At 39.4% G+C, this 72089-nt stretch overlaps 1 non-coding gene and 2 pseudogenes across 1 annotated transcript; all 3 read right to left on the bottom strand.

The window, feature by feature from the left end:
- Positions 1-18856: 18856 nt before the first annotated feature.
- LOC150060379 (U6 spliceosomal RNA) lies at positions 18857-18963 on the bottom strand. The gene has a single exon (XR_016536334.1). It is a non-coding gene; the product is annotated as a U6 spliceosomal RNA (small nuclear RNA).
- A 10426-nt stretch (positions 18964-29389) lies between these two features.
- Positions 29390-29942, bottom strand: LOC150060378 (immunoglobulin kappa variable 1-16 pseudogene; annotated as a pseudogene).
- A 27303-nt stretch (positions 29943-57245) lies between these two features.
- Positions 57246-57740, bottom strand: LOC150060377 (immunoglobulin kappa variable 1-39 pseudogene; annotated as a pseudogene).
- Between the last annotated feature and the right edge of the window lie 14349 nt (positions 57741-72089).

Below are 72089 nucleotides of genomic sequence, written 5' to 3'. Positions count from 1 at the left end.
TACAAGAGCATCCAGAGTTTTAGCAGCAGGGTCTGGTTCCCGGCACTGATTTTTGTGTGTGGTCATTTTCAACAGCAGGAGCATAATGGAATGAAAGCCTCATATCCTTGTTCTAAAGATGATTTTGTTAAATAGCCTTCAGACTTTTTTTGCATGCTTATTTGAGGAAATACAATTTATTGGAGACCATTGCTTTCAGCCTCCTGAGGAAGTAAGATTATAAGTTGGCACCTGGCAGCTCGCTAATGAGTCAGTACTTGCTGACCAGGAAGTTTCTTTGGATTTGTTGATTTGTTTTTTCCGTGCTTGTGAATAGAGTGGATTGCTAGATTTCTTCCACATTTGTTTGCTGCTTTGCAGATGACCTTTACTGTGATTGGCTGCTTAAGGATATAAATAGTGTAGGGTTTGCGGGGAAGAGGAGAAGGGAGAAAAGATGGAGAGGAGAGAAAAGACGGAGAAGAGACAGGAGAGAGGCAGAGAAGAAAGAAGAGAGAAATAAACCGCCTCTGCTTGCAGCGATTTGAGTCTGTGATCATTCCCAGTACGCCTCCTAAGTGGCGTGTCGTTGCCTGGGGCAGCTACACAATTGTTTAACTCTAACTTGTTCCCCCTTTCTCTAACTCTAATCCTGCCAAGAGATGAGGACACACCAATATGGTCCAGGTAACGGTGAGGGGATGCACGGAAGGCTGCGTGAGGGAAGAGGAGGGGAATCTGAGGAAACAGGGACAGAATAGAATGAGAGGCATTTGTTCAATGTCTGCCATTTGTCTTGAAATGAAAACTGTGAGTCAGTGGTTCTGTTCATGTGCTCAATTTGTTCCTGTCTAGGAGTATTCATGGTACTGCCTTCAACATATTTTCTAAAATGTGATTCTTTATATTTAAGAATCAACGAAGAAAATTCTCCACCAGAGTTAAGGAACTGAAGGTATTTCACTTTTTACCCCCAGAGGGAGTTGTGGCACCTCAAATCTCTTGGAAACAGAGAGATTAGGTGGGATGTGAGATGTCAGAGGAGACATTAGCTGTCTTGAGATGCAGTGGAAAGGATGATTCCTAAGTATGTGAGAATGCACTTTGGAAGATGCTGTTTACACTGATGGAAATCTAGGAAGCCTGCGTTGGATGACTGGTTGCCTGTGTGTTACCTAAGAACTGAAAGATGCATTAAAATAGAAAAGAGCCTGCAAAGTGCACTGTCTTCGTTTTTTCATATATTTTATTGTAATTAATAGAAGGGTTACATTATATTCACCAGATAGAAGGTGCATTAATACACATACATTGATACCCTTTCTCATGTCTTGGTCCCCATTTCCCTCCCGCCCACCCCCACCCCTCATATCTTGTTTTCCCCCCTTCCCTATCTAATTTCAAATAACCAAATACAAATACATCCAATATATCAGATAACAATGTGAGATACTGTAACAATATGAGATAACCAGGGGATAGCAAAAGAGATGAGAGATAACATAGTACATTAAGGACAACTATCACTCATTATATGGCTTTTGTTTCTATATCCTAGAGGTCCTTTCATTTAGCATCATACTGTATGGCCTTATGTATCTAGGTTTTGCTCTATTGCAGATCTCTGCTATGAGAGCCCAAGGTTTCTATGATTATGACAAATGAGGGAAATGATTGTCTTCTTATTCTACCCAGACACAGGAAGCTGTGTTGGCAGGGACATCTTTCACCATTACTTTTGTATTTTTTTACCAAGACTTTCATTGATTCTTCTACATAAATCTATGTTTTAAACTAGCTATATAATTCTTATAAAGTATAGGAAATGATGTAAAATGCATTTTATATTTAGAATTTGTCTAAATATTATTGTGAATGAGGCTTTTAAGTTCATTTCTGGACACCTGAGAAGTATATATTTTTATTTCTAGGAGTAATGGCAACTGTTTCTCCATTTCTATTATTTTTACTAAGAACTCACTGGCCTTGTTCTAACCAATTGTGCTCTGACACTTTGCATAAGCTCATCAGATTCGTCATTGGAAGTTCAGAGCTAGAATCTTCAAGGTCTAGGCTATGCAATGTCATAGATCCAGGTTTCTGAAAGGCTCATTACAAGGAAAAGACAAATACCAAAAGTGGAAACAAGACACACCTAAGCATTAATGATATTTCTGGTCTAAGGTTTTTCAAATAAAGTCACTGTGGCTTACCAAATAAGGCTATGAATGTTAGATCCTTTGACCAAAGGCTCAATCTCAGACATCTGAGAACAACGAAACCATCACAGGACGTGACCATACTCCACTGTTTTAACTAGAACCAGACCCTTGGGCCACAGAAGGCCAGAGACCAGTGTGCAGAGTCCAGTATTGTATCTGCCTCAGACTGATCCAAACAGGAAAAAGTGAACAATCTCTGCTAAGGGCCGGGTGGTCAAGTGAGATATAGAAACAAACCATGAAACTTGAAATGGTACAACTGGGCTTCCTCCAGCTTCTGAACAGAAAGCATAGTATGTGCAATAGGTGTGGACCAGGACCATATGCTTGATAGACGTATTTGAAGGGTCAATATAAATGAAAAATCAAGGTAGATAATTGATTCATATACATCTGGCTAGCTAATACTACTGATGGGACAAAGGGACTTTTCATTAAATATCTCATCATTTATCAGAATTCTCTTGATGGTTTATATTTCCATGATAGTTCTCCAAGAGTTTGTAGATTGTATATAGTCAGATTGTCACCTTACTGACTCAACTTAGAGTCACACTCACATAAACAACACAATCCCCTTTCCTGGGTGACTCAGACCTTCTACTCTGCTGCTCAACAAAACAGCACCCCATGAGCACAGTCCCCAGCCAGAAGGGAAGTTTTTGTTCAGGGCTGTATCACTGTGGGAGGATCATGTGTACCTTGAAAGCAGTAGTAAACACCAATATCCTCAGTCTCCACCCTGCTGATTTTTAGTGTGAAATCTGTGCCTGACCCACTGCCACTGAATCTGTGTAGGACTCCAGTAAATTGGTTGGAAACCTTATAGATCAGGAGTTGTGGAGACTGGCCTGGCTTCTGCAGGTACCATTCCAAATAGGTGCTTCCATAGCTATTCACAAGGCTCTGACTAGACCTGCAGGAGACTGAGGCTGGCTCTCCCAGGGTGACAGGCAGGGAGAGTGGAGACTGGGTCAGCACAACATCTCCACTGCATCCTGAAATTATAATAAGACAGATGTGCAAGGTTATGTACAAACATAGCAAAGCAAGATCTTTTAGTTATAATTTGACATATCTTGTCTATTTTTAATATTTCATTATAATCTATAAATATGTTATATTAAAAATACAGCTGTTTTAAAATCTAAATGGGTCTCTTGGGGTCACCTATATTATTTTCATCAAGCAGAGTCCTCATTGAAGTAGCTTCAGTGATGAAGCATATCTCCTTCTGAAATGCTCCCCTTTCTCACACACCTAAACCTCACTTGCTTCATCATGGATAACAAGACCTGCATGTCTAACACATGGATTGGAAACAACTGTGCCCTGATAGCTCACTCTCACTCCTCATCTCCCTTTGACCTTACCAGGGATCCAGAGCATTAACAGCCAGAGGAGCTGAGAGAAGTACATCATTTCTAGGAGTGAAATGAGGAGTCTTCACTGGTCAAGGCAAGTTCAGACCTGAGCCTTTATCTCAGACTTAGAGAGGAAGGTCGTCCCTAGGGAGCAGTATGCAAATATCCAGGTGGGGGCAACAGAGTGAGAAGAGCCAAGGGAGGGTGAGGCCTGCTCTTCTGAGGAAGGTGACATCAGATGTGCTCTGGGTTTGGTGATAACCAATAAAATCCAGGATGCCTGCAGCTCTTGGAAGAAGGACCCCACTGAGAAAACCTGAAACAGCTGGGAGGATGGGATGCACATGGCTCTTCCAGCCTAAAACAGCATCAGAGACCACAAGGTATGCAAGTTTATGTCCAGGACACTCTCCAGGATGGGAATGGACACTCTTCCGGGTTCTCCTGCATCTTCCTCAGGTAGTCTAGAAAAGGACACAGCACCTAATGTTGGCTGAACAGTTTGTCAAGGAATTATCTAATAACAGTAAAATGATGAAATAAAGAGACTGGTGATTATCAAAGTTACCAAGGTATGGGTTTAGAGATGTTATCTAGGAGTGATAGAAGCTTTGTTTGTTTGCTTGCTTGCTTTTTATCTGTTGTTGGGCTTGAAATCTGGGACTGGGAGCTGTAACTGAGCTCTTGAGCACAAGGATACCACACTACCCCTTGAGCCACAGTGCCACTTCCAGTTTTCTAGTGATTAATTGAAGATAAGAGTCACAGACTTTAGTGCCTGGGCTGGCTTTGAACTGCCATTTTCAGATCTCAGCCTCTTAGTAGCTAGAATTACATGCATGAGCCAGCACACTCAATTAGCACCTCTGCTCATCAAAATCTTCCAATTAAGACCTAGGGGAAGAAATTGACAGGAAGAACATTATTTCCTCTTACAGGTATTGAGTAATCAAATGACCTTTTTTAAGGGAATGAGGAAATGGTAGAAATGATTATATTTAAAAGTGTGATACATGCTCAATGTAACAATGTTTTAAGTCCACTAAATATCCTGTCATTCTTGCACACTATGTTTGTACAGCAAATTAATCAAGTGATTTCTTAAAAGTTCCCTCTGGAGAGTAATGGAAGTCTAAAATTGATCAAATTGCATTGTACTCATACAATGACATGCTGAACTGAAACTTCTTTGTGGAACTTTCCAAATAATTATAGATGTGCATATGTTTAATTCTGATTACCTTAAATTAACATAATATCTTCAAATGCCTCTAGTCCCCAAACTACTTTAATCAGCCTCTTCTTATTTCAGAGATTTTAGTGTCTACTTCACCTGGGAAGAGATAGCACATGGAGAAGTAGACTGGTAATGATATCCAATGGAACAAACTGGCATGGGAAGAAGTCCTGACCACTGTCCACGGGAAGGTGAAAGTTATTCTCATGGAGTGAATTGGTTCTCATAATAGTTGCTTGAATTAACTTAAGACAACTATATGCATGGCTACTTGAACTTGCAGCTATTTCTTCATTAGCAAACCATTTTGTAAAAAAGATAGGACTGGCCTCACCTGAATATGGACGGTTTGTGAGGATAATCCACTTCCTGCATCTATAACTAATGTAAACAAGACACTTATTTATTCAGAGCTTAGGTCAGTTACTTTGCTAGAGAAAAGGACTGACACAGGTGTGTGTGTGTGTGTGTGTGTGTGTGTGTGTGTGTGTGTGTGTGTGTATGAGAGAGAGAGAGAGAAAGAGAGAGAGAGAAAGAGAGAGAGAAAGAGAGAGAGAGAGACAGAGATAGAGACAGAGAAATGTGGTTTCAATAATAATGTTCTTAATGGGCTGAGGAGTAAAATGCATCCCTTTACCTGTAAAACTCATCTCTTCCCATTCAACTTCCTAAGCCTAACAGGAATTCTATTGTTAACTGCTGATGTGCAGAATCACATTCAGGAGACCTGTTGTAGTTTTGTACATGTAGCCTGCTCTCACCAATTCTGATAGTAATTCTGAATTCTGGACACATTCTGAGCAGAAAGGAGAATAAGATTTCATCCACGTCTCATTGGACTTGCTTGAGATGTATCAGGGTATACAATTTGCACACAAAATCTGTAGCTTTTCTGTATGGCAACAATGAGAAGAGGGAGGCAGAAATCAGGAAAGCCTGATTCCTTGAGTTATAGCCTCAAAAATAATTTTAAAAACCCTCAGAATTAACAAAGAAATGAAAGCATTAAAACCTGATGGCAGCATAGAACTCCATATCACATCTTCCTGATCCATTCATCATCTGGGTGTGAAAAAAGAAAATAAAGCAGGTTCAAGAAAGTAGAAAACCCTCTAATGTTCCTGCATTGGATTAATTAAGTGAAAATGGTAATACTGCCAAATGCTAGCTACAGATCCATTGCAATACCCATCAATATCGTAACAACATTCTTTTTTCTAGATTTTACATTTATTAATAAATGTAATAATGAAGTTATTGGAAAACATTAATAAACATAATACAATATTGATGTTTCATTAATAAACATAATTTTAATGAACATAATCATGAAGAAGAAATTATTGATAGAGAAACATACCCATCTCAACAAATACAATCCAAGTACATGGAAAATGATCTACCCAGGAAACACTGGATGTAAACATGGACAGTCCAACAAAATTCCTTAATAAAACAGAAAAGGTGATCTAAAAGGTCCTATACAATAATAAAAGACACTGGATAGCAAAAAGAAAAATCCTTAACATGAAGAACAGTGCTGAAGGAATCTCAACATCAGACTTCAAACTCTATTATAAAGCTGTAGTTATAAAAATAGCTTGGTAATGGCAAATAAATAAGCCTGAGGACAAATGAAATAGAAGTGAAGACACGGAAATGATTTTACAGAATTATGGTCAACTAATCATTGATAGGGGAATGAAAGCAAGCAAGCAAGAAAGAACAAATAAAAGGAAAGAAAGAAAGAAAAAAAGAAGAAGAAAAGGAACAAAAAATCAGGATGAAAGAAACACAGCCTCTTCAAATTTTGCTGAAAGTATTGGCTATACATACACAGAAAACTGAAGTTAGATCCTTATATATTACCCTACACCAGAATCAATTCCAAATGGATCAAAGACTTCATAAGATCAGGTGCCCTAAAAATATTACAGAAACTGACCAGGGAAACATTATGGTTCCTTGGCACAGGTCAAACGTCCTAAATAAAGATCCAGAAACACAGCAGTCTGAGGTAGTTTTTGACTTTATAACATGTTCTCAGTAATGCTGCCACTGCTGGTTCTGAATTCTGGACAAATCCTGAGTAAGAAAGAAAATAATATCACATCCATCTGTAGCTGTGCTTGCTCCCTTTGTGTAAAGTTTTTTTTGAGAAGTGTTCCAAATTTAGTGCAAATACCTCATTTTCCATGGACTGAGACTGACTGAAGCTCTTGCTATGTTATAAGTTGCTGACACGAAGAGGCACATGTGAACCTGATCTTAGGCAAAGCCTTCCTGGATATATTCTGAGAGTTGGGCCATGACCTCACTGGGTCCTCCTCATCACAGTCTCTTCAGGACATGCATTTTCCACCACTACTCTCCTCTCAGATTTCCTGTAATATTCTGAATGAGATGATAGCTCTTCTAAATGCCTAACCTCAAATGGGATTAGAAGCCTTAAGAGACTCCATTCTAAGCAGCTGGACAGAGATGAAATGAAAGACATGTGAGAATTTCATACACATTTCTTATTTTTAATTATATGTCATTATCTATAAAGATTTGTACATAAGTGACCATTAAACATGTCAATGTATACATGCAATGCATATTGAGTGCTATAACAACTTTCATCTTCTCAATCTAACTCCTCCCTTCCTGACATACATATTTCTATGATTAAAAATACTATCTGAGCAATTCAATGTCAGTGCAGGACTCTGTATATCTAGATGGTACATTAAAGACACTTTTCTGATAATTCTGACAAATTAATGTAACATGAGTCCCCATTTATCTATACCTACTACATATTTCTATAAAAGTTTTCAATATATCCTACTTTTCACAAGCTTTTGTATGTTTGTATTTCTTTTTTATGAAAACAGGAGTTTTATTTTTGTGTTTGTTGTTCTTTTCTCATATATTTTATTGTAATTAATAGAAAGGTTAGATTATAATCACTAGGTAGAAGATGCATTACTTCACAAATATTGATACCCTTTCTCAAATATTTTTGTATTTCTATGTGTGGACTTATTTGAACTTGGCTGAAAGCCAATGGTGCTTTGTCCATTTGCTCTGAATAACACCCTGAGATCAAGCAACAGGAAAAATATTTCTGGTTTAGGAGAACAATTCCTAAGCAGATATACAGAATTTATATTCTTTTGCCTTGATATTTATTCACCTAACTAAAATTAATTATTCCAGTCTACTTTCAAGGATGAGATCATGGCATTGATTTTGACATTCAGGATCAAAGATAAATGAATTATCTGATTATTAGAGAATGCACTAGTTGTTAACATATTATATGAAATAAGGTTTTTCATAAAATACTTTATTTGCAGAAGAAATCAGAAACCTGACTATGAGAGACTGATGTGTAATGTGATGAACTAACTTGACAAGTATATTATTTAGATCATTGCACAATGTGTGCACATAGCTAAATATCCTATTGCACTTAAAATACAATTAAACTGTGGCAACAAAAATTATACTAAAAATTAATGTCTATAATTGTTCACAAAATTGTTTTTCAAAAAAATCATCTCAAATCTATTTTAACTTTCTTTAAATAGTCTGCTATGTTGTACCTATTGTGTTTTTTTTCTCCATCTGCCTGCAAATTTTTTGTAAGATTTTATCAACATTGATTTTTACATCATATTTCAAATGACTTGTTTAGCAAATAGGTATGGGAATCTCTATATAAAATCACTGGCACATAAATTTTGGAACATAATCACAATTAAGCAAAGGGTTTGTGTGGATATTAGATCCAAACAGTACAAGAACAGTTACTCAATATTCGGGTACCCAAGGTTATAGACAATGTCTTAGAGAGAGAAAAATAACTACATAGATATAAAAATCAATGATGGGCTATTACTGACTTCAAATTTATAACAAAACTGAACCACAAATGAGGAGAGATTGTGTCCTCTGTAAGTCAGAAGATGAATTGTCAGGTGTGTGCTGCTGGGGAGGAGAAGAGAGTGAGGATGTGCAGATGCCTCCATGTCCTTCCTTCAATACTTTCCAGTGACTTTAAAATACTGGCTGCATGTGGGAAGCTGTGTCAGCAGGTGGAGGCAGCAGGAGCAGCAGCTGGGGCAGCCCAGACTCTCACTTCTGCTTCCCGGGGAGGTTTTTGTTATGACTTGTATCACTGTGGGAGGAGTACTACTATAACCTTGTTGACAGTAATAAGTGGCCACATCTTCAGGCTGCAGGCTGCTGATGGTGAGAGTGAACTCTGACCCAGATCCACTGCCACTGAATCTGGATGGGACCCCAGAGTGTAAATTCTTTGCAGAATAGATGAGGAGCTTGGGAGCTTTGCCTGGTTTCTGTTGATACCAGTGTAAATTACTACCAATGCTCTGACTGGACCTGCAATTGATGGTGACTCTGTCTCCTGGAGATGCAGACAGGGAGGATGGAGACTGGGTCATCTGGATGTCACATCTGGAACCTGGCAGAGGAAACACAAAAACAATTATCCTTGCTAACCATGTTACAAGAGGTCTTCATTGAAGTTCCAAACAGGCCTGGATGTACTAGGCTGAGTTAATGCTCAGCAATGTCTTTCCTTACCTGGGAGGCAGAGCAGCAGGAGCCCCAGGAGCTGAGCAGGGGTTCTCATGTCCATGCTGGGTGCTGACTGGACTGACTGCTGCCCAGGGTGTGGGCAGACTCTGAAGAAGTGCTCAGGGCAGTGGGCTGAGCTCTGGGCACATGCAAATGAGCAGGGGCTGGGCAGGGCTGGGCACAGCTGCAGGGCTGGCTCCTCTCTGAATGTCACTCAGCATAGGTTCCAAGTCCCCACATTACCCAGCTCAAACCAGGAGAGCACATACTCCCCCAAAGTTCACAAGGTGTAACCAGTCTCTCTACCATGGGTAAACTGAGCTACCTTTCTCTTCATGGCTCAGTAAATGATTTCTCTGTACCTTAATGACAGTCTTTTTGAATGATGAGTGGAATTGAAAGGAGTTAGATAAATGAAAGGGTATTTCCCATTTAGGATAAGAAGAAAATCTCAGGAAAAATTCATAAACATCTTGGATTGCATGACTCGTTCTCCCTAAAAACATGCTTTTATATGCTTGCACATTCTAAGATTCAGTCAGGTTCCTCTTCTTATGTGCCCTTTTGGATAAGTTATGTGTCTTTTAGATATATTCATAAACTACTTTGATAAATGGTAACTCCTTTGCACAACTATTTTGGGAAACGTCAAAGATAAATTTAGTTGATAAACACAAAAAAAAGAACTAAGAAAGCAAGAAGGAGAAACTTTAGCAACGATTTAAATGACACACTGTAGTCTGAAATCTGGGAGCTGACTGCAGATTTGTGCCAGCAGAAAGGACCAAAACTCCTTCTTTATCTTTTTGAGATTGGGAAAAATGCCTCATAGTCTCAAGAGGGTTGCAATGTCTCTGCAAATATTCATCAAATACAATTCTCAGATTTCAAAGCAGTCTCAAAAACATTTCAGAGGTAAAGTCTGACCTTCCTTCTTCTTTCTTGATAACCAAGAACTTTCTCAAAATAACAACCTGTCCCCTCACTCCTGATATGTCTAATTTTTGAACTAATCACAGAAGATCAAAACTATGTTTCTTTCCCATTATGAAAGATACTCATTTCTAGACCTAGGAGAACACAGCTGATGCCCTATGAAGCAAATGAGAGGAAGGATGCTATTGAGGACAGCTTATTAAGAAATGTCCCATTTTAAATATCGCCTTGATTCCAATTTAACTGAAGAACGAGAAAGAAATCAGAGTGATCTGCAGGAAAGATACACTGATAAGATTGGAATAAGCCTGTGCCTCATGATGACAATGAAGGCAAACTTCTAATTATTCAAAAGGAACCACAGATCTCTGCTTGGTTTGGGAATATGGCCTGTGAATTTAAGGTCAACAAGACTTTCAGACACAGAAATTATTATTGAGAGAAACTTGAGAAGAATTTCCTGAAGATGACCCTCAGAAAACAGAGATGCAGAGAGGAATCCAGAGGTACTCCAGCCAGGAAACAGAGGAGGTGTTGGGCAGGGCTGTATGATATGCTGTCAGAGTTGTCCTCTGCTGGCTCTCCTAGCAGCTGGAGTGAGGTTGCCCCCTGCTGGTGGGGACAGAAGTTGGTCCTTGTGCCTCTGAGGCAATGATGTTGCTGATGGTCAGAATAACCACAGTCCAGAGCCCCCAGCCTCCCCTCAGTAGTCATGGTGCCACAGAGACAACAAGCTTAGCATCTGCTGGTTTCCAGTCAGGGTGCTGTTACTCTTCTTGCTGATCACCTTCCCGGAGGACACAGGGAGGAACTAGAGACAGGACCTCCCAAAACTGTGCACTGACATGGAAGTGTGAGAAGTAAAATCAGTACTGATCAATCTGATTACTTAGTAAACGCCATTCTATTCAGATAACCAAACCGGCCAATACCTTCATCCACAAGGAAACCTTCACGCTCAATGCAGACACACTGATGGTGGAACCCGAGTCCTTCCTCACCCTGGTGAGAGAAGTAGGAGGGAGATTATCAAGATGAGCACACCATGCCCAAAGCTCAACTCCTGAGGTTGACTCTGCACAGGGAGAGCTGGTTTGGTGTATTTGTTTGCCTAGACTGCCATAGGGAAACAAAATAGCAAGAGAATTGCTACTGAGATAATGGAATTTCTTTTCTCAAAGTTCTGGAGGTTGGGGAGGTGCAAGAGCTGTCCACCCAGATTGTTCTTTCTTCTCATGTCCTCCCAAGTCTTGATGCCTGGAAATTGGGCATGAGACAGAGTGCCTTGCCACCTTTTCTTCCAACAACACTTTGATATGAAATTCGCTCTATCCTGTACGACTTCTCTTTTAAAATGTATCTTTCAGGAGCTGTATAAAGGATTTAGCACTCAACAAAGCAGTTTATAAAGACAATGTATCTTGATAAACAGCATTCCTTCCATCATTCTCTCCCATCCCTCCCTAACACATCTTTTATGTCAGATTCCTTAATTCTGTAGAATATGAATTGAATTCCATGACTGCACTCTCTCCCTCCAACCTTCACATTCATTTCCTCTTTGCAGAACACTTCTCCAAATACACACACACTGTGGGACACAACTCTTTAGAGAGGGCTTTGGTTCATATAGAGGAGGCAGGGATAGATGTGATGCCAGGCTTTTGGGCTCAGAACCAACAAGGGCAGAGGCTTCTTCCCCAAATCCATCCTTCTAGAAGGTGCTGCCTAAGTGTGAGTTTCTGTTATGAGCTGTTGATCTGTTCAGGTTTCTAGTGGTATCTCTGGTGACAGCAGACAGATTTCTGTTTCCATTGTATTCTCAGATAGGCAGCTCTGTGTGAGCAATGTGGAGCCTGCCATCTCGTGGTCTGACTGTGACATTGCATCTCTTAAGATTACAGACACTGGATTTCACTGATGCTCTGCCCAGCCACCAATTCTTCCATTTCCTCTACATCTCCCTTAGCATAAGTTGTGCAAAGGAGTTCCATTATTAAACTGCCATACACACATACAATTTATTTGGTGATGATTACCACCTCATACTTTATTCCCCTATTATCTTCTTTTGATGATTTTTTTAAATACTGATAGCTATACTGTACTTCAGTTACGTACACTCCATCAACCTCTCCCTTCCTTCTGCCCCTCATAATGGATTTCTTCTCCAAACACAAACATGGTTCTTCTTTACATTCATCTTAGTCTCTCTGTCCGTGGTCATCTTTCTCATTTCTCTCTATCCCTCACATCTGCATGCACACACAAGTGTACACATGCATGCACACATACTGTAATTCTCCAATGCTGTTACCAAGAGGTAGAAAGATGTGTGTCTTTAGCTGATATACTGAAACATCAAATTAATATTTCCAGGGATAGAAACATTTGTTTCAGCGAAGAAACATTTGCTTCTTTTATGCAGTTAGTTACTTAATTGTAATTGTTTATTACCTTTAAGTACTTGGACAAAGGCAGTTTAGGAATCCAAAATAGCTTGATGGATGTCATCTCTTTCAACATCCTCATCATCTCTTGGCCATACAAAAGTGTCACTCAGCCAAACCACTATGGGTGGTGGAACAGCACATCAGGCACACACGTGTCTGATTTGCACGTATCAAATAATGTTCCGCTCCTGTCATCCCTCAGTATGAGCGTTCCCTACCCATGTAAACCAGCCCAATATCTTCCAACAAAATATTCCACAATGACAATGCCTAGATCTGAGCTGTCTAATCAGTCATCAGTCACATATGGCTCTTCAGGCCTTGAAATGTAATGAGTGCCATGGAAAATGCTTCAGCTAAAATTTTTTAAAACAAATTGAAATACACATAAACAACTAGTATTCATTATGTGAGACAGTATATATTTTTTCTGATTGTGAGATTTGAACTCAGGGCCTAGGTGTTGTCCCTAAGCTCTTCAGCTCAAGACTACCACACTAACACTTGAGCCACAGCCAATTTTGAGACAGCACATTTTAACATCAATATTCATTAATGGTATTGTAACAACCAGGCTGGTAATTATTAGCATAGCTGTCTCACAGTCGCTTGGCCTTCAGGCAACCACTGATAAGAGTGACATTGTTGTCCAACGCACTGCCACTCAGCTGTTCAAGGCCCTGGGCTTTCAAATGGAATCCTAGGAAATATCTTTACAATTTTTCTCTTTGAACTACTTTAGGTAGTTTTTCTTACCTGGTCATACATTTTATTACTTTTCTTTTTTAGCTCACTTGGGTTATCCTCAGGTTTTCCTCAAGGCTGACACTCAACCACTTGAAGTATTGCTTCACTACTGGTTTGTGATGATTAATTGGAGATAAGATTCTTAGTTGAGTACTGGTGGATCACATCTATAATCCTAACTATTCTGGAGGCTGAGATATGAGGATCATGGTGTGGAATTATCTCAGCATTAAAGTCCATGAAATGCACAAGTGGAACTGAGGCTGTAGTTCAAGTGGTAGAGTGGTAGCCTTGAGCAAAAGAAGTCAGGATGGTGCCCAGGCCCTAGACCAGGGACCTTAAAAGGAGTCTCATGTATATTTTTCTTCCTAGAGTTCAGAATGGCTTCAAAATACAATTCTCAGATCTCAGCTTCCAGTGGAGCTAGGATTACAGATGTAAGCCCTATGTTCTCAGATAACTTTTATCACATTTATTGAAACTATACTTTTTAAATGAATTTTGGAACATGAAAGAAATCTCAAGTCTTCCAGAGTTGTTTTTTTAATGAAGTTAGCTTTTCAAATACAAATTTAATCTGAAAACTCTGCTCTTTATTAAGTAGGAATTCATGGTTATATAATTTGCTTTTATCACAATAAATTTTGAATCTCATGAGTTGTAATATTTAATGTTTTCATGATATCTTTAATATGGTTTTCAGTTTTTTCTTGTACCAACTTTAGAAAATAAATGTGGTAACATTGTCAAAAAAACCACTGTTTATTGAACTTATGTAGCTGTAAAACCTGTGTATATCACCTTTATAACAGCAGTAAAGAGTTAAAACTAATTATGAGTTTATCATTTATATTTGCAAAAATTTCAGGATTCTTTTTGCTACTGATATGTACTTTCATCCTTTTTCATCAAAGAAAACAATCAGATTTTTATTCTCTAAAATTTAATAAGATGTTTTAAACTAATCCATATAATTATGGTCACAGAAAGAATATTACATAAAAATATGTATTTGATTTAGTTGGAGATATAATGTGCTTTATATCTTGAAGGTCTAATTTGTCTGTACTTTTAAAGAAATAAAGATTTCATCCTTTTCATTACAGAACTACCACTCTTCTACGTTATTGATAATAGCCTAGTACAATATTCTCTAATTTTATAAATCAATTTCTCCTATTTATTTATTTATTTACTTATTTATGTATTTATTTTTGCCAGTCCTGTGCTTGAGCTCAGGCCTTGAGCACTGTCTTTGGACTTTCTCAAGGCTAGAGCTTTACCACTAGAGTCACATAGCACTACTTCCAGCTTTTTCTATGTATGTGATACAGAGGAATGAAACCTGGGTCTTTGTGCATACTAGGCAAGCACCCTATCACTAGGCCAAACACCAGGCCTATTTCTCCCTTTTAGTCACTACTTTTTCCCAATATCCCTTTTAGTCACTGTCCATTTCCAATATCTACAGCTCTGATGTTGTCTTCACACATGATGAGTGACAGTCACGGGGACCAGGCATGAGAAAGTGTCCTTAGTGGACCAGAGATAGTAGCATGCACAGATCCCCTGCCAAGATCCTGATGGATCCTCCCCACCTCCACGATACTAGCCAGTGCCTTTATGGAGAACTCATCAGCCACTTCCTTCTCAAGTTTTTTCTCTTAGAGAACAAAGAAGAGGCTACCAGGTTGTTCTGGCCACTGTTTGGTTTCTGCTTCTTCAGGCAGGGTGACTGCACTTGTGACTGGGCCTTCACTGGACTGCTTCTCTAGGATCCTCAGGCATTTCTACTGGAGCCAACTCTAGGTTTCTCATGTCCACAGGGGCTTCTTTGCAGCTGCTGCTGTTACATTGTAGATGTCAGCCTAACACGGGTATTTAGTGCTTTGGACTGTCCCTAGCTTCAGGTTCCCAATGAGTCTCCAGCCCCGAGAGGCGTGTGCAGGGTCCTTGTAATTCAGGTGGGTGATTGAGTGAGATCAGCAGAACTTAGCATACTCATATTTTTATAAATACATATATATAGTGAAGAAATATACATATGGCCAAATGCTTACTACATATGTTTATTTGCTATTATTTTGTCTGCACAGGCAAACAATTACATTGGAAATATAAACTATATCTTTGAAGTTAAAAAATTCAATAAAACAGAGATTATTTCCTTGGGTTGTTTGTCCTGATCATTTAACTATCTTTATACTGTGATTGGCATGATACATAATTGCAATGAAACCATTTTCTATACAATTAAGTTTTGGTAACTGACAATACCATGTGAGTGCTCTTTTTTCCAGAGATCACAGAACATTCATTCACTTTAAAATCACACACTATTAAATTTTCCCTCTCTAAAACATCACCTGCCTTAAATATCAAAAGTACTTCCATTTTCTGGCAAGAATATCATTGGGACTTGGAATAGTTCTTCAAAATTGAGCACTGCAATATTATAAAATATATATAATAGAATGTTATACTAATATCACTAGGAAGCAATGAACAAGGTATAGACTGCATGATCTAAAATTCCAGACTACATTAATGATCATAGTAGTTGCACAAGGGTCATTAGCTAATCACATTGCTTATCATAGCTGCCACATTTGCACCTAGGAAAAAGATTTTACCTGGACACAAAGTCAAGTGAAGAAAGTGAGCTGAGCTTTGGAGGTTCACAAGCCATGATATCTCATCAGGCCATTTTCCCATGGGACATTTGCTGAGATCTGATGCAGGAGAAAGGCTGTGTGGGGACCCACGTAGAAATCCCACACTGACAGGGAATATTTTGCCTCATTCCTGAAAACTCATCCTCAATGTATATCTCTTACATGGGCTATGGTTCTGTCTCTGCTGTGCCTCAGTGATGTATGTGCTGCTGGGTCTTCTGGTCATCAGGTGCTGTATGTTCTGACTCCATGACACCAACCACGGAGGCTGTGGGGCCTCCTCTAAAGTAATGTATTTCACCACTCCGCATGTTGATGTTGTGTTGAATGAGGATCGGCTATCATGATTCCCTGCCACCACTCCATAAGGAAAGCAGTGTAGAACGCTACTCCACTATGTCTTTGGAGGGGGAAGGTAAGTGCTACATAGAGGAACGAGGATACTTGGAATAGGAAAAACTTATTTTTTAAAACAAAACAGAAAATTATTTGGTACTTCTTGTGCTCAGGATGTGTACTTTTTGAGCAAGTCCAATCAAATCCCTTTGCATCAAATATTTCACAACACATAGGATTCCATTAGACGAGAAAACTCCACATGCTTTTACATTTTATGTAAAATGTTCATAAAATACATTATGAAAGCACACAACACACACACACACACACACACACACACACACACACACACACGTGTAAGAAACAAAGGGGCTCTAAAATTTGCCACCCCTTCCCGTTATCAAGTTCTAGGCAGAACACATATCTTTGCTCTCCCTGGAATCTTCGTCACTCACATAGATCCATGTGTCCCATGTACATCCAGGAAGGCAGATCTGCTCATCTCATGTGTGGACACAGCACACACGGAGAGCAGTGGACACAGAGCTCAACCTCTCCCTGGTTCCTTCCACAGCTCCACGGTGCTCTTACCTGGGATCCAGAGCATGAGCAGCCCCAGGAGCTGAGCAGGGCACCTCATTTTCACAGGAAGCAGTCCTGCTCAGTGCAGGCAAGGTGAGAGCTGAGCTCTTATGTGGGACTTGCAGGGAAGCTCCTCCCTTGGGAGCAATAGGCAAATGACCTGGTGGGTGCAGTGGAGAGAGACACACTAACAGGTAATGTGGAAAGATACACCAGGAGGGTGGGGCCTCTCCTGAGAGTCATGACATTCACTGTGATCAAGAAGAGCAACAGAGATCTAATGTGTGTGTCCTAGAGAGGGACATGCCTCATGATTCCTCCTGCTCTTGGTCAGCTTTCTAATTCTTCCACCCCTTTCTAGGTACATTTTACACTGTTATTTGAGAAGGATGAGTTTCCATAAATACTGAGCCAGCTTTCTTTATTTTCTAGATATTTACTTAAAAGTTTAGGTCTAGTAGTTTGATTTTGTTTAAGATAAACTACATATAATGCAGAAAGCAGAAATATGAAATGTGCAGTGAATACAGTTTTGCACAGATATAATTCAGACAAACCATGAAATTCTGTATCAAGTTCCTTAGATGCATGTTTTGCCCTCACTAACCATAACAGATGCTGTTATCATTGTGGCAAATTCCTGACATAGGCCACAATAGTTTGGGTTTTCCTAAACTTGACCATCACATAAGCTGAAGAAACAACCTTTCTTCCGTTTTAGCTTCTTCCTTGTTTCTGAATTATTATTTTTGAGACCATTGTATTCCCCTGGGTTCAGAACCCTCCCTGAAGTGTCCTGTGGTTTAAAAGGCTTCAGGGTACACCAGAATATGTGTACACATAGCAATTTCTCTTCATCTAATTTTGAGGTATAGGGTCATGAACTGAGAATTCTTTTTTTAAATTTAATTTTACTCTCAGAATGATGTACAGAAGGATTACAGTTATGTAAGCAAGGTAGTCAGTACATTTCTTGTCAAACATAGTTACCCATTTATGCATTTTTCTCCCAATTTCCCTCTCCTCAGCCCCCCTCATGTTGTAGCACTCATTTCCAACATATTACCTTGTTATTATCACTGTTACATTGGTTTTTTCCTTTGTCTCAACATTTTGTTGTCTGCCTTCACTTCCCTAATTCAAGTACACAAATATAAAATTCACCAGGTACCAAAATCAGATACAGTGACAGCAGAGGATAAACCATAGGAGGGAAAACAAATTAAAAAGGAATAATTTCACATAGTACATTAAAAAATCAACAACAGAAACCACGAAGAAAAGCCTCTTGTTTCAATATCTGGGAGTTCATTTTGCTTAGCATCATCTTTTTGTTTTGTTTTGTTTTGTTTGTCTGTTGTGGGACTTGAACTCTGGGCCTGAGTCTTGTTCCTCAGCCATTCAGCTCAAGGCTACCACCCTATCTGTTTAGCTACAGCACCAATTCAAGCATCATCTTATAGGGTCATATGCTCATAGCTATTGAGCTATTGTGATCTTCTGCTAGGTTAAATCCTAAACGTATACTAATTATTACAAATGCAGAAAACTATGAAGCCTATGTTTCTTTGGTTCTTTCTTACTTTCTTTAAAATGATTTTTTTAGTCTTTCGATTTCCTTACAAATATAGCGATGATATCATTCTACCTGATAGCAGCATAAAATTCCATGATGTATATATACTGCATTTTCTTGATCCATTTTCTTTTTTATTGTTTTTTTATTCTTTTTAAAAGTATGGAACACTTCACAAATTTGCGTGTCATTCTTGTGCAGGGGCCATGCTAATCTTCTTTGTATCGTTCCAATTTTAGTATATGTGCTGCCTAACCAAGCACTCTTGATCCATTTTCTATTGAGGGGCATTTGGTTGGGTTCCACATCTTATCAGCTGTTAATTTTGGGGAATTGATGTACAGGGGGGTTACAGTTATATGTCAGGTAGTGGATACATTGCTTTCTGAACATTGATGCCCCTTCCCATGTTTTCCCGCACTCCATCCTCTTCCAATCATCTTGTATTCCCTATTTCAAATAAACAAATAAATGTATATATATAATATACCAGATACCAAAGTCAGATACAGTGAAAATATTAGATAAACCATGAGGGGAAAAAAAGAGAAAAGAAATAACTTCACATAGTACTTTAAGAACAATGATCACAAACGTAAATTTCTTGTTTCCATATCCTAGAGTTCATTTTGCTTAGCCTCATTTTATATGGCCTTATGTTCATAGCTTTTGGGCTGTTATGATTCTCTACTAGGAGAATTTTTACAAATGAGGGAGAACATTCCTTTGAGTCTGGCTTACTTTACTTAATATAATTTTTTCCAAGCCTTTCCATTTCATACAAATGGGGCAATGTCATTCTTTCTGATAGCAGCATATATTCCATTGTGTATAAGTACCACATCTTCTTGATCCAAACATTTCGTGAGGGGCATCTGGGTTAGTTCCCTTGCTTAGTTATGGTAAATAATGCTACAATGAACATGGTTGTGATAGTAGCTTTAGTATGTCCTTGTTTATTGGCATTTGGGTAAATGCCCAGAAGTGGATCCTTTATCTCTTAAAGGACCATAATTTCATCTTCCTTTATCATTCTCTTCCTCTATGTAATATGAATATGTATGAGGTGGCAATTGCCTCCCTAATGAGAATTAGCAAGATAATAGAAGTCATGCTAAAAGAAAAATTACATCCCAAATCCTGCTGTCACATTGATGGACACAAACTACTGCATATCATCCTCACTCTGTGTGTGCTTTAATTTAGTTTAGCTTAGTATTTTTTTCTCTTGTATTGGAATGTGAAGTCATTTTTTCCTTCATCTTTTTTCATCTTTATTATATGTTTATTTCTTCATATTATGAACACAAATGAACACTTGCCTTAGTATCTTCATCCAGAGGGGGTAAACGCAAAAAGATGACACAATGATAGCTTAAAGCAAATGCCATCATGATTTGATGAGCTTGTTTATCAACAAAGATGAGTGAATTAATAATAACTGAAAGGTGGAACATATGAGAAGTTACTGTGGCGATGTTGGTCTATGTCCTGCAGAATTCTAATAGCATGGATGGGTCTTTTTCAGACCAAGGTGTGATGGTACTAGTTGTTGGGAAAGGCTGGGTGTGGGCCCCACTTTTTGTCTTAAGCTGGGAATAGCGATGTCAGCCAGAAATAAGTCTCCTCGATAAACAATGTCTTCCAGACAGGTAGCAGCTTTGTGGTTATCTTTCTGCAGTTTATACAAACTAGCAGCCTCAATGCAGCTATGGATTCTTCACTGGTTAAGAAATCTATCAAAACCTCAATGTCTTTTGCTCTCGGGGCAATCAGTTCCTCAAAAAGCTGAGCAAACTCGAGTTCATGGCATCTTGGAGCTGCATGAGGCAGTTTACCATGTTGTTCCCACACCTTCCATCATCTTTATATGAGATTTGTTCCGTTATAAATAATTCTTCAAGTTTTTAACTGTATCATTGTATCACTCCTTATCAGTTCACAGGAATTATTCTTCTTTTATAGTGAAGGAAAAGTACATTGTGTCCATTATTTATTTCATTTTGTCCATAATAATGTATGTGGAATCAACATACAGTTGCAATATGCACTACATTTTTTCTACCCATTACTCTGAGTTTCAAATGACCACTTCATTATGTTTAGTAGTATTAAAATTTATAAACATTTTTCTTTGAGAGCTGGACATGGTAACTCGTGCCAGTAATCTCAACTAACCTGAAAGCACAGAATTTAAGATTGGATTCACATCTGCCACTTGTATGGCAGGGAAATTCCAGCTCAAAAATCAAGTTGAAGTAGACCGTGCATATATCTGCAGCTAGGCAGGTCGTGAAATTAGAAGCATTGCAACAGAAAACCAAGCTAGGTAAAATCACCAGACAAAATCTGAGCGAGAATCTAAAGTAAAAAAGAAAAAAAAGAGATGTTCGGATGAGTTAATTTGTAGATTTGATATATTTGTTTTCGTAGATTGCTGAAGGAAACCAAAATACCAAGAGAAATGTTACTTTGATAATGGAATTTCTTTTCTCAAAGTTCTGGAGGTTGGGGAGGTGCAAGAGCTGTCCGCCCAGATTGTTCTTTCTTCTCATGTCCTTCTCCCAGGTCTTGATGCCTGGTAATTGGGCATGAGACAATGCCTTACTATATTTTCTTCCAACAACACTGGTGATATGAAATTCACTCTATCCTGTACAACGTCCCTGTTAAAATGTATCTTTCAAGAGCTATATAAAGTGATGGTGGGATGACTTAAATTATAGAGCCTACTTAGCAAGAAACCCTGAGTTCAAACACAACTAAAACCAAAAAACCCAATAGAACCAAATATCTTACTTGAAATTCATCATTTATCATTTACTATTATGCATATAGCATCCTGGATAAAAACATGCTTTCAATTCCCTCTATTGCCTATAAAGTCAATATATTTTTTCCTGTCCTTGGACTTTCTCAAGGCTAAAGCTCTAGTACTTGAGCCTGAGCACCACTTCTGGCTTTTTTCTACGTATGTGGTAAAGAGGAATTGAACCCAGTGTTCTGTGCATGCTAGGCAAGCACTCTATTAGTAGGCCAAACTCGCAATGAGTATTTAACATTTTATCACTCAAGTTGTATTAAGGAATGCAATGTTCACTCTCACCATCTGTACCTAAAATTGTACTGAAGTTCTCCAAATGCAATAAGAAAAGCTAAAACCAAAACAGAAAATAAAAACACAAAAGGCATGAACCAGAAGGATAAAGTAGCAAAAAGTCTTTAATTGCTGATGGAATTTATGCATAAAATGTTTTGAAATCACAAAACAAATGTTAGACATAATAAATTAGAAGTATCTCTGTGCACAGTGTGAACACCTGTTAGAGGTTAAAAGATGCAAAAACAAATACAGTGCGTTTAGATGTTTGTAGTCTTGACTCTAATTTTAATATTTCAACTTTCAGCCCAGCACACTCACTCCAGCGACTGAGACATATAAGATCGCTGTCCTGTGATTCTAGAGCAGATCCTGCAAGTAGAAGCATGAGAAGTAGCTCTCACTTCTGCTTCCCTTGTAGTTTATGTTATGACTTGTATCACTGTGGAAGGATCATCATAACCCTGTTGACAGTAATAAGTGGCAGCATCTTCAGGCTGCAGGCTGCTGATGGTGAGAGTGAAGTCTGTCCCAGATCCACTGCCACTGAACCTGGTTGGGACTCCATCTTCCAAATTATCTGCACTATAGATCACGGGTTTAGGAGCTTTCCCTGGATGTTGCTGGTGACAGGCTAAAGCATATCCAATATTCTCACTGGCCCTGCAAGTGATGGTGACTCTGTCTCCAAGGGATGCAGCCAGGGAAGATGGAGACTGGGTCATCTGGATATCACATCTGACCCCTGTGGAGAAACAAAAAAGCGAATATCCACACTATCCATCAATCTCTAAGAAGATTTCTGTGAAGAGTATAGCATCACGAATAACAGTTAACTGTGTTACTCCTCAGCATGGTTCTTTCTTACCTGGGATTCAGACCAGCAGGAGCCCCAGGAGCTGAGCAGGGGTCCTCATGTCCATGCTGTGTGCTGACTGCTGGACTGACTCCACCAGAGGGAGTGAGCAGTCTATTATGAAGTCTGAGGGCTGTGGGCTGTGCTTTGGCACATGCAAATCAATCACCATGGGCTAGCCTGTGCGGTCTGTCTGGTGAGTAGAACAAACTTTTACTGTCTTCAAGATTCACTCTAATTTTCTTTATTCTACATTCTATGTTAATGACTCTTAGAAGAGAGATGAATTAAAGGGAGAAAAGGTTCTGTTTCATTTCCCTGATATAAAACATGAAGACTGGATGAAAATAAACCTCACATTGTCTTGTTTTTATTTTGCTAGACACTGACATTATAGCTTGGCTACAAAAAATAAAGATCTACATCTTTATGGTTTCCAGACTTTCAGGCCTCAGTCTCCCCTAAACCGATGTATAAGCAACTGACAATTTCCTGTTAAAAATAATAGTTCTAGAGTAGGTTTTCTTCATAAGTATGTGCTTGTCAGATTATTATAAAACACTCAAAAGAACTGATGGTCATGGATAAAGCCATAATGTACTTCTGAGACTGAAGAACTTCAGATGGGGCTGCAGCTTGGTGATAACCTAATTATTCCTGATTTGAACATATGTGCACGTAATTTTTCTTCCTTGCGTTATATGACAATACATTTTCACACATTGAGTCGTTGTGCTAAAATAAGTGCTCCTTACACAATCCCGCAGAACCCTTTCCACTCAACACTCCACAGTAGCATGAGGCCCCAAACCACCCCTGTGCTCCTGCTGCTGGAGCATTCATCCTTCCTGTTTCTGAGGATTTACAGTGACATAAGGAACCTTGGGAGAAACAGTGGATCTTCATTGCAAGGGCAAAGAAGCTTTGGGTACAGAACTCACTGGAAAAAGGTCCTCTCCTAGAGTCTTTATCACCTAAGGCAACACATGTTTATTGGCTCTGAAGTGGCAGGCCAAACCCCCTCCAGAACCCACAGAAAGCCTGACCTTTGCTACCTAAGAGAGACAATATAGACATCTAAAAATTCTCATACTGATTTAATACTTCAAACAGGTGATAAGATTCTAATCAGAGAACCAAACATGCAGACACTCTCCTGTCCAAGAAGGCATAAGTATTAAATACACACCCAGTGAGAATATGGCCTATATTCTTCAGCATGAATGACCTAAGGTACATTTCATTCTCTTCTTATAGCTCTTTCTCTAAGTATGCCCTGATTTGGTGCAGGATTTCTACATACCGACTTGGAGGACACACTTCAGTCCTTAGGAGATGGACTGTGTGGACACAGAGGAAGCAGGGATAGAGGCAAGGCTAGGTTTCCAGCCTCAAAACCTAGCACAGAGTGGTTTTCCACAAAGGTCAACAAGCCACCTGTGCATCCCACATGTGCCTGGTTCTTGCAGGGTTTTCATTCAAGCCTATGGGACTCCTTGTTGGTAATAGCACCCCATCAATCTCTAATCAATCTCTACTGTTTCTACATAGACAGTGGGGTTTGTTTGCCATCTAATGGACTTTCTGTGGCTTTGCATCTCACAGAATTTTAGAGACTGAATCTCAGTAACTCTTGACAATGGATCTTTCCACTTACTTAAGAAGCTGGATCTGTTTTTCTTACTCACCAGGAAGGATTCTGTAGGAAAGAGCAAATGGTGCTTCCTCTCAGTAATTCAGACACCTAGTTGTGGAAAAAAACAAACAAACTGTTAATCAATATTCAATTTAGGAAAAGACAGTAGTCACAAGACAGTTAAGGGCTGGATAGTGTGATCCATGAGAGATGGACAATACTGTGGTTTTGGAAATCTTCCCTAAGTGCTGGGCACAGTGGCTCATGCCTGTAATCCTAGCTACTCAGAAGGCTGAGATCTGAGGATCAAGGTTCAAAGCCAACCCGGGCACAAATGTACCTTGAATCTTATCTCCAATTAAACTCTAGAAAACAAGCAGTGTAGCTTAAGTGTAGCTTGGCTCAAGGGTAGGGCGGTAGCCTTGAGCTGAAGAGCTCAGGGACAGCTCCAAGGCCGAGTTCAAGGTCCATGACCCACAGAAAAAAAAAGAAAAGAAAAGAAAATGCCCAATACTGTAAGGTGTAATGGAGGGGTGGGGGTTGAAGCTATAGTCTCCTGTTCTGAAGATGCCAGGAATGCCTCATTGTTCCAAGACCAAAACCTGCTTCAAAACTTGTTCTTTGTTTATGTAGGCATTCACAGCTATGAACTCTGTTCCTACTATAGCTTTTGCTACATTTAGTAAATTCAAGTGTCGTTGCGTGCATTTTCATTTGTCATAATATTTTATAATAGGACTTTTGATTGCTACTTTGTCAAATTTTGAAAATAAATGTGGGAGGTTTTGTCCTCTTTTTTGTGAGCTTTGTAGTTTTCATTTCAACATTGGTTCACAATTTCCTTCTACTTGATTTCCTCTCCTTATATTTACCAAGATCTGATGTGGCTTATCACAGAGAATGTTCCATGTGTATTTGTCAGAAGAAGAAAAAGTGTGTTCTGCTTGTGGTGTAGAATGGTCTGTATATGTACTTCTTTTCGGTAAAAAAATTTAAATAAAGCTAGTTGCTGTGGCTCATGCCAGTAATCTTAGCTATTCAGGAGACTGAGATCTGAGGATGGAGGTTCAAAGCTAGCCTGGACACTAGCTAGTGAAACTCTTATTTCTAATTAATCACTAGAAAATGGGAAGCAGGTCTGTGGCTCAGTCCAAAATGTGTCTCATACAAATCTAGTTTAATAAGATTGTTTAAAAAGCACCTGATTGTCTGGAGTTGACTGCACATATCCAAGTCTTTAACTGTGCCAACCAAGATCTGAGCTCTTATTTAATGGAGCTGTAACCAAATAATGCAAATTCAGATCTAGATCATCACCTCATATGAAAACAGCAGATAGAACTACAGTCCCAAATGACATGACACTAGAAAAATCCTATTGTCTTTCTGCACTCTGACTTGCCTTTATCACAGAATCTGATGATCTAAACAAGCTGTGCAATTATACGAGGAACAGCTTGGTCTGCTGCAGTGTGGCATGAAGAACAGCTCTGTGACAGCTTACTGCAGGATGGAGTTAATCAGGACAGAATTCAGAGGAATCATCTCACTACTCAAGCACAAGAAACCACAGTGGAGCACTGATTCACACAGAAGTCTGACAACTATGGAAGTGAAGGCTTGGGCAGCAACTTGATAATGGTAGAAAAGACATGAGTCCCTTCTGTTTCAACATGATGAGTTAGATTATTTGACCTCATTATCTCAAGAAAGATGCAGTGTTTCTGTCAAGTTCTTTCTGCTGATTATATATTTCTCTAATCCCTATTTCTTTTCCAGGGCATGGAGACACTAGCCTAATCTTGCAACATACAGAACTGTGATCTGCATAGCAAACTGCTCATTCTTACTTTGCTATTGTAAGATAAGCAGCACTTTCATTTTGTGGAATTGGTTTGCTTTCTAATTATCTTTCTGTGACACTGCAACTCATAGAGTTTCAGAGATTAGAGCTCAGTAGTTGACAATCTCCACTTTTACTTGTGATGCTTTTTTTCCTCACTGTATCTTGTGGGTCCTTTCCATCCAGCTCCAGAATGGATTCTGTAGGGAACATAAAACAATCCTTCTCCATAATTGATACATCGAGTTCAAGATGAAAATGTAAAAGACAACCTGAAATTCTTAAAAATATTCATCACAAGATATTTAAAAATGGGCTACTAAGATATATTTGGAAAGTTAATAACATGGTTTTAGAAAATATTCCTGAAGAACTCTAGGGCCTAACATCAGGGTGGGTGGGATAAAAGACGAGGTCTCCTATTCTAGCGCTGTCAGGGCAGCATCTGATCTCCTGTGTCACAAACCTCCCAGAGCTAACTCAGATAGGCATATCTGCTGTGGCACTTGCACATGGTAGCACTGAGGCCACCAGACATGTGGATCAATAGCAGCTATTGTAATCCAGGGTATAACCTAGTGATTGATCACCTTCATCTTTTAGAACCATACCTGCCACAGTGTTGTGAAATGAGGACGGCATCCATCTCCCTAATTTCTGTCTGAGGTACACTTTTCTCTTTTCAAATAGAGCTCAAGTGGTCTTGTGTCCTTCCTTTGCTTGAAAGTGTTTTAATGGAGCCTCTTTCATATAGGAAAACTACCAAATGTTGAAGTATTGATTTGCTACTGCCAAGATATTTCCTTCCAAAAGGTTTCTATAGGACTGTTACATTTTAATTGTACTCTTTATGAAATATATTTGTATAGAAATGGCAAAGTTCACAATTGTTTTCTTAAACAAAAGCAGAATATTTTTCTTTGATCTAGCTTTTGCTCATTGCTACTATGATAGCATAATTGATATTATATGTTAATGAACAGCAACATTCTACAACCCCTTCTTTTTTGTATATTGAAATGTGGTCACACTCTCTGTTGGTGGTCACACTCTGAACTCAGATTGTTTTGTATTTGTATGTTGGAACTTTAAATCTCATTCTGAGCCCAGGTTGGCCTTGAACTCCTTGTGATCTTGCCTTCCCCCACAATGTGGGTTTTACAGGTGTCCATCTCCCCTGCTTATGATAGCTTAAGACTTGGATAGTTAAAACATTCAATATACAGTACAGCATATAAGTGTTGGCCATTATCATTGTTTTAAGTTGTCAACAATTTATTTTCAGTATGCATGTGCACATTTTATTTGCATTTTAAAGGATTCTGGTGCTTTACAATCTAAAGTATATAAAACATAAGATCAACTGTGTAATGACAAAATTATATTTATTTTCATGTAGATCTGTGGTAAAATATAAGCCGAACATATATGACTCCTTGAGTGAAATCCCCAGATCCAAGACATACATATACACAGAAACACACACACACACACACACACACACACACACACACACACACACACGGTAGGGAGGCAGAAGAGAAGGCATGATGAGAGGGAATTGGAAAGAAAATGATTGTTTTTTTTATTAAAGTGATTTGAATGAGATTTCTTAAGGACATTTAATATTACATTTTCATTTTTAAATGCATTGAACAGAGTTTATCCATTTTAACTCTGGATAGATTGTAAGTATTTGAAACTAAGTGGTCAAGTGCTCATTGGCTTCTCCCTTAGGATAATGCTCTCCTGAATGCACCCTCATCCTGCAGAGGAATACATGGTCAGTAAAGGAAGAAAACAATAGTAGAGGAGAAACGAAATGAGTGTCTTCACATTAGCAATATTATACTACCTAATATAGATCACTAAGAATAAATCATGAGTGCTAAACCAAACAGCATGAGTATAGTTTCCGCAAATTCAGCTTCAATTATTTTTCTTACACTGTGTAAACAAACTATAGAAAGTTCATCTAAAATTTCCTCTCAGCTCTACAAACATCAGGTCTCACTGGTCCATGCTCCTAAAGGTTTTGCTATAATTTCTTCCTCTGACACTGAATGAATGAATTTACAACTAGGCAAGGGAAGCAGGTAGTTTCCTATTCAAAACTATAGCACTAGGACAGCAGTTGAGTCCAATAAGTAGGTAGCATTGTATTTTCATGCTCAGAAATAATTCTGAAGATAGTTAAAATTATGCTCCTAGCTTATTGCCACTGAAACGGTCTGGAATCCCAGGGAACATGGTGAAATCCAATCGTGATGAGCCACAGAGAATGGTCTGGCATCTACAAAAAACAGTTCAGTTAACTCTTTCCATCATTGTGCAGAGCTCTGCCTAGGCCTGCAGGAGGTAGAGGCCAGTTCTCCATGGATAGCAGGCTGGGGAGGAGAGTCTAGGTCCTTCCACCATCTCCACTGATCTTCAAGTAATGAGAGGGAAGCTCATGGCTCTGCACAACTATTGGGAGAATTATTATTTCTCATCAGTCACTTATTTACTACCAATAAGAATGGGTGGATATTGTTTTATATCACACAGCAGAACATTTAACTTGACAAAGAATGGAGATTTTTCCAAGGCAAAAGGAAACTCTAAAATTTGCTGACCTTATCCTCACATTTTTTGGTCAGACAGGTTTTACAGAAGTGCCAGTTAATGCTTCTTTGGGAATTTTCCTCAGTCTAACAGGTAGAATCTACAAATGCTGATCCTAGAGGACAAGATCTCATGGCCTGTCACTGACACACGACACATGAGCAGGCAGCAGTGGGACCAGAGACTATACCTTCAGACTTTGTCTTCACTTGGGCAGAAGTAAGTGGATATCTTAATTCTGGTCTCTGTAGCCTATGATCAAACTCTCACGTTGTTGGCAGTCTCATGAGCTACACCTTCAATCCCTCTCTACGAAATTCTCAGGTGAAATTAGTCTGAAACTTTGTCACAGTCCTGACATAGACCCCAGGATAAACGCAATAATGATCCTGTCACTGGTTTTAAAATACCTCACTAGTAAAATCATTCATTTTCTTTTGGTGTGTAAATTCATGTGATAGCATAATTCAGAATCGTTGAGCTATAAACTATGTTCCCTTCTTAAGAAGGGAATATTAAGTCTTATTGAACTTAAGCATGAAAAGAAAAACTATGATATAAAAAACATAAATCCTCTCTTTCTAAACAAAACCATGAAGTGACTTTCTAAGCCTAAATGCCTGTGAGAACACTGTCAGAATGTGAAGTTATCAGGAGGAGCAGCTGGGGCAGCCCAGCCTCTCACTTCTGCTTCCATGGGAGGTTTTTGTTATGACTTGTATCACTGTGGGAGGCAAATCATTATACTGTTGACAGTAATAAGTGGCAGCATCTTCAGGCTGCAGGCTGCTGATTGTGAGAGAGTAATCTGACCCAGATCCACTGCCACTGAACCTGGTTGGGACTCCATCTTCCAAATTATCTGCAGCATAGATCAGGGGCTTAGGACCTTTCCCTGGATGTTGCTGGTACCAGGCTAAAGCATATCCAATGTCCTCACTAGCCCTGCAAGTGATGGAGATTTTCTCCTAGAGACGCAGCCAGGGAAGATGGAGACTGGGTCATCTGGATGTCACACCTGACTCCTGTGTGGAAACATGAATACAAATATCCACATTATTAATCAAGATTTAAGAAGGTTTCCCTAATGAGTAAAACATCATAGATCACATTGAGCTGGGTTATTCCCTAGCATGGTCCTTCCTTACCTGGGAGGCAGAGCAGCAGGAAACCCAGGAGCTGAGCAGGGGTCCTCATGTCCATGCTGGGTGCTGACTGGTCTGACTGCTGCACAAGGGGAGCAGCAGACTATGAAGAAGTGCTGAGGGCAGTGGGCTGTGCAGTTGGCCATGCAAATCAGAAGCCTCTGGGCAGGGATAAGCACAGAGGTCCAGCTGCCTCATCTCAGTGACTGCACCCATTCTGAGTCTCAGGGGACCTAGCTCATCAACAGGATATGTTGAGGACACAGAAGAGAATCACCATGATGCTTTCCTGTAGGTTGATCAGGTCAACGATCCCTTTGAGAATCAAATTTCTTTATTTCTATTTCTTTATTTGAGATAAGACCTGTCCACTAAAGTTTAGTTCCAGAAATTTACAGAGACATTTTGAACAAATTTGGCACAATTGTCTATTATCCACAAGAGAAAGTTTTGGAATTTCTCTGATTCACTGATAATATCTGTGTGGCGACTTAACAGCACTGTAATGAAATCCATAGAGGTGAAATAGGAAAGGGAATCTGTTACATTGATAACAAAATACTTCATCTCCTGTATTGTACTACTCAACCTTCTTTTTTTCCATGAATTTCTGAACTTTTTTTTTATCCCCGCTGACCTGCAAAAGCAAGTTCTAAACAATCTTTTTTTTTCCAACTGAGCTTGTGTATGCTTTCAAATGTCCATGCTTGTGGTCCTCATATTATTCTTTCTGGGTTTTAAATGTCTTTACCCAAGCTACTGTGTTTAGAAGCAGAGATTATCCTTGAAAAGGAAAATAAATTCAAGTTATTTCAGGAGTCTACTGTGCTGGCTCAAGCTGTATATCCCCCCTTCAGTTGGTGGTCTCTTCTAGTTACTAAGAGAACATTGTGCTCCATACCTGGGTTAAAGTTACTGGGCCAAGCAGTGTGTGTAAAACCCTAAAAAGGAAGATCATGTTCTTGATATCCATGAAGAGTGTTTTGTATCCGGCAGATTTAGGAGCAATGGTGAGGAGAGGTGTTTGTGCACAGGAGGAAGAAATAGCATTGTTGACTACATGGAAGATGCTAACCTGGAGTGATGCAAGAGTACACCCATATGTGTGCGATTTGCCTGTGCAGTTGTCAGGGCAAAGGAAGTCACTACTGCATGGGTGCAAATTGTCTCATCTTATCAGCATTACCACAGTCTGAGGAGTGTGTAAACAAATGTGGGGGGGGGACAGGGAAGGAGGTGGGGTTTAATATGCCAGTATAAATGGAAGTGTCACCAGGAATTTCTCATGTTCCAGAAGAACTGTTGATCACATGGCTAAAACTAAACTATGAAGGATAAAGTTAATAATCTTACTCTTGAGGTAAAAAAGTGTAACCTAATTAGATAAAAATTTTGCCCAACTTTAGTGACATATTCATAGATTTTATACAGATTATGTATGGAAAAAGGAAAATAATAGATTTTTGTCTAAGATTTTATTTAATTATAACCTTAAGTTGTGGACACAAGTGGAGAAATCCTCATAAATTCACATATGTGTATGTAAACATACATACATATATATATGAATGTGTGTATGTAAGAATACATGCATGTATATGAATAGATGAAGATACGTGGATTGATAATTTTTCCTAGCCTAGAGTAATGATTCTCTAGTTTCAATAACAGAAAAAACTACCACTAAGGGACATCCAAGCTCTTCTCTCATAAATGAGACTAGTGACTCTTGCAGAAATAATTGATACTTTATCAAAAGTAGAAGAGCACAATGAGTTTGGACCATTTTCTGCCACTAACTATGAGTTCCTCATGAATGAGGAGAAGGAAAAGGTGGAGAGAATTCAGCAAACTAGAAATGCCCACTGGCTGATTCTGACACATTTTTGAGTATTAAATAAAAACTAATATACTCCATTAAATAAATTGTAAATCCTTGGATTAGTAGTGATATTTTTTAAAGAATTTATTAATGTTGATTTTTACATCATATTTTAAATGACAAGTTTAACAAACAAGTGTTCAAGGAGGGAATCTCTATTTACAATCACTGGGACTTAGTATTTAGAACTTAATCAAAATTAGGCTAAGGTTTTGTATGTCATAGAAACATATTTATTTAAGAAATAAAACATTATGTCTATACAGTCATAGGTTTTTATGTCTATATACTTATGTTTATATTTCCATTACCATGTCCATAGCTTTGGGTATGCAGTTATTGAGTTCTCACTCTTGTACTCTTTGGATTTAGTAGCCACATACGAAGGATACCATGCGCCTTTTGTTCCTTAGGTCTTGACTTGTCTCACTCAAGATGATTCGTTCTAGATTCATCCACTTCCCTGCGAATGCCATTATTTTATCTTGTCTGTTGGCTATGTAGAATTCCATTGTGTATATATACCACATTTTCTGTATCCATTCATCTGCAGTAGTAGGGCATCTGGCTCATTCCCATCGCCTGGCTATTGTAAATAGTGCAGAGATGAACATAGCTGAGTAGGAGTCCTTATAATATCTTGGGTCATGATGTTTAGGATAGATGCCCAAAAGTGGTATGGCAGGATCATAGGGAAGGTCAGTTTTCAGTTCTTTAAGAAACCTCCACACTGCTTTCCAGAGTGGCTGAACAAGTCTGCATTCCCACCAGCAGTGTAGTAGGGTTCCTTTTTCTCCACAACCCCGCCAGCAACTGTCATTGTCTGAGTTCAAAATCTTGGCCATTCTTGTTGGGGTAAGGTGGAATCTTAGGGTTGTTTTGATTTGCATTTCCTTTATTTTTTTTGCCAGTCCTGGGCCATGAGATCAGGGCCTGAGCACTGTCCTTGGACTTTCTCAAGGCTAGAGCTCTACCACTTGAGCCTTAGCACCACTTCTGGCTTTTTTCTATGTATGTGGTACCAAGGAATTGAACCCGGGTCCTCGTGCATGCTAGGCAAGCACTCTACCACTAGGCTAAACTCCAGGCCTGCATTTCCTTTATGACCATAGATGATGAACATTTTTTCATATGCTTTTCTGCCATTTTAATCTCTTCTTCTGATAAGTCTGTCTTTAGTTCCCTTGCCCATTTAGTGAATGGTTTATTGAGTTTGGGGGGATTAGGTTCTTGAGTTCCCTGTAGATACTGGATATTAAGCATTTGTCAGATGTATTGTTGGTGAATATCTTTTCCCAGTTGGTTGGCTGTCTCTATACTTTTGCGACTATGTTTTTATCTGTACAGAAAATTTTATTTTTAGGTAGTCCCATTTATTCTGTCTCTCTCCAATCTGTTGTGACCCTGGGATTCTCTTCAGGAAACTTTTGCCTATGCCTATGAGTTCCATTGTCTCTCCTACTTTATCATGTAGCAGTTTCACAGTTTCTGGTCTGACATTGAGGTCTTTGATACGCTTTGAGTTAATGCTTGTGCATGGAGAAAGGCTAGGGTCACTTTTTATTTTTCTGCATGTGACTGCCCAGTTTTGCCAGGACCAATAATGGAATAGGCTGTGTTTGTATCACTGTATATCGTTGGCTCCTTTGTCAAATACAAGTTGACTATAGGTATGTGGTCCTATTCCTGGGTCTTCTATTCTGTTCCACTGATCGTCTGGTCTGTTTTTGTGCCAATACCAAGCAGTTTTTGTTATTATGGCTCTATAGTAGAGTTTGAAGTCTGGTATTGTAATACCACTAGCATTGCTCTTTTTGCCTAGAATTGTTTTGGGTATTCTAGGTCTTTTCTTATTCCATATAAATCTTTGGATTATATCTTCTATTTCCATAAAGAATGTCTTTGGGATTTTGATGGGGATTGCATTGAATCTGTATATCTATTTTGGCAGTATAGCCATTTTCACTATGTTGGTTCTCCCTAACCATGAGCATGGGCTGTCTTTCCATTTCCTAGTGTCCTCCTTAATTTCTTTCATTAGGCTTTTATAATTTTCATTGAATAATTCCTTTACATCTTTGGTTAAGTATATACCTAATTATTTTATTCTCTTGGGGGCTATTGCGAATGGGATCATTTTCTTGATTTGGCCTTCTGTTTGTGTATTGTTGGTGTACAAGGAGGCTACTGACTTCTGAAGGTTGATTTTGTATCCTGCCACTTTGCTAAAGTAGTTTATTAATTCTAGAAGTTTGGGAGTGGAGTTTGTTGGGTCACTCAAGTAGAGGATCATGTCATCTGCGAATAGGGGTAGTTTAATTTCTTCTTTCCTTATGTGGATCCCTTTGATGTCCTTTTCTTGCCTTATTGCTTGGGCTAAGGGTTCCAGTACTAGTTTGAAGAGACGTGCAGAGAGTGGGCATCCCTGTCTAGTTCCGGATTTAGTATAATACTGGCTGTAGGTTTTTCATATATGGCTTTCACTGTTTTGAGGATTGTACCACTTATTCCTATTTTTCCTAGGGCTTTCAACGTGAATGGATGTTGTTTTTGTCAAATGCCTTCTCTGCATCCAGAGAAATTATCATATGATTCTTATCCTTAGCTCTATTGATGTGATGTATTACATTGATTGATTTGCCAATGTTAAACCTGCCTTGAATCTGTGGGATGAAGCCTACTTGATCATAGTGTATGATTTTTTTAATTTGTTTCTGGATTCTGTTGGCCAATATTTTATTGAGGAATTTTGCGTCTGTGTTCATTAGAGAGATAGGTCTGTAGTTTTCTTTTTTTGTTGGGTCTTTTCCTGGTTTGGGGATGAGAGTAATATTAGCTTCATAAAATGACTTTGGTATTGCTCCTTCTGTTTCTATTTCTTGGAAGAGTTTCAAGAGTATTATTTCATCTTTAAATGTCTTGTAGAATTCCGCAGTGAAACCATCTGGACCTGGGCTTTTTTTACTTGGCATTTCCCTCATTGCTTCCACAATTTCGTTGTAAGAAATTGGTCTGTTCAATTTGTTTACCTCAGGGTTGTTCCGTGTGGGTAGCCTATATTTATTTAAGAAATCATCCATTTCTACTAGATTTTCTTGTTTCTTTGAATATAGGTCCTGGTAGTACCTATTCATTATGGACTAAATTTCTTGGAAATCAGTTGTGATTGTTCCCGGGGGGGGTCTCTAATCTTGTTTATTTGAGTCTCCCCTTTCCTTTTTTTGATTAATCTTGCCAGGGGTCTGTCTATTTTGTTGACTCTTTCAAAGAACCAAATTTTTGATTTATCAATTTTGTGTATAGTAGATCTTATTTCAATCTCTGAAATTTCTGGTTTTATTTTTGTTATTTCTGTCCTTCTAGTTGTTTTAGAATTAACTTTTTCTTGCTCCTCTAGGTGTTTCGTTTTTTTTTTTAGGTTATTTACATGCTTGTCTTCTGTCTTTTTAATATGGGCTTCTATTGCGATAAATTTGCCTCTTAGAAATGCCTTTGCTGTGTCCCATAAGTTCCTTTGTGATGTTTCTTGATTCTCATTACATTCAAGAAAGTTTTTAATTTCATTTCTGATCTGATCTGTTACCCAGGAGTTATTCAGAAGTGTGTTGTTCAGTTTCCAAGTGATTGAATGATTTTTGACTTTGACTGCATTGTTTAGAATTAGTCTGACTCCACTGTGGTCTGATGGAATGCATGGGAATATACCAGTCTTCTTGTATCTGCTAAAGGTTTCTGTATGAACTATTATATGATCTATTTTGGAGTGTGTTCCATGTGCTGCTGAGAAAAATGTAAAAAGTTTTGCCATTAGTTGGAAGACTCTGTGTATATCTGTTAAGCCCAGCTGGGCTATTGTGTCATTTAAGTGGATGGTATCTTAGCTTAACTTTTGTTGAGTTGATCTGTCATTTGTTGAGAGTGGTGTATTGAGGTCTCCCACTATGATTGTGTTTGAGTCTATCTTGTAATTCTAAGAGAGTTTGTTTGACGAATTTGGGTGCTCCCATGGTGGGGGAGTAAATGTTTATAACTGTAATATTATGGGCATGGATTGTACCCTTTAGTAATATGTAATGGCCATCTCTATCTTTATGTACTGATTTTACTGAGAACTTAATTTTGTCGGAGATTAAGATTGCTACACCTGCTTTTTTGCATGGTGCATTGGAGTGGAAAATTCGTGTCCATCCTTTCACTTGGAATTTGTTTCTGTCTTTGGCAGTGAGGTGGGTCTCTTGGAGGCAACATATGGATGGGTCTTATTTCTTAATCCAGCCTGCTGCTCTGTGTCTTTTGATTGGATTGTTCAGCCTGTTCACATTTAGGGCGATTATGGAGAAGTGGTCAGTGTCCATTGTCGTTATTTATTTTTACTTCTAAGTTTCTTTCTCTCTCTTTTTCCCCTTTTGTGTTTAGTGAATTATAGATGTTTGCTTCTTGATGGGGGTTCTTGATGTTCTACAATTTGTTCTTGATTAATTAGTATTTTTTGAAACGCTGGTTTAGTGTGCACGTATTCATAAAGCTTCTCTTTGGAGTGAAATATTATTGTTTCTCCCTCAAATGTAAATGCTAGTTTTGCTGGTTTATCAGTCTGGGTTGGCAGTTGTTGGTCTTCAGAACATCAATGATGTTTTCCCAAGCTTTTCTTGCATTTAGCATTTAGATGTTGCGTGGAGAGATCTGCCGTGATTTTAATTTTTTCCCATTGTAGTATAGCTCCTTCTTTGTTTTTGCAGCATTTAAGATCAATTCCTTGTTATTCGGGTCTAGTGTCTTTACTATGATATGTTCAGATGAGTTCCTTCTAGGATCTTGCCTGTTTGGAGTCCTGAAACCTTCAATAATGTGAGTATTTTCCCTTTTGAGGTTGGGGAAGTTCTCTGCTATGATTTTGGTGAATAGGGGTTGAATTCCTGTCTCCTGAAATTCTGCACCCTCTTCAATCCCTATTATACGAAGATTAGACTTCTTTGTTGTATCTGCCAGGTCCTGGAGTTCTCTTTGTTGGATTCTGACTGATTTTTCCAAGGTGGCGATTCTCTGTTCCAGCTCTTGGGTTTTATCTTCCATTCCTGATGTTCTATTCTCCATCTCAGTCAATCTGCTACTTAATGCCTCCATTTTTGATCATGTCTGCTGAGAGGGTATTGAACTTTTCTTCCACTTCTCTTTTGAATTCGAAGAGTTCCTTGGAAATTTCTTGCTTTTGTTTTTGGAATTCAGCCTTCATTTCCAAAATCAGCTGCTTGATTTGAGTCATATTTCATGTCTATTCAGGTGTCATTTCTTGGGATGGTGACGTCTCTGGTCCCTGCGCTCTTGTTTCACTTTGGGCTTTGTGTGGAACTTTGATTATTTATGTATGTAGTAATTCGTCTTTGTGTTCTTCTAGGCATCGAGAACTCTTGTGTAGTTCGCTCTGTGGTTGGTAGGTGGCGGTCTTTACTTGGATTGGGACTGGTGGTTCTCAGCCAAATTGATTCCTCTGCTGACTAGGTCAGAGTTTGCAGTTTTTGCAGGTGTTCGGCAGGTTCCCAGAGGCTGTGTGCCACTGTACCACTAGCTCTCAGCCCAACCAGTGGCCTCACAGTGGGCCATGGGATGGGTCTCCGCGCTTCAGTCTCAAGGGGCTGGGCAAATGGTTGGTTTTCCTGCGCTGTTTCCAGATGTGGGCCCCCAGCCAAGGGTCTGGAGTTTGGGAGTTTCCAAGAGCTCTCAGGTAGGCCAGCTGATGTCCTCTCTGTTCCCAGGGGCAGGGCCCAGCAGAGGACTTGGGCTCCTCCAGAAAGGCGGAGCCGAGCCTTTCTGGTTCTCAGAAGGCGAGCTTGGCTACTGATCGGCCCTTCAGTTCCCTGCTGTGTTTCCACTGCTTTCTCCAGGAGTCTGTGACTGTGGGGGGGGGCCCTTGGTGCTGTCTTGCTGGGGTTTCCCTGCTAGAGGGTGCCCTGCTGGCTCAAGATTTGAGTGGGACAGATGCTGGTTCCCAGACTCCCTCAGACCCCACCCATTGTTGTAACGCAGGGTCTCAGCACACCCCCCCCCCCACTCTCCAGACCCAGTGGCCTGGGAGAGAACCTGCTGGGAGAGTGGGGGCTGGGACACATCCACCTCCCTTGGTGGGGTGCTGGGTCTGAGCGTCTGCCCACCTGTCAGTCTCCAGTCAATGGTCTGGGGGAGGGGGCTGTTGAGGGAAGGGACAGGATTCTAAATTCCTTGCCCCACTGCCCTTGCCAGTCTTTCTCAGGCAGGGTGGGGGCAGTTCTATAGCTTGGCACCAGCTCTGCTTTCCCGATGGGTTTGGGGTCCCACTGGACTACCTGCTGGGCTACTCACTGCTCTGCGTTTGGCTGTGGGTGCTCCACAGTGTTGGGGATTCATTCATTCCCCTCTGATCTCCGCTGCTGCCTGTGGTCCGCATCTGGGTTCCCCTGCTTGCTGTTCTGGTCTGTGCTGTTTCCTGTGTCTGGCTTCTGCTGCTGGCTTCTGCGGTGGTCAGGGCTACCCAGCTCAGCGCCCTCCGCCAGCCTCTGCTTTTCCAGGAGAGTGGTGGTAGAAGGGTCCTCCAGTTCCCGAATTCTTTGAGAAAGTTGGATGTAAGCTTTATCTGGATTTATTTTCAGGTTTGAGTCCCCCGTTGCTTCTTGAGTTTGTTGTTGTGGATTTCTTAAGGTATTTTGCTCGTGGAACTCCCTGGTTCTCTCTTTTTGTGGGAGAGAGCTAGGCAGTGTCCCTATTGTCTCGGCGCCATCTTCGGGTCCAGTAGTGATATTTTGATGAGGGATGCAATATTGATAAACCACCAAAACCACAGCAGCACTCTTGGACTTTGCTCACATGTATTCATTATTGAAAATACCTTGAGGGGAAAAATCCATAAACCTTTTTGTAGAGACATTCAATCTTGTAATCAATCTACAAGAAAATTGTGTCCAATAATTTATTTAATAAAAACCTATTTTGGAGAATGCAAAAAGAGAAATCACCAAAAATTCACATATCTATCTATGTGCAATTATGTGCATGTTTATCCATACATATATATTAATAAATGAAAGGATACATGGATGAATAATTTTTCCAATCCTAGAATAATGATGCTCTAGCTTTGATAACAGATAGTACTACCACTTAATGGTTCTCCAATCTATTATCTCATAAATTAAACCAATGATTATTGCAGAAATAATTGATTTATTAAAAACAAGATAAGCGCAAGATAATTTTGGAGTTTAAGCCCCAGACTAGCAAAAAATAATGGTGCATACAAATATACATAATTCTGATTATCTTAAGTTAACATAAAATATCTAAATGCCTCCAGTCCCAGTATAATTTCGCCATTCTCTGCTTATTTATGTCAGAGATTTTTTGGCATTTCTCTTTTGGTTCTGGGATCCAACCTAGGATGTTGCACTTGCTAAGCAAACACTTTGCCACTGAGCTACATCCCAGCCCTTCTGTAAGGGATTTTAGTCTTTACTTCACCTGAGAAGAAAGAACACCTGGAGAGGGAGCCTGGTACTGATATCCAAAGGACAAAATTTGCCATTGGATGAGGAGACTTTGGGGAAGTGATTAGTTCATTTGAGGTGGTTTCCCCTGGAGGGTTAAAGCTGCTCTCATGGAGTAAATCAGTTCTCATCCTAGTAACTTATTATAAAATGAAAGCAACCATATGTTTGGCCACCTCAACTTGCAGATGGTTCTTTTTCTATTGTGACACAGACTATTCAAACCCCATCTGAGTACAGACAGATAAGGATATTGCACTAGGAATTTCTGCATCTAAAATTGTGAGTTAAATAAAACTCTTTTTTAATTCAAATCTTAGGTCAGTTACTTTGTGCTAAAAAGGGACTGATGCAGGGTGTATTTTATGTGTTTGTGTGTATGTGTGGGAGTGATTTAAATAGAAGAAATGATCTTAAATGATCTAACTGTGAACGAAAAATTATTTCTCTATCTGTGGTACTAATCTACCAAACACAGCTTGCTAATCCTTACAGTGATCATTGATAAACTTTCTGAAGTAGAGATTCATATATGAGATAATTTTGTAAATTTGTATTTATAATGTGCTCTCAGGGATGCTGTTGATGATTCTGAATTCTAGACACATTCTGAGTAGGAAAGAAAATAATACCTCCTCCATGTTTAGTTGTGTTTGCTTTCATTTTATGTCAAGAAGTATTTCTGTTTGAGAAGTGTCCTTACATATTTCATGCAAATACTTCTCTTTCCGTGGACTGAGACTGACTAAAACTTATGCTATTGAAGGGATTGAGTCCTGCATTAATTGCCCAGGGTCAAGAAAGCCACCAAGAACACACCAACAAGCTGGACCACATACCTAGGCAATTCCTATCTGGGCTGAAACCACTCTCTGTCCCCAGGTGGTAATAGCCCCTCAAAACCGGTGGATCGTTCCACTGTGGGGCTGACCGTGAACATCACCCTCAGCCCCACGAGACCAGAACCCATTTTCTAACTTTGCTACCTTGTTAAGCCCTATAGAAGCCTACCCCAAAATCTAGTCCCCAGCACTGTCTCCATTACTTCGGGAAGGTTTTGTCCCCTCACTGTTGCTCAATAAATAGTCCTCGACTGCTGATGATCAAGTCCTGCCTCTTCCTTTTCCATTCTTCTCCATTTTCCTCACAGCTATGGTTGCAAGTTGTTGACTAGGAAGAGACACAGGTGACAACGGTCTTGGGCAAGGCCTTTCTGGATATATTCTGAGAATTTGGCCATGACCTCACTGGGTCATCAGCTGTGAATTCCTCTCATCTCAGTCTCTTCAGGAAGGCCATTTCCCAGCGTTCCTCTCCCTCTCTGCTTTCCTATGAATATTCTGAATTCAAGGTGACCTGATCTAATTTCGTATAAGATTACAAGCTAGGTTAGACTCAATTCTATCTATTCACAAAATACAAAGACCCTGTGGAAAGAGATGAGAGTGTGCACAAGTGAGAACTCCATACACATTTCTTGTTTTCAATTCTCTTTTGAATGTTTTATACGTAGTCATACAAAAAGGTTACCCTTAAACATGACAGTTTATATAAGTACAAAGCATCTTGATTTAAGTCACCATTTTGGTCACAGTGCCTCATCCTTCCCAATCCAACTCCTCCCTTCCATACACATTTCCATACATAAAAATATATTTTAATACACATGAATTTATGACTCTTGGTATGTCCGCATGGTATATGGAAGGCAATCTTCTGGTTAAACTGGTATATATTAAAGTAATATTGGTCACTATGTAACTGTGCCTCTTATATAGTTCCATAATTGTTCTTCTTATTGACATGTTTTCATATTTTATTTTTCTGTATGGTTTTATTTAAACTCAGCTAGAAATACCACTGTGAGATCACGCAATATACAAAAAAATTAATGTCCAAACCTTCCCAACAGGGGCACAAAATCTTTATTATTTTTATCTTTATATTTACTGAAATATTTCCTACATAATCATTACTCCACTCTATTTTCAATGGGAGAAACAAGGATATTGTAAAATTATTATGAATTTGATAGTAGCAATAAGAATTTACCTTTCTGATTATTAAATTGAAATGCATGATGCACTGTTAACAGGTAAGTTGAAATAAGTTTTTTAATATCTCCTTTCCAGAAGAAAAAAATACTCTGATGATAAGAACTTGATGAATGTTTAAGTTGATGAGTTAACTTGTTAATCGATGATCAATCAGATCATTGACCAATATATACAAATACCCACATGTCAAATTGTACTCCAAATACCATTATACCTGGGCAATCAAAAATTGATTTCAAACATTTTTCTTGATTTTTTTCCTTAATGAAACTATTTTTTTCAAAAATCTTTTTCACAGGTTATATTGCATCACTTGTTTAAACCTGCTTTGATATAACTAGAATGCTGCTTCTTTATTGAGTGACTGCAAATATTTTAGCAGAGCCTGGGCTTACATGAGTAAATAAAATGATTTTTGTAAGTCAGAAGAGGCATTGATGAGTGTGTGCTGCTTAAAATGAGCAAGACAGAGTTAAGGTGTAGTCATGTCTCCATGACCTTTCTCCTAATACTTTCTAGTGACCTTCAAAGTCTGTTTGTATCTGAGAAGCTGTGTCAGCAGGTGGAAGCAACAGGAGGAGCAGGTGGTGCAGACCAGACTCTCACTTCTACTTCCCTGGGAGGTTTTTGTTACTACTTGTATCACTGTGAGAGAAGCCCTAAAATGTTGTTGACAAAGTAATGCACCCTCTATCTGGTGAATATAATGTAACCCTTCTATTAACTACAATCAAAAATATATGGAAAAAATGTTGTTGACAGTGGTAAGTGGCAGCATCTTCAGGTTGCAGGCTGCTGATGGTGAGAGTGAACTGTGTCCCAGATCCACTGCCACTGAACCTGGATGGAACTCCAGACTCTAAACTATCTGCATTACAGATCAGGGCCTTAGGAACTTTCCTGGGATGCTGCTGGTACCAGGCTAAACTGTGGGAAATGCCCTCACTGGCCCTGCAAATGATGGTGGTTAGGTCTCCTAGAGGCAGAAACAGTGACGATAGAGAGTGGGTCATCTGGATGTCACACCTGGCTCCTGTGTGGAAACATGAATACAAATATGTGCATTATTAATCGAGTTTTAGAAGAACAACTCACAATGGTTCACACTGACCTATGTTATTGCCTAGCATCGTCCTTCCTTACCTGGGATCCAGAGGAGCAGGAGCCTCAGGAGCTAAGCAGGGGTCCTCATGTCCATGATGGGTCATGAGTGGACTACTGCACTGGGGGAGGAGCAGCCTCTGAAGAAGTGCTGAAGGCATTGGGCTGTGCTGTTGGCTATGCAGCAGGCTCTGGGCAGGGATAAGCACGGAGGTTCAGCTGCCTCATCTCAGTGACTGCACCCATTCTGAGTCTCAGGAGACCTAGCTCATCAACAGGATATGTTGAGGACACAGAAGAGAATCACCAAGTTGCTTTCCTGTGAGTTGCTCAGGTCAATGATCCCGTTGAGGATCAAAGGTTCTTCTTTATCTGAGACCACACTGGTCCACTGGATTGTTATTTCTAGACATTTATAGAAAGCATTCACTAAATACAAATTTGGCACAAGTCTTTATTAAACAAAACAAAAAACTTGGAATTGTTCTGACTCACTGAAAATCCTTATGTGGCAATATACCACCAATACAGTCTCATAATGAAATCATTAGATGTGAAATAAGAAAGTGGAGCTCTTTCATTGAAAAGAAAATGCCCATACTTCTTTATTCTACTATTCAGCCTTATTTTCTCCTTCATTTTTGTGTGTTTTATCCCAGATGAACAAAAAAGCAAGTTCTTTCAGAGATTTTCTCCTTTTATTCCTGAATTATCTTTTTTTTTTTACCAATTTAGCCTTGTGTGTAATTTCAAAGGTCCGTGCATTGTGTCCTCCTATTATTCCTTCTGGGTTTTAAACATCTTCCCTTCAGCTACTGTGTTCAGAAGCAGAATTCTTCTTGAAAAGTAAGATAAACTCAGGTTATCTGGAACCTGTTGTGTTGCCTACACTTACATATCTCTTTCACTTGGTGGTCTCTTCCAGTTATTAAGAGAATGCCATGCTTCTGAGGTAAAGATAATGGGCCCAAGAAGTGTGAGGAGACCCATCAAAGGGAACATTATGTTGGAATTTGAGAACCTACAGTCTTGGAGCCTGCCACACATGGAAATGTGGCTGGAGGAGGTTACATTGGGGCTTAGAAACAAGAATAAGAAGAGCTGATTGTCCATGCAAGGGAGAAATAACATTGAGGACTCCAGAGAAGCAGCTGAGATGGAGAGGCACAAGAGGACAACCATACATGTGGCATTTACCTGTGCTATTCTCAGGGTCCAAGATGTCACAACTGTATGGGATGCAAAGTTATCTCATATTATCAGAGTTATCAGAGCCTGAGGAGTATATGAGAGAACATGGGGAGGAGTTGATATAAGTGTGAAGAAATTTCTCTTCATCCAGTGGAGCTGTTAGTCATATAGATAAATTCATGAGGCATAATTACAGTCAATATTCCTACTCTTGAGTTAAAAAATGTAACCTAATTAGATGAAAATTTTTGTCTAACGTTAGCAATATATTTCATAGATACCATATGGGATATGTGGTGGGAAAAAAAACACGAAAAAATGCTAAGATTTTATTTATGATAACCTATTTTTGTAGCGGTAAGTGGAAAATCAATATAAATTCACATATGTATGTATGTGTGCATGCATGCATGTATATATACATAAGTATATATGATTTCGATTACATACATGTGAATAGATTAATAAGTACACAAGTGGATCATTTTTCCTAGCCTAGAAGTAATGAAGCTCTAGTTCCAACAACAGATAGCACCATTACTAATGGACTTCTCAGCTATTCACTCATAAAATACCAGTAACCCTTGCAGAAATAATTGATTTTTTATCAAAAAATAGGAAAATAACATGGTCTGTTTGGGAAAATTTTGTGCCACAGACTAAGAATTCCTCATGGACGAGGTAAAAGAAAGAATGAGGGTAAATCAACTAACAAGGAATGCCCACTGGCAAATTTTGAGAGATTTTGAATATTAAATAAAAAACTAATATACCCCACTAAGTAAATTATAAATTCTCAGGTTTTTTATTATTGTATTTCACTACACTTGAAAGATTTCCCAGTTTTATTGAAATATTTGTTCAAATCTTTCCTCTGTTTCTGTTTCTCTCTTTCTCTCTCTTTCTCTTCCTTTATAATATGTATATGCATTTCTTTCTGTTCTTCATTGTTACCTATAATCTTGTGAGGCTTGGAGATTTGTTTTGTTTCTTTTGGATTACAATTTTTCTATTGATCCCTCAAAAACACTGATTATTCCCCTATTGTCGATTGGAATCTTCATTGGTCTGTGAAGTTTTCAGTGAAGTTATGGTGTTTCCCATTCTCAGATTGACCTGTAGCCTTTTTCATATCTCTATTAAGATTTTATTTGTTCCATTACTTTCTTCAGATATTCCTTTTAGTTCTTTCAACAGAGATCAATAATGTCTAAAAATGATCTGGGAGCATGGCCTAGTGGTAGAGTGCTTGCTAGCATGTATGAAGCCCTGGGTTCGATTCCTTGGTACCACATAAACAGAAAAAAGCTGAAAGTGGTACTGTGGCTCAAGTGGTAGAGCACTAGCTTTGTGCTCAGCCTCTTAGTTCAACCCCAGGACTAGAAAAAAATGTCTAAAAATTATTAATATCTGTAATCCATAATTACTAATCCATAATTACTAAAATCTATTTTCAATTTAGAATTTGAATAAAGATGACATTGGTCTTTTAAAAAACTCTTTATTGTGATCACTGTTTGGATCTCTAATGGCTTCCCTCTATCTACATAGCAAGACATGCAACAGCAATGGGTCAGGTTTCTTACACATAGCAAGTGTGTCCTGCTTCTTCCAGTTCACTCTGGTGTGTGGATTAAGAGTGCAAAGTGCAGCCATGTCATCTCCCATCCCTTGTCTCAAGACCCCTCTTGGATCTCTGTCATTCACATGGGAGGTGAGGGTTCAGAGAAGAGCTCAGCAAGTGCATGGTTCCATCATTTCTAGGAAACCTTGGTGAACCCTGGGGGTTTATCTTTTTGCTCCACCATGGCCAACACTTGCACTAGCCAATCTGTGGGCTCTTCCTGATCCGTTCTTGTGGATGACTTCACATTTACTTGAAACCTTAAAGGATCTCAGTGCACTCAACACAGCAATTCTCGTCCCTCTTATTTGACAACAGGTGTTAGCTTTCACTGCCATCCACTTGGTGTTACACAGCACCTCTTACAAATGGCCCGGGATGAAGAGAACATTCTTAAGTAAAAGCTCCACTCTTTTTGTTCTTCCTTCCAGCTCTAGGGCTATCTCCACAGTAGACACTTCTCCATGTTTGTATCCTTCTGGAAATTTGGAAAACTGAAACCCTACATTTTTTTAATTTTTATTTTTTATTGTAATTAGTAAAAGGGTTACATGATATTTGCCAGATAGAAGGTGCATTAATTCACACACATTGATAACTTTTCACATGTCTTGGTACCCATTTCCCTCCCCCCTCACATCCCCCACCCGTCTTGGTTTTCCCCCCTTCCCTATCAAATTTCAAATATCCAAATACAAATAAATTCAATATATCAGATAACAAAGTGAGATACTATACCAATATGAGATAACCAAGGGACAGCAAAGGAGATGAGAGACAACATAGTACATTAAGGACAACAATCATTCATTATATGGCTTTTGTTTCAATATCCCGGAGGTCCTTTCAATTAGCTTCACATTATATGTCCTTATGTATCAAGATTTTGCTCTATTGCAGATCTCTGCTAGTAGAGCCCAAGGTTTCTACTGATTATGACAAATGAGGGAAACCAATGAGCCTAAGTTCCTTTGAGTCTGGCTTACTTCACTTAATATGATTTTTTCTAAGTCTTTCCATTTCCTAACAAATGGGGCAATGTCATTCTTTCTGACAGCAGCATAGAATTCCATTGTGTACAAATACCACAACTTGTTGATCCACTCATCAACTGAGGGACATCTAGGTTGGTTCCATATCTTTGCTATGGTGAATAGTGCTGCAATGAACATTGTTGTGGTAGTGGATTTAGTATGTCCTTGTTTCTGGGTGGTTGGGTAAATGCCAAGTAGTGGAATTGCTGGGTCATAGGGGAGTTCTATGTTTAGCCTTTTGAGGCACTGCCACACTGCTTTCCATAGTGGTTGAATGAGTTTGCACTCCCACCAACAGTGTATGCAGAGCTATAATTATCAAAACAGCTTGGTACTGGCACAGGAACAGGCCTGAAGACCAATGGAATAGAACTGAGGACCCAGATATTAAACCACAGACCTACGGCCAACTAATCTTTGACAAGGGAGCCAAAAAAATAGAATGGAAGAAAGACAGCCTCTTCAACAAGTTGTGCTGGCAGAACTGGTTAAGCACCTGCAGAAAACTAAAGCTGGGTCCTTCTTTGTCACCTTGCACTAGAATTAACTCCAAATGGATCAAAGACCTGGAGGTAAAAGCTGACACACTGAAATCTTTACAGGAAGGAAGAGGAGATACATTAGGCCTCCTTGGCACAGGTAGAAACTTTCTTAATAAGGAGCAAGAATCACAACAAATCAAAGGCTGGATAAGTGGGACTGCATTAAACTGCAGAGCTTTTGTATGGCAAAGGACATAGCTAGTAAACTAATCAGGAAGCCTACAGAGTGGGAGAAGATCTTCACCAACCAAACAACGGACAAAGGCCTCATATCTAAAATATATCAACAGCTCAAAAAATTGAATCACTCCAAAACTAACCTCCAAAGTAACCACCATCCCATTTAAAAATGGGCCAAAGACATAAAGAGAGTCTTCTCTGAAGAAGAAACAAAAATGGCCTATAAACACATGAAGAAATGCTCAACATCTCTGGTCATAAAAGAAATGCAAATCAAAACAACTCTAAGATTCCACCTCACTCCAGTTAGAATGGCCAGGATCAGGAAAACGAATAACAACAGATGCTGGAGGGGATGTGGCCAGGAGGGATCACTACTACACTGTTGGTGGGAGTGCAAACTCGTTCAACCACTATGGAAAGCAGTGTGGCAGTGCCTCAAAAGGCTAAACATAGAACTCCCCTATGACCCAGCAATTACACTACTTGGGATTTACCCAACCACCCAGAAACAAGGACATACTTAACCCACTAGCACAACAATGTTCATTGCAGCACTATTCACCATAGCAAAGATATGGAACCAACCCAGATGTCCCTCAGTTGATGAGTGGATCAACAAGTTGTGGTATTTGTACACAATGGAATTCTATGCTGCTGTCAGAAAGAATGACATCACCCCATTTGTTAGGAAATGGAAAGACTTAGAAAAAATCATATTAAGTGAAGTAAGCCAGACTTAAAGGAACTTAGGCTCAGTGGTTTCCCTCATTCGTCATAATCAGTAGAAACCTTGGGCTCTACTAGCAGATATTTGCAATAGAGCAAAAGGCCATATATAAGGCCATATAATGTGAAGCTAATTGAAAGGACCTCCAGGATATTGAAACAAAAGCCATATAATGAATGATTGTTGTCCTTAATGTACTATGTTGTCTCTCATCTCCTTTGCTGTCCCTTAGTTATCCCATATTGGTATAGTATCTCACTTTGTTATCTGATATATTGAATTTATTTGTATTTGGATATTTGAAATTTGATAGGGAAGGGGGGAAAACCAAAACTGGTGAAGGGTGTGGGGGGGAGGGAAATGGGTACCAAGACATGTGAAAAAGTATCAATGTATGTGAATTAATGCACCTTCTGTCTGGCAAATATCATGTAACCCTTTTACTAATTACACTAAAAAATTTAAAAAAAGATTTATTTTGGTAAATGACAGTGTCATGTGAGTGGTCCTCTTCAGAGGTGGCAGGATTTCATTCATTTTAAGGTGAAGCACTGGTAAAATTGCCCTCTCTAAAACATTATCTACATAAAGATGGAAAGAATTTCCATTCCCTGGTAAAAATATCATTAGGGCTTGGAACAACTCTTCAGAAATTCACACTGCAAAAATATGGAAAGTGTATATTGTGATGATATACTAGTAACATCTGAATGCAGTGAAAAAATATGGACTTCATGATCTAAAATTCCAGAATATATAAATGATCATATTAGTTGAACTAGTGGACATTGGCTATTCTGCCTCCTTCTCAGAGTTGGCACATTTGCCAACATAGGCCAAAGTTTTACCAGGACACAGACAAAGACATGTGAGCAAAGAGAAATGAGCCGATTTTGGAGGTTCACAAGCCATGATCTCCCATTAGGCCATTTTCTTAGATCGGATTCAGGAGGAGAAAGGTTGGGAGTATAGGGACCAAGGCAGAAATCCCTCCACTTACTGGCGTATTTTCCTCATGGCTGCACAACTCATCCTTAACACATATCACTTACAGGAACTGTGGCTCTGTCTCTGCTGTGTCTCAGTGATGCAGGTGATGCTGGGTCTTCTGGTCATCAGGTGCTGTGTGTTCTGTCTCCATGACACCAACCACAGCAGTTCTGGGACCTCCTCTGGTAATGGGTTTCACGGTTCTCTGTGATGATGTTGTGTTGAATGGGAGTGGCTATGAAGATCTCAGGTCTCTGCTCGTGATCCCTGGTCAGCTCTCCATACAGAAGAGTTGTGTAGACTTCCCTGCTGCCTATGGATGGGAAGGTAAATGCTAAATAGAAGATGTTGGAGGATAGGAAGAAAGTAATAATGTTTGAGCACCAAAGAAAAGTATTTATTACTTTTGAATATTTCTCTCTAGCCATGTGCTATTTGAGAAGTCAACACAAATTCTATTGCATCAAATTGTTCATAACACATGGGATAACACTAGATGAGGGAATGTCCCCTGACTTTGAAACAATTTGTGACAACTGCCAACTTCTTGTATTTTCAGACTCACAGGCTTTTGGCACACAATGTACATGTACGTATGAACAGCTGCTCCAGGTTTGGCTCCAAACAAGTTTTTTAGAATTGCATAAGTGAGAGGACTAGACATTGTCCACAGCTCTCTCTACCTTTGGGTCTCATGATCACGTGACCCTGACATCTTCCCAATGCTCTTTATTTCATTCAGTACTGTTCTCCAGAGAAAGTTATTTCATGCATGAGATTTAGACTGCATTAATGCCTTCCCACATGGCTTATGTACGTAGACTGGTGGTATTTATCCCAATTGCCATCATAATATACAAACATAAAAAAATCATAAATAGAGGACTTATACATTTGCCATGTTTTTTTGCTTTGTTTTTGCATAGGGTTTCATTATGAATCCTAGTCTGACCTCTAATTCACCATATAGCTTAGATTACTACTCAGCTGGAAAATCTCAGCACCTCAGGGTAGAAACAGAATTATTTGAAAAAGATCTCTTAATATTACTTAATTCTATTCAATTTGTAGTGGTCTAATTTAATTAATACAATTGGGATTAGAATGAGGATTTCATTCAATTTACATGAATTATCATATCTCAGCAGCTGAATGAACAACATGTATTCTCCTGCTGCCTGGGGCAAGCCATGGGCTTTACCCAGTTATGCCTGAAGTGCAGTAGAGATGGTCATGGTACCCAGAGCTCAACTGAAACTTGTTAGGACTTCTAAAGCTTCTTGCTCTGACAATCACCAAGAAAAACTGTTGTACTGCTCCACAAACAAATAATATTAGACAGCTGTGCCATCCCAAGCAGGGAGGTTTTTGTTTAGAGCTGTATAACTGTGGGAGGAACATGTGTATCTTGAAACCAGTAGTAAACTCCAATATCCTCACCCTCCACCCTGGTGATTTTCAGTGTGAAATCTGTGCCTGACCCACTGCCACTGAATCTGCCTGGGACCCCAGAATACAGATTGGAAACCAAATAGATCAGGAGTTGTGTAGACTGGCCTGGTTTCTGCAGGAACCAATACAAATAGATGTTTCCTTTACTATGTAGGAGGCTCTGACTAGACCTGCAGGAGATAGAGGCAGGCTCTCCCAGGGAGATAGCCAGAGAGAATGGAGTCTTTGTCAAAATAGCATCCCCCTTGATCCTAAACATGTGAGGGAAGTGGAAAAGATTGATTACAACATCAGGATTCATTTTCATAAAGATATTCTTGTATTACGCTATAAAATTGTTATGGTTTAGTGTTATGCAACATAATATTCTTTAAGTGTGGCCATATGTGACCATGGGTGCGCGCGCGTGCGCGCACACACACACACACACACACACACACACATGCACACACACACATGCACACGTACATACACACAGTTGTAAGATACAAAGGGGATCTAAAATTTGCTACCCCTTCTTGTTATCAAGTCCTAGGCAGAGCAAAGGTCTTTGCTCCCACTGGAATCTTCCTCACTCACACAGATCCATATTATCCCATGTGCAACCAGGAAGGCAGATCTGCCCATCTCACATGTGGACACAGCACACATGGGGAGCAGTGGACACAGAGCTCAACCTCCCTGACTCCTTCCCCAGATCCACTGTGCTCTTACCTGGGATCCAGAGCATGAGCAGCCCCAGGAGCTGAGCAGGGCAACTCATTTTGAGAGGAAGCAGTCCTGCTCAGTGCAGGCAAGCTGAGAGCTGAGCTCTTATGTGGGACTTACTCCCCCCCTGGGAGCAATGGGCAAATGACCTGGTGGGTGCAGTGGAGAGACACACTGGCAGGTGAGGTGGAAAGACACACCAGGAGGGTGGGGCCTCTCCTGAGAGCCATGACATTCACTGTGATCAAGAAGAGCAACAGAGATCTAATGTGTGTGTCCTACAGAGTGACATGCCTTCATGATTCCTCCTGCTCTTGGCTTGCTTCCTAATTCTTCCACACCTTCCCAGGTACACATTACACTGTTGTTTGAGAAGGATGAGTTTCCATAAATACTGAGCCAGCTTTCTTTATTTTCTAGATATTTACTTAAAAGTTTAGGTCTAGTAGTTTGATTTTGTTTAAGATAAACTACATAAAATGTAGAAAGCAATAATATGAAATGTGCAGTGAATACAGTTCTATAATTCAGACAAACCATGAACTTCTGTATCAAGTTCCTTAGATGCATGTTTTTGCCCTCACAAACCATAACAGATGCTGTTATTATTGTGGCAAATTCCTGACATAGGCCACAATAGTTTGCGTTTTCCAAACCATCACATAAGCTGAAGAAACAACATTTCTTCTGTTTTAGCTTCTTCCTTGTTTCTGAATTATTATTTTTGAGACCATTGTATTCCCCTGGGTTCAGAACTCTCCCTGTCACTTCCTGAGGTTTTAAAGGCTTCGGGATACACCAGAATATGTCTACACATAGCAATTTCTCGTCATCTAATTTTGAGTATAGGGTCATGAACTCAGAATTCTTTTTGTAATTTAATTTTACTCTCAGAATGATGTACAGAAGGGTTAGTTATGTAAGTAATGTAGTGAGTATATTTCTTGTCTATCATAGTTACCCCTTCCTGCATTTTCTCCCAATTTCCCTCCCCTCAGCTCCCCCTCCATGTTGTAGCGCTCATTTGCAACATATTACCTTGTTATTGTCCTTTGTGATTTATCACACCATTTTGCTGTCTGCCTTCACTTCCCTAATTCAAGTAAACATATATAGAATTCACCAGGTAACAAAATTAGATACAGTGACAGCAGAGGATTAAACCATAGGAGGGGAAACAAATTAAAAAGGAATAATTTCACATAGTACATTAAAAAACAATAACAGAAACCACAAAGAAAAGCCTCTTATTTCCATATTTTGGAGTTCATTTTGCTTAGCATCATCTTTTTGTTTTGTTTTGTTTTTTTGTCAGTTGTAGGACTTGAAGTCTAGGTCTGAATGTTGTCCCTCAGCCATTCAGCTCAAGGCTACCACCCTACCTCTTGAGCAACAACACCAATTCAAGCATCACCTTATAAGATCATATGCTCATAGCTATAGAGCTATTGTGATCTTCTACTAGGCTAAATCCTAGACATATACTATTTATTACAAATGAGGGAAACTATGAAGCCTATGTTTGTTTGGTTCTGGCTTACTTTCTTCAACATGATTTTTTCAGTCTTTCTATTTCCTTACAAATATAGCAATGATGTCATTCTATCTGATGGCAGCATAAAATTCCATGATGTATATATATTGCATTTTCTTGATCCATTTTCTATTGAGGGGCATTTGGTTGGGTTCCACATCTTATCAGCTGTTTATTTGGGGGTGTAACGTACAGGGGGTTACAGTTGCATGTCAGATAGTGGATATATTGCTTTCTGAACATTGATACACCTTCCCATGTTCCCCCCCTCCATCCTCTCCCGATCCTCTTGTTTTCCCTATTTCAAATAAACAAATAAATGTATATATATATATATATATATATATATATATAATATACCAGATACCAAAGTCAGATACAGCAAAAACAGGAGATAAAACATTAGGGAGAAAAAAGAGAAAAGAAATAACTTCACATAGTACCTTAAGAACAATGATCACAAACATAAACTTTTTATTTCCATATCCTAGAGTTCATTTTCTTTACCCTCATTCTATATGGCCTTGTGTACATAGCTTTTGGGCTGTTATGATTGTCTCCTAAGAGAATTGTTACAAATGAGAGAAAACCTGAAGCGTATGTTCCATTGATTCTGGCTTACTTTATTTAAAATGATTTTTTCCAAGCCTTTCCACTTCCTTACAAATGGGACAATGTCATTCTTTCTCATGACAGAATGGAATTCACTTGTGTAGAAGTACCACATCTTCTTGATCCAAACATTTTGTGAGGGGCATGTGGGTTGGTTCCCTATCTTTGGTATGGTAAATAACGCTACAATGAACATGGTTGTGGTAGTAGTTTTAGTATGTCCTTGTTTATTGGCATTTGGGTAAATGCCCAGGAGTGGATCCTTTATCTCTTAAAGGACCATAATTTCATCTTCCATTATCATTCTCCTCATCTGTGTAATTTGAATATGTATAAGGTGGCAATTGCCTCCCAAGTGAGAATTAGCAAAATAATAGAAGTCATGCTAAAAGAAAAATTCATCCCAAATCCTGCTGTCACATTGATGGCCACAAACTACTGCATATCATCCTCACTCTGTGTGTGCTTTAATTTAATTTAGCTTAATATTTTTTTCTCTTATATTGGAATGTGAAGTAATTTTTCCATCATCTTTTTTCAACTTTATTATATGTTTATTTCTCCATATTATGAACACAAATGCACAGTTGCCTTAGTATCTTCATCCAGAGGGGGTAAATGCAGAGGGATGACACAATGATGGCTTAAAGCAGATTCCATCATGATTTGATGAGCTTGTTTATCAACAATGATGAGTGAATTAAAAATAACTCAATGGCAACACCCATGAGAAGTTAGTGTGGTGATGTTGGTCTATGGGCTGCAGAATTCTAATAGCAGGGCCCGGTGATTTTTTCAATCCACATTGTGATGGAGCTAGTTGTTGGGAAAGGCTGGGTGTGGGCCCCACTTCTTGTCTTAAGCTGAGACAGAGCAATGTCAGCCAATGCACTCTGAATCTTTTCCAGAAGCAAGTCTCCCAGATAAACAATGTCTTCCTGACAGGTAGCAGCTTTGTGGTTGTCAACCTCCAGCTTATACAAACTAGCAGCCTGCAATGCAGCTGTGGATTCTTCACTGGGTAAGGAAGGTATCAAAACATCAATGAGTTTTGCTATCTGGGCAATCAGTGCAGCAGCAAGCTGAGCATTCTCGAGTTCACCGGTCGTGGAGATGAGTGAGGCTGTCCGCCATATTGTTCCCACACCTTCCTTCATTTTTATATGATCTATAATACATTATAAATAATTCTTCAACTTTTTAACTATATCATTGATTCACTCCTTATCAGTTCACAGGAATCATCCTTCTTTCACAGTGAAGGAAAAGTACATTGTTTCAATTATTTATTTCTTTTTGTCCATAATAATGTATGTGGAATAGACATACAGTTGTAATATTCACTATAGTTTCTTATACCCATTATTCTGAGTTTTAAATGATCACTTCATTATGTTTAGTAGTACTAAAGTTCATAAACATTTTTCATTTGAGGGCTGGACATGGTTACTCATGCCTCTAATCCCAACTAAGCTGGAAGTACAGATTTTAGGTTTGGATTTACATCTGCCACTTGAATGGCAGTGAAACTCTAGCTCAAACATCAAGTTGAAGTAGGTGGTGCATGTTTCTGCAGCTATGCAGCTGGTGATATTAGAAGTATTGGAGTAGAAAACCAAGCTAGGTAAAATCACAAGACCTCATCAGAGAACGAATCTAAAGTAAAAAAAATAATTATGGGATGACTTAATTTGTAGAGCCAAATAAGCAGGAAACCCTGAGTTCAAACACCAATAGAACCAAACAACCCCAATAGAACCAAACATCTTACTTGAAAGCTATCATTTATCATTTACTACTATTCTTATAATATCCTCAATAAAAATATGTTTTCAATTGCCTTTATTGCCTATAAAGTCAATATAATTTTTGACAGTCCTGGGATTGAGCTGAGAGCCTAAGCACTGTTCTTGGACTTTCTCAAGGCTAAAGATCTAGCAGTTGAGCCTGAGCACCACTTCTGGATTTTTTCTGTGTATATGTTACAGAGGAATCGAACCAGGGTTTTCTGCATTCCAGGAAACACTCTATCAGTAGGCCAAATTCACAATGAGTATTTAACATTTTATCACTCAAGTTGTATTAAGGAATACAATGTTCACTCTCACCATTTGTACCTAAAATTTTACTGAAGCTCTCCAAATACAATAAGAAAACCTAAAACCAAAACGGAAAATAAAACACAAAAGTCTGGTTCTATATCTTTGCTATGGTAAATAGTGCTGCAATGAACATTGTTGTGCTGGTGGATTTAGTATGTCTTTGTTTCTGGATGATTGGGTAAATGCCAAGTAGTGGAATTGCTGGGTCATAGGGGAGCTCTACGTTTAGTCTTTTGAGGAACTGCCATACTGCTTTCCATAGTGGTTGAACGAGTTTGCACTCCCACCAATAGTGTAGTAGTGATTCCGCCTGGCCACATCACCTCCAGCATCTGTTGTTATTTTTTTCTTGATCCTGGTCATTCTAACTGGAGTGAGGTGGAATCTTAGAGTTGTTTTGATTTGCATTTCTTTTAGGACCAGATATATTGAGCATTTCTTCATGTGTCTATAGGCCATTTTTGTTTCTTCTTCAGGGAAGACTCTCTTTAAGTCTTTGGCCCATCTTTTAATACGATGGTTGTTACTTTGGAGATTAGTTTTGGATTGATTCAATTTTTTGAGCTGTTGATATATTTTAGATATGAGGCCTTTGTTTGTTGTATGGTTGGTGAAGATCTTCTCCCATTCTGTAGGCTTCCTAATTAGTTTATTAGCTATGTCCTTTGTCATACAAAAGCTCTGCAGTTTAATGCAGTCCCACTTATCCAGCCTTTCTCTGATTTGTTGTGATTCTTGGTCCTTATTAAGAAAGTTTCCACCTGTGCCAAGGAGTTCCAGTGTATATCCTATTCCTTCTTGTAAAGTTTTCAGAGTGTTGTCTTTTACCTCCAGGTCTTTGATCCATTTGGAGTTAATTCTAGTACAGTGTGACAAAGAACAAACCAACTTTAGTTTTCTGCATGTGCTTAACCAGTTCTGCCATCACCACTTGTTGAAGAGGTTATCTTTTTTCCATTCTATTTTTTTGGCTCCCTTGTCAAAGATTAGGTTGCCATAGGTCTGTGGTTTAATATCTGGGTCTTCAGTTCTATTCCATTGGTCTTCAGGCCTGTTCTTGTGCCAGTATCAAGCTGTTTTGATAATTATACTTCTGTAAAAGAGTCTAAACTTTGGAATTGAAATTTCTCCAGCGCTGTTCTTTCTGCTAAGAAGTGTTTATGAGAGTGGATCAACAAGATGTGGTATTTGTACACAATGGAATTCTATGCTGCTGTCAGAAAGAATGACATTACCACATTTGTTAGGAAATGGAAAGACTTAGAAAAGATGATATTAAGTGAAGTAAGCCAGACTCAAAGGAACATATGCTCAATGGTTTCCATCATTTGACATAATCAGTAGAAAACTTGGGCTCTCCTAGCAGAGATTTGCAATAGAGCAAAACCTTGGTACAAAAAGCCATATAGTAGGACGCTAAATGAAAGGATCTCTAGGATATAGAAACATAAGCCATGTAATGAATGATTGTTGTCCTTAAGGTACTATGTTATCTCTCAACTCTTTTGCTGTCCCTTGGTTATCTCAAATTGTTACAGTATCTCACTTTGTTATCTGATATATTGGATATATTTGTATTTGGTTATTTGAAATTGGATAGGGAACGGGGGAAACAAGATGAGGAGTGGGGGTGGGGGGAGGGAAATGGGGACCAAGACATGTGAAAGGGTATCAATGTATGGGATTAATGCACCATCTATCTGGCAAATATGATGTAACCCTATTAATTACAATAAAAATGTATGAAAAAAATAAAAAACAAAAAAACACAAAAGGAATGTACAAGAAGGATGAAGTAGCAAAATGTCTTTAATTGCTGATGGAATTTATGAATAAAGTATTTTGAAATCACAAAACAAAATTTAGACATAATAACTTAGATGTATCTCTGTGCACAGTGTGAATATCTGTTAGAGATTAAAAGACAAGAATAAATAGAGTACATTTCAATGTTTGTAGTCTTGACTCTAATTTTAATATTTCAACTTTCAGCCCAGGACACTCACTCCCAAGACTGAGACATAGAAGATAGCTGTCCTGGGATTCTAGGACAAATCGTGCAAGTAGAAGCATGAGGAATAGCCTCTCACTTCTGCTTCCCTTGTGGTTTATGTTATGACTTGTATCACTGTGGGAGGATCATCATAACCCTGTTGACAGTAATAAGTGGCAGCATCTTCAGGCTGCAGGCTGCTGATGGTGAGAGTGAAGTCTGTCCCAGATCCACTGCCACTGAACCTGGTTGGGACTCCATCTTCCAAATTATCTGCACTATAGATAAGGAGTTTAGGAGCTTTCCCTGGATATTGCTGATGCCAGGCTAAAGCATATCCAGTCTCCTCACTGGCCCTACAAGTGATGCATCTCCGAGGGATGCAGCCAGGGCAGATGGAGACTGGTTCATATGGATATCACACCTGACCCCTGTGTAGAAACATAAAAGCGAACATTTACAATATCCATCAACCTCTTAAGAAGATTTCTGTGAAAAGTTAAACATCACGAATAACATTGATCTGTGTTATTTCTCAGCATGGTTCTTTCTTACCTGGGATCCAGAGAAGCAGGAGCTCCAGGAACTGAGCAAGGGTCCTCATGTCCATGCTGTGTGCTGATTGCTGGACTGACTCCACCACAGGGAGTGAGCAGTCTATTATGAAGTCTGAGGGCTGTGGGCTGTGCTTTGGGCACATGCAAATCAACCACCAGGGGCTAGCCTGTGCTGTCTGTCTGGTGTGTAGAACAAACTTGCTCTCTTCAAGATTCACTCTGATTTTCTTAATTTTTCATTCTATGTTAATGACTCTTAGAAGAGAGAGGAATTAAAGGGAGAAAAGTTTCTATATAAAACATGAAGACTGGATGAAAATAAACCTCACTTTGACTTATTTCTATTTTTCTGGGCACTGACAATATAGCTTGGCTACAAAAAATAAAGATCTACATCTTTATGGTTTCCAGACTTTCAAGCTTCAGTCTTCCCTAAACAAATGCATAAGCATCTGAGAATTTCCAGTTAAAAAATAAAAGATCTATAGTAACTCTTCTTCCTAAGTATGTGTTTGTAAGATTATTATAAATCATTGAAATGAATCAATGATCATGGATAAAGCCATAATGTGCTTCTGGTAATGAAGAACTTCCGATGGGGCTGCAGCTTGTTAATAACCTAAGTATTCCTACTTTGAACATATGAACATGTAATTTTTCTCCCTTGTGTAATATGACATTACATTGTTACACATTGACGGGGTGCTAAAATAAGTGCTCCTTACACAATCCCACAGAACCATTTCCACTCAACACTCCTCAGTTGCATGAGGCCCAGAACGCACCCCTGTGCTCCTGCTGCTGGAGCATTCATTCTTCCTCTTTCTGAGCATACACAATGACATAAATAGATCTGGAGAAAGTGAAGAAGGAACCCTGGAGAAATAGTGGATCTTCATCTCAAGTTCAAAGAAGCTTTGGGTCCAGAACTCACTGGAAACAGCTCCTCTCCTAGAGTCTTTTAACACCTAAGGCAGCACACATGTTTATTGGCTCTGTAGTGAAAGGCCAAAACCTCTGCACATCCAACAGAAGTCTTTGGTACCTAAGAGAGAGAATATGGACATCTCAAAATGCTCATACTGATTTAATATTTCATATGGGTGATAAGATTCTAATCAGTGAGCCAAACATGCAGACATTCTCCTGTCCAGGGAAAAATAACTATTAAATACACACACAGTGTGGACATGACCTAAGTTCTTCCTTAAGAATGATGTAAGGTACACTTCATTCTCTTCTTATAGCTCTTTCTCCAAGTACGCCCTGATTTGGTGCAGGATTTCTACATACCAACTTGGAAGACACACTTCAGTCCTTAGGAGATGAACTGTGTGGACACAGAGGAAGCAGGGATAGAGGCAAGGCTAGGTTTCCAGTCTCAGCACCTAGCACAGAGTGGTTTTCCACAAAGGTCAGCAAGTCACCTGTGCATCCCAAGTGTGCCTGGTTCTTCCAGAATTCTCATCAAGCCTATGGACTCCTTGTTGGTAATAGCACCCCATCAATCTCTACTGTTTCTACATAGACAGCTCATTTACTGACAGGGTGGTTTGCTTGACATCTAATGGATTTTCTGTGGCATTGAATCTCACAGAATTTTAGAGACTGATTCTCAGCAACTCTTGACAATGGATCTTTCTACTTACTTAAGAAGCTGGATCTGTTTTCTTACTCACCAGGAAGGATTCTGTAGGAATCAGCAAATGGTGCTTCCTCTCAGTAATTCAGACATCTAGTTGTGGGATAAAAAACAAACTATTAATCAATATTCAATTTAGGAAAAGACAATAGTCACAAGACAGTTAAGGGCTGGATAGTGTGATCTACGGGAGATGGACAATAATGTGTTTTTGGAAAATCTTCCTTAAGAGTTGGGCACAGTGGCTCATGCCTGTAATCCTAGCTACTCAGGAGGCTGGGATCTGAGGATCAAGGTTCAAAGCCAGCCCAGGCGCAAAAGAACCTCGACTCTTATCTGCAATTAACCTCTAGAAAATGGGAAATGGGACTTGGCTCAAGGGTAGGGCAGTAGCCTTGAGCTAAAGAGCTCAGGGACAGCACCAAGGCCGAGTTCAAGCACCATGACCCACAGAAAAAAGAAAAAGAAAAAGAAAAGAAAAGTCCTAACATTGTTGGGTGTAATGGAGGGCTGGGGTTGAAGCCATAGTCTCTTGTTCTAAAGATATAAGAGATGCTTCATTGTTCCAAGACCAAAATCTGCTCCAAAACTTGTTCTTTGCTTATGTAGACATTCAAAACTATGAACTCTGTTCCTATTATAGCTTTTGCTACATTTAGTAAGTTCATGTGTTGTGTGCATTTTCATTTGTCATAATATTTTGTGATAGGACTTTTGGTTTCTTCTTTGTCAAATTTTGAAAATAAATGTGAGAGGTTTTTGTCCTCAGTTTTGTGAGCTTTTCAGTTTTCATTCCAACATTGATTTGCAATTTTCTTCTACTTCATTTCCTCTCATTATATTTACCAAGATCTGATGTGGCTTATCACAGAGAATGTTCCATGTGTACTTGCCAGAAAAGGAAAAAGTGTGTTCTGCATTTACTCTGGAATGCTCTATACATGTACGTTTTTTCAGTATACAAATTTGAATAAAGCTGGGTGCTGTGGCTCACACTAGTATTCTTTGTTATTCAGGAGACTGAGAGCTGAGGATGGAGGTTGAAAGGCAGTCTGGACACTAGCAAGTGAAACTCTTATTTTCTATTAATCACTAGAAAAAGGAAAGCAGGGCTGTAGCTCAAGGCTTGGGGTGGTAGCCTTGAAATGGAGAGCTCAGGGACAACGCCCAGGCCCAGAGTTCAAGCCCCATGCTTGATCAAAAAATAAAAATCTGAATTAAAAAATACATCCTTTTCATTACAGGCTTCCACTTGTTCTACTTATTGTTGGAAGTCGAATATTGAGATTTCTTATTATTGTGGTATTGTTAACTATTCCTCTCTTCTGCTCATGTTTTAGACCTCTGCTGTTCGGTTCATATATGGTCATAATTATGACATTTTCATGAGAAAGTTCTGTTTCACATTAGTAAAAAATCATATCAGTGAATTGAGGTTTTGACTAACAGATAATGTTCTTTATATATTGTAACAGCTTTCGATGCAAGTATATTTTTTCTGAAAAGAGTGTAACCCTTCATAGTTTCTTTACTAGTTTCATAGACTGTTGTAATTTACCTTTACATAGAAAGTGAGACCTGTTCTTTGGCATAAAGACATATTGTAGTAAACCAAACTAGCCTTGCTCAAGTTTTAAGCCTCCTGTGCTATGTATTTCATTGGGAAGATTAATCTGTTTACACTAAAGTAATTGCACAGAGAACAATTTACTTTTCTCATTTGTTGTATGCTTTCCACTTTACTTTCAGACTTTGATTCACTGATCACTCTGAGGGCTTGAACTCTGGGTCTGGGCCAGTGACTGAGCTCTTCTGCTAAAGGCTAGCTAACTCTCTACCACTTGAGCCACAGCTCCACTTCTGCTTTTCTGGAGGTTAATTGGAGTTAAGAGAGTCACGGACTATCAAGCCTGGCTTTGAGCCACAATCCTCAGATCTCAGCCTCCTGAGTAGCTAGTATTACAGGTGAGAGTTACCAGTGCCTGACAAGCATTCATTTTTCTAGTCCTGACCACCATGCCTCAGTCCTTCTGTGAGACACACTTATAAATACATTATAAGGTGTCTTTTTTCCTGAAGTGCAGATATGAGACTCAAATTGGCTCTCCTTCTAAAGACATTTCTAGCTACATTACGATACATATTTTTGGACAAGTTGTATTAATTTTGGAGGGAAATACACAGAATTTTGTGCCTACAAAGTGAGGTGATGGGGACAGTCCAAAATGTGTCTGATATAAATATAGTTTAATAGGAATTATTTACAGAGCACCTGATGTCTGGAGTTGACTGCACATATCGAAAGTCACTAAAGTCATTCAACTGTGCCAACCAAGTTCTGAGCTCCTATTTTATGGAACTGTTACTGAATAATGAAAATCCAGACCTAGACCATCACCTCATATGAACAAAGCAGACAGAACTACAGATACAAATGACATGACAGTAGAAAAATTCCATTGTCTTGATGGTCAGGCAAGATTTAAGGAACATATAGAACAGATGCTAGACAATGCATAATTGGACTATCCCGCTCTGAGCAGAACACATAGCATGTGCTATGGGTTTGGGGCAAGACCACATGCTTGATGGAAATATTATAATTTTTGTTACAAAGGAAGTAGAATCATGGTAGATATTTGATTTTTATATTATGGGTTGGCCATGATTCTGTTTTAGACACAAAGTATATTTTCAATGAATTCCTCATGTTCTATCTGAAGTCCCCTGGTCTTTGTACTGCCATAATTATTCTCTTCTTCTTGTGAGATTGTATGTTGTCACATATTCTTCTTTAGTCAGTCAGTCTCACATTGACCATTGTCTGAGTCTCCTAAGTGCACTCACACAATCTGCTCTGCTGTGTCCCTAGACCAGCAGCCCATCGCAGCAACTCACTCAGCCAGAAGGGAGGTTTTAGTACAGGGCTGAATCACTGTGGGAGGATCATTTATATCTTGCATGCAGTAATAAACTCCAACATCCTCAGCCTCCACCCTGCTGATTTTCAGTGTGAAATCTGTGCCTGACCCACTGCCACTGAATCTATCTGGGACCCCAGTAAATCGGTTGGAAGCCAAGTGGATCAGAAGTTGTGGAGACTGGCCTGGCCTCTGCAGATACCAGTTCAGAAGGTTATCCCCATCACTATCTAGGAGGCTCTGACTAGACCTGCAGGAGATGGAGGCTGGCTCTCCCAGGGTGACAGCCAGGGAAAGTGGACTCTGGGTCATCACAACATCTCCACTGGAATATGAAATTATAAAAAGACAGAAATGCAAGATTATATATAAACATAGATATATTTACTGATTAAGTTTTTATATTTTCCCTATTACATTTTGTGGACTGAATCAGAATTAAAATAATAAATATTAAAAATAGACAGTTATCAAAGCATAAAGCAGAGTCCTTAGTCAAAGGGTCAAGCTCTTGTTGAAAAGTTCCTCATTCTCCTAGACCTCAGGCTCACTTTCCCCAACATGGATAACAATACCCACACATGTAACACAGATAGGGCACAACTGTTTCCTGAGAGCTCATCATTCCACCCACTCTCACTCCTCATCTCCCTTTGTCCTTACCAGGGATCCAAAGCATTAACAGCCACAGGAGCTGAGAGAAGGACTTCATTTCTAGCAGTGAAATGAGGAGTCTTCACTGGTCAAGACAAGTTCAGAGCTGAGCCTTTATCTCAGACTTAGAGAGGAAGGTCCTCCCTAGGGAGCAGTATGCAAATATCCAGGTGGGGGCAGCAGAGTGAGAAGAGCCAAGGGAAGGTGAGGCCTGCTCTTCTGAGGAAGATGACATCAGATGTGCTCTGCCATTGGTGATAACTAATCCTATCCAGGATGCCTGCAGCACTGGGAATTGGGTCTCACTATGAAAGTCTGGGTCTTTGGGGGGCAAGAGTGTACACAAGTCCCAGTCACCATAACACAGCACTCGAGGTCCAATGACATGCAGATTTATGTCTAGGAAAGTAATGGACAACTGTGCCTGGATAACCTGAACCTACCTCAACTAATCTAGAGAAAGTTGCAATGTCCACTAAAAAGCATTGATCCTCAAGGGACTTGACCCATAGGATCACAGAGTTGAGCTGGATGAAGATGTATCTTATCCAATAGCCATCAAGTTATCTGTTCAGGGCCATTAGCTACAAGGGTTAGAATTTCTGTTTCCCTAGGAACTCCCTATTAAGACTTATACTTGAAAGTGTGATTATAAATTCAATGTAACAGTTTTAAATGCAAGAATATCCTGTTGTTCTATATTTGTACAATAAAGCAAGCAAAGGATTTGTTAAAAGTCCTCTCTACAGAGTAATGGAAGGGTGAAGTTAATCAGGATGCATTGCACACATCCACTGATATGTTGAGTTGAACCCTATGGTGTAACTAACCTAATAAATATAATTAACATAAATCATTAAATGTCTCCAGTCCCAATTTAACTTAACATTAATTAACAAGTCATTTTTTTGTATGGTTCAGAGATCTCATTCTCTACTTCTTGTCTCCAAAGATACCAGGTCAGTTGTGAGGCAGATGGTCATGTGAGAAGTAGCACATGGAGGAGGCTTTTGTTGATGCCACAATAGACCTGAGATGTCCATATGAAGAGGTGCCTTGTGGGAAGTGCTTAGATCTTGGAGGATCTGCACTCTGGAGGATTAAAGCTGCTCTCAAGCACTGAGTCAGTTCTCGGAACTCTCTATTGTTATACAGTGAAGACAGCAATATGCTTGACTCCTTCAACTTGCAGATGGCTCTCTTTTTATTCTTTTCATACTGTATTGTGACACCGACAGGACAGGCCTCACCTGAGCACAGACAAACGACAATATTGCATCTAGGACTTTCTGCACCTAAAACCGTAAGGTAAGCAAATCGCTTCTGTGTTCAGAGCTTAGGACAGTTACTTTGGTATAGAAAATTCTAACACAGGTATCTGCCTACTCTTGTGCCGTGAAAAGACATGCTGTTACCGGGAGTTGGGCCTAGTTGTAAAGTGCTTGCCAGAAGTGGTGCTGAGGCTCAAGTGGTAGTGTTCTAGCCTTGAGAGGCTGGGAGTTTGGCCTAGTGGTTAAAGTGCTTGCCTAGCATGCACGAAGACCCGGGTTCGATTCCTCGGTATCACATACATAGAAAAAAGCTGGAAGTAGTGCTGAGGCTCAAGTGGTAGAGCTCTAGCCTTGAGAAAGTCCAAGGACAGTGCTCAGGCCCTGAGCTCAGGCCCAGGACTGGCAAAAAAAAAAAAAAGAAAGTCGAAGAACACTGCTCACGCCCTAAGCCCAACCTCAGGACTGGCAAAAAAGAAAAAAAGAAAAAAAGAAAAAAAAGAAGACATGCTGTTAACTGGCCAATTGAGGAGTGATAACATCAGCTCCAGAAGACAGCGTCCTCAATCTCTCAACCTTACAGGGATCAAGTGTCAATTTGCTGAAGTGCCGATTCGTAGTCAGTAGATCTGAAGGAGTTTTATAAATTTTTTTATTTGTAACATATTCTCGGGGGTGCTTTCGATGATTCTGAATTCTGGACAAAATCTGGATTGAAAAGAAAATGATATGAAATCCATGTACATTTACTTCCCCTGTTTCTTGAAGTAGTTTTGTTTGAGAAGTATTCCTTACATAAGTCATGCAAATACCTCCTTTTCCATGTTCTTATATTTACTGAAACTCTTGCTAGGGTTAAGAAAGAGGTCTGTGAGAACCTGATTTTAGTGAATTCCTTCCTGGATCTATTCTGAGAGTTGGGCCATGACCTCACTGGGTCCTCAGCTGGGAGCTCCTCTCATCACAGTCTCTTCAGGACATGCATTTCCCAGCACTCTCTGATTTCCTGTGGGCATTCTGAATGAGATGAGATCTTTTCTATATCATATGAGATTAGAAGACTAAAGAGACTCAATCCTATCTATCCACAACCTGCAAAGAAACATGTAGCCAAACATGACAGCAGGCGAAACTGATCATTTCATAGGCATTTCTTATTTAATTACATTTTACTATATATAAGTACTGTAACAAGAGAGTTGAACTAACATCTCGGGTTATGAATACAATGCATCTGCATCTGTCACTCCTTTTATTTTTCACCCCATCCCTCTCTTTCCTTTCCCTTTCTTACATTCATGAACTCTTACACTTACATACACTTGAAAATACATTTTAAGTTATTAAATGTGAATTCATGTCTCTCTGTACATCTGCATGGTACATGGAAGAGCCTATTCTGATTACTCTGATGATGATATAATATGGATCACTATGTATCTGCACCTTCTATAAGATTCCAGGATAATCTTAAAAGTATTCTATCAATTGACATATTTCCATATTTTTATTTCCATGTGTGTATATATTTGAAGTCAAGGGTGTTGTGATCTATGTATGATACCCTGAGACCACACAACAGAAAAAAATACATAAATGTGCAAACTTTCCAAAACATGGGTACATAATTTTTCTTATTTTTGTATTTAAGTTACTATTAACTCATTCCATTTTACTTTCAAAGGACGAAACAATTACACTTAGAATACATTTGAAGCCAGACGTGGTAGCTCACACCTGTAATTCTAGCTACTCAAGAAGCTGAGATCTAAGGATCAAGGTTCAAATCCACCCTTAGCAAGAAAGGACCTGTGACTCTTATGTCCAATTAACTTCAAAAAATCAGGAAGTGGGGTTTGACTCAAGGGTAGCTAAAGAGCTCAGGGACAGCACCCAGGCCAAGTTCAGGCCCCATGACCCACAAAAATAAATAAGGAAATAAGAAAATAAATAAATAATACATTTGATATTAAACAACACAACTAAAATAATTTTCTGATATTTTGGATGTGTTATTAACTTGAGAATTGAAATGAGTTTTTATTAAAGGCCTAATGTGCTGAAGAACAGAAATCATCTGAGCATAAAAAACTGATAAGGGGGGCCGGAGTTTAGCCTAGTGGTAGAGTGGTTGCCTAACACGCAGGCAGACCCGGGTCCGATTCCCTGCTACAACATACATAGAAAAAGCTGGAAGTGGTACTGTGGCTGAAGTGGTAGAGCTCTAGCCTTGAGAAAGCCCAAGGACAGTGCCCAGGCAATGAGTTCAAGGCCCAGGACTGGCAAAAAGAAGAAACAAAACTGATTAATGCTCAAGGTGATGAACTATAGTGTCAATTGCATCATTCATATTAGTACACAACATGTACACATACTGAAGCATACCTACACATTGGGAGACATGACCCCTCTGTGAACTTGGTCCTAGCTGCCATGTGTGCCATGAAAACCGGACCAAGAGCTTGCATGCTTGAGGCTCCTATTGACAAGGGGAAGCAACCCCTCTGGTGACTGAGGTTATGGCGCTATTTTCTTTTGTCTCTTCGTGATATTTGTTTGCCATCTAGTGTCTGCTTTATGACATAGCCTCTAGCAGGATTTCCATTTGGAATTTCCGTTTACATTTAAATGATTATCTCAGTTGTGCAAGACAATTTAGCATTTGTACATGTAGAATTATACATATGCTCCTTGCCTCTTGCCTCTTGCAACCTGCCTTACCCCTTGAGCCTAGCCTCTTGCACCTTGCCTTGCAACTTGCACATTGCCTTTTGCGCCTTGCCTTTCCCCCTTATGACTTGCTTCTTGCGCACTTCATTGCTCTCTGTCCATCACCTGTGAGGAAGGAGGCTGGTGCTGATGGTCCAATGGGCCTGTGCTGAACATGCAGGTGCATTGTAGGTAGGGTTTGTGTCATTGGAGGTCCTGCTCTTGGTGTGACGAGTCAGTGATTAAAGCTAGTCCTATGGACTGAGTCAGTTGTTGTAATAGTCCCTGGTTTTAAAATGAAGGCTTGGCCACCTCAGTTTGCACCTAGTTTTCTTTTTCTTAACACATCACATTGTGATAGAGTGGTGCTCCCTCTCCTGAATTCAGGAGATGAGGGTACTGCACCTAGGAATGCGGATCTATAACTGTGACTTAAACAAAGCTCTTACTTATTAAGAGCTTGGGTCAGCTACTTTGTTTTAGAACACGACTGACCCTGTGTGGTGCACACACGTGCTCGTGCGTGTGCGTGTGTGTGTGTGTGTGTGTGTGCCTTTTTTAAATACGAATGCTATTAAATGGGTAAGTGGAGGAATAAAAATCATTGTTCTACCTGTGATACTCATCTCCTAAATACATATTCCTAATCCTTAGAGGAATCTCCTGATAACTTGAGGAAGTGCAGCTTCACATTCACTAGATCTGAGTTAGCTTTGTCATGTTGTATTTGTAACATGTTCTCAGCAATGCTGACAATGATTCTGAATTCTGGACAAATGTTGAGTAAGAAAGAAAATAGTGTCACAAATTGGATAGGGAAGGGGGAAAACAAGATGAGGGGTGGGGGTGGGCAGGGAGGGAAATGGGGACCAAGACATGAGAAAGGGTATCAATGTATGTGAATTACTGCACCTTCTATCGGGTGAATATAATGTAACCCTTCTATTAAGTACAATAAAAATATATGAAAAAAAGAAAAAGAAAATAGTGTCGCATCTGTGTTTATTTGTATTTGTTTCTTTTGTGTCAAGAAATCGTTCTGTATTCTTTACATATTTCATGTAAGGTATCCATTACATATTTCATGTAAAAACCTCATCTTCTTACTAAAACTCGTTATGCTTGCAAGATGTGACAGGAAGAGGCAAGTGTGAGCATGCTGGTGGATCATGCCTTCCTGATATGATCTGAGAGCTGGGCCACGACCTCACTGGGTTTCCTGTGAACTCCTCTCATCACAGGCTCTTCAGGAAGCTCATTGACCAGAAACTCTTTCCTCTCTGCTTTCCTCTGGGTATTCTGAATGAGATGAGATTTCAATATGAGATTAGAAGCCTTAAGAGACTGAATTCTATCCATCCACAACTTCAAAAAATGTGTGGACAGAGATGCGAATGCAGAAAGTGAGAACTTCATACACATTTATTGTTTTACAGACGGATTACAGTTACATAAGAAGGGTAATGAGTGCATTTCTTTTTTTTTTTCATTTTATTTTTTATCATCAAAATAATGTATACAGTGGTTACAGTTCCATTCGCCAGATTGTGGGTGCATTACTTCTCACACATTGACATCCCATCTTATGTTTTTTTTCCCATGAACTTCACTAAATATTGTTACCCTCCCTCATTTTCTCCCTCTTTTCCTCCCATCCCAACTCCCCTCACCTCCGAAGTTGTAAAGTTCATTGCCAGCATAGTGTCTTGTGAGTACTGCTGTTGCCTTGGGTCAACCTTGGTCCTTTGTCTCACCATTTGGTTATTTCCCTTCCCTTCTTCAAATCAGGTAAACATACATAAAAGACACAGGTTACCACAACTAAAAATATTATTGATACATATGTGTGTATTTATATATATATTATATCATGCTTAATTCATTTTCAACACTTAGATTCCTTTAGTCTTTTCTTTCTCCCTTAACGCCTCCCATCATATATTTTTACATTTTTTGCATCCATGTCCTATTATTATTATTATTTAAGTAATATTATATTATCACCATCATCATTTAAGTGTAGATTCTGCAAATAAGTGAGCCATTTTAAAGCTTGAACTGAGGAGTCCTGATAGGTCAAGGTGATGGGAGCTTTTATCTCATAGTCACAAGGGAAGGTCCTCCTTAGGGAGCACTATGAAAATCAAGGGTGAGTGCAGCAGTGTGAGGGGAGTGGTGGGAAAGCAAAAGCCTCTCTTGGGATAAAGTGCAGGTCATCCCCACCTGCACATCAAGTCTCACATTCTCAGAAGTAGAGATCTGTGTTCTACATGAGACAACAGAGGCATTGTCTAGTCTGGGCCTGAGGCTGAGAATGAATGAAGAGGATTGTCCCTAATCCCTTCTATCAACCCCTCACTGAACTTCAGAGCCTGGCTGTGGCTGAAAACTACTGTCACTAGACAGTGATAACAGGCATAGCAACTGGGGCAGCCCAGTTTCTCACTTCTGCTTCCCTGGGAGGATTATGTTATGGCTTGTATCACTGTGGGAGCTTAACTTTTATTCTGTTGACAGTAGTAAGTGGCCACATCTTCAGGCTGCAGGCTGCTGAGGGTGAGCATGAACTCTGTCCCTGGATGGGACCCCGGATTCCAAACTGGATGCCCAATAAATGAAGAGTTTAGGAGCTTTCCCTGGTTTCCGCTGATACCAGCTTAACAAATTGCTTTTATCCTGACTGGCCTACATGTGAGGTATACTCTGTCTCCTGGAGATGCAGACATAGAGGATGGAGACTGGGTTACCTGGATGTTACATCTGGCACCTGGTGTTGGAAGCAAAAAGACAAATGTCCCCACAATTAATCATGCTCTGAGACCTTCTAAGAAAAGTGAAGTTATACTGTTAGAAATGAGCTGAGTAAATTCCTAACATTGTCCTTCCTTACCTAAAGGCCAGAACAGTAGAAGTCCCAGGAGCTGAGCGAAGGTCTTCATGTCCACACTGTGTGCTGACTGGGACTGACTGGTGAATGGAGTGTGAGCCACTTATAAAACTGTGCTCAGGACAAGTGGGTGTGCTCGAGGCACATGCAGATCCTCAGTCTGAGCGCAGCTGCAGGGCTGAGTAGAGATACAGGATGGAGGAAATATATGCCAAACAAATTTTAAAGTCACTGGTTTTCTTTATGATACAAAGGATGCAAGCAGTGCTCAAGCTTGTCCTCAGAAAATGTTTTCCTTTTTTTTTTGCCAGTCCTGGGGCTTGAACTTAGGGCCTGAGCACTGGGTGTTGGCCATTCTCAAGGCTACAGGGCTACCACTTGAACCATAGCACCATTTCTGGCTTTTTCTATGTATGTAATACTGAGGAATTGAACCCAGGTCTTCTTGCATGCTAGGCAAGCATGCTACCTCTAGGCTATACTCCCAGCCCAATTATTATACATTTCTTATGTTTACATTTGACATGTGTTTGACTCTTCAAAATCTGAGGTATTGTCTAAAGCAAGGGCTCTCATCTACTTCAGCCTACTCTATTCTATACATCTGTATATTCATACCTCACACATTCCCTAGAGAAGCAATCTTTAATGACTCACTTTTAAGAAGGTAACTCAAGCAGGCACAGTATGGGTAAAACACTTCAGGGCCAAGGGTGAGGACAAAGAACCAGAAACCACATGGAATCTTCAGGGAGTGAGGCATGAATCAAAGGCAGTGAAGCTAGCGAGAAATGAGGAGAGCTCTTCACATGGGGTTCAATTTAAACTAAATTCAAACAGAATGACCGTTTGGAAATCTTTACTTGGGGCAGAAACCTAATGAAAATGCATCAAATGGGAGGACAAAGGACACAAACATCTTTATGAGAGACTTAAAATACAGCTGTGATGTGATAAAAAAAACAGATATGTATGCATGTTGTGTCATTCTCTTTTCATGACATAAGAACTCTTATATATCTTGGAATATGAGAGGGAAAAGGAGCAGAAGAGAAGAGGAGAAATACACAGAGAGGGAGAGGGGGAGAGAGAGAGAGAGAGAGAGAGAGAGAGAGAGAGAGAGAGAGAGAGAGAGAGAGAGAGAGAGAGAGAGAGCGCTAATAATCTTTGTTATATACGATTCACACTAACATACCACCAACTGCAGTGTGAGGAGATCTCCACAGGACATCATCATAGGCCATAGCTTCAGTGAAAGACCAGTTAGCAAGCCTGCATCTCATCCCAAGATTTTGGCAAGAATCAACATCTCCAAAACCACATAGACCACCAAATGATAACCAAGAACTCCGAAGGCAAAAACCAGCACCTGGGAGAGACAAATGATCACCTTACCATCGATGACCAAGGCTGTGATTTAAGAAGCAGGAAGGTCAGGAGCCTGGCCTAGTGCAAGAGTGCCTGCCTAGCAGCCATGAAGTCCTAGATTTGATGGCTTGGTACCACAGAAAAAGCCAGAAGTGGTGCTGTGGCTCAACTGGTAGAGAGCTAGCCTTGAGAAAGCTCAGGCCCTGAGTTCAAGCCCCAGGACTGGGGAAAAAAGTGAATCATGGACCAGGAGTTTGGCCTAGTGGTTAAAGTGCTTGTCTAGCATGCATGAAGACCCGGGTTCGATTCCTCGGTACCACATACATAGAAAAAAGTCGGAAGTGGGGCCGAGGCTCAAGTGGTAGAGCTCTAGCCTTGAGAAAGTCCAAGGACAGTGCTCAGGCCCTGAGCTCAAGCCCAGGACTGGCAAAAAAAAAGTGAATCATGAAGAAAGTTTTAATTCATTGAGAATATTGGGACATTGCAGATGAAAGTTTCTTTTTCCTTTCATCCTAAAAGGCTTCACTAAAATTAGTGGAGAAGGCTAGTTTTCAGCAAAACAAATGTTAAATATAATAGAAGATACTCCTCATAAAATATATTCATCTATGTTGACCAGTGGCCACCACTGCAAGTTGAGGGTACAGAATGAACCTGGAAGAGTCTGCACTTTATTTAATTTGCTTTTTATTTTGTTATGAAATATTTTTTGTTGGTCAATACATTTTTACATATTTTATGCAGAAATTTTATTTTTCATTGACCTGTGAGTTAATGAAGCTTTTGCTTTATTTTCAGCTTGTTCATGATACTTAGACGCCATGAGGAAATGCTCTTGGGTAATGCCGTCCTGACCAAAATCCTGAAAATTGGTTGCTCAGTTCTGAACTTCTATCACACAGTCTCTACAGGAAGTGCATTTCCCAGCACCCTTTCCTGCTCTAGTTTCCTGT

The sequence above is a fragment of the Megascapheus bottae genome, chromosome 7 (genome assembly GCF_031878675.1).
Source record: "Megascapheus bottae isolate mThoBot1 chromosome 7, mThoBot2.hap1, whole genome shotgun sequence".
Classification (NCBI taxonomy): domain Eukaryota; kingdom Metazoa; phylum Chordata; class Mammalia; order Rodentia; family Geomyidae; genus Megascapheus; species Megascapheus bottae.
The sequence above is the reverse complement of the archived record's forward strand: the minus strand, read 5'-3'. Positions and strand labels throughout refer to the sequence as shown.